Below are 60,948 nucleotides of genomic sequence, written 5' to 3'. Positions count from 1 at the left end.
TAGTTATTGGGTTTGAATTTTCGTAATTAATCTTTAAAATTTGTTGACCTTTCGAGGTCATGTTCGAAAAGATTTGGAAACCTTGAGTGCATAGGTGAAAGCTGTGTGCGAATCGGGATTATAACAAAAAATTTATAGACGTTTGAAGTTGTTTTTCCTTTTTTTTTTTAAAAGAAAAACCTTAATTTTTTAGTTAAATGAATTCCCATTAGGTGGGAATTCAGCCTGATCGCATAAAGGAAAACTAAGGGAACCAATCAGAAGGGGGAACTAATGACCAATCAAATTAAAAGGAAACTAAGGACCAATAAGGAGGGGAAGAGGAGAAAGGACAAAGGCTACCCAATAGGAAAAGAAGGAAATGAGGGAAAAGAGGGAGATGAGAAGGAGAGGAACCGACCCGGACCCCTTTCAACCCGCGCTAACCCGTCCTTGACTCGGTTGGAATTTGACGGTTCTCAGGCATTTTTCAGACGAAATTCACCCAACCATCACCTGCAATCACCACCATACTTTTTCTCCTTCATTTTTCACCCAAGATTTGACGGAAATTGGGCCAATTTCATGGCATTTGGCGACGGTGGCATCGACGGTTTCTTGGCGGCAATTCGTCGATCCGGTGAGTTGCACCACTAACCACCACCCTTAATTGACTTCCTTTGAGCCCAGGAACAAACCCCAAACAAGTTTGGGGGCGGCGGATCATTGGAGTGGACAAATCGAAGTTCACCCATTTCAAGGTTTCCGAAGCTTCGAGGGATTTTTCGACCACTTCCCGGCCGAACTAGGCTTCGGCCCAGGTATGAAAAATGTTTCACTCTTTGAGTTAAACATTTCTACAAAATTTGGTGAATTTTAGAGTTGGTTGGAATTTGTTCCGTTCGCTGGAAACCGCCACCTGCGACGGCGCATGGGCTGAGACCCCACCTAACCTATTAGGCTAAATTTTGATGCCCCAATTCTATTTTGACATTTGTTTAGTGAAATTTTGATGTTTTAGTATAGTTTCGTAGTTGATCGCTTATTCAGCCGCCATTTGGTTATTATATGAATTGACGATCTGACCATTGGATCGATACCAAACTTTAGTACGAAATAGTATGTAATATTTGATAACATTAGGAACTAACAGATTAGGAATCAGACGTATGGATATTCTCGAATTGGATTTCTAAGTTGTAAAATCAAAAGTTGTCCGCAACTTGAATTTGCAATTGGCTGAGATCCAACCGTTGGATCATAATGAAGTTTTAATATGTTGTTTTAGAAGCATAATGTGGACTTTAGGAAGTTACGGATAAGAAATCTGATAGGTGGATCTTCCGGTTTAGATTTCTTAGGTTGTGAACCCTACTCTCGGCCTTGATCGACGATTGGCTTTTTAGTTAACTAGCCTGAGTTCTTCTAGCATGTTGCTGATCTTCGAGTGTTGTTGAGATTCTATGGAGCTTATTGGGCACATCATGATGATGTGTCTTCCTCGATTGACATGCACCTCGATTTACGTATTAATGGCATCCAATTGTGTTATGGTTGTTTATTTTATGTGATTTGACTTGTGTATTGAACTTGTTGTGAAGTGTGGTTAATTTGTATGTTTGGCCTGATGTGATGAAATGTGAGGGCTAGGAGTGGACCATGAACCCATTGTCATGGGGTTTGTTGCTTCGAGACTTGTTCACATGTTGTATCAGTATTCCATTTCTTGTTTCGCTGAGTTTTTGTATTTTGAGTATTTCTTTCATGTCTTCTTCTTCGAGCGTTGCTATATTTCTTGGACTTCCGCTCGGTTTCTTTGAGTGATCTGGAACTGGGTTTCCGCTGGGGTTCCGTTGAGTGGTCCGGTTCCATATTCTGTTTGGATTCCGTTGAGTGGTTCGCAATCCCTCGTGCTCTGCGAATCCGTTGAGTGGTCCGAAATCGTATCTTGCCTTGGATTTCATTGAGTGGTTTGATATCCATTGTCCTCCATGATTTCGTTGAGTGGTCCGGAGTCGTATCCGCTCAGATTCCTTTGAAAGGTCCGGAATCCCTTCTACTCTGCGATTCTGTTGAGTGGTCCAGAATCGTATCCTAGTTTTGATTCCGTTGAGTGGTCCTAAATCTCCTTTGGTGTCTTGGTTCCGTTGAGTGGTTCAGAACCCGATGTGATGGATTTTGTTGAGTAGTTCGAAATCGCATCATTTGACTTGTTGATTTCTTGGATTTGATTTCAACTTCAGAGATGTAGGCTTCGGCCAAACTGTGTCGCTCTAGCCCTGCATTTCGGTATATGGTATGTGTTATTGATTGATGTGATTGTGGAATGATGTTGGTTGTGATTGTTGTCATTATGATTAGACTCGTTGACCAATATGGCTAGAGATTTATGTTGCGCTTCGTCGAATGTTTCTCGTAACATTGCATGCCTATTGTGTGGTATTATGTTGAGACATAGTGATTTTTGTGATGATTGTTCAAGTGTAGTGAAAGACGAACTATGAATGACTTGATCCCTAATTATGGTATGTGATAGGAGCATATTTATGCGACTTAGTTAGCTTGTTTTCTTGCATTTATGTTGTTAGTTCTTACTTATTATAGTGTTTTAAGCTATTTTTGTGTGTTTGTAGGTCTAATTAGCAAAGTTGGCAAGAAAGTGTATTTTGAAGCATTTTGAAGCAATTTTGGGCACAAAATGGATAGCTTATGAATGGAGTAAGATGGATGGACGAATTTGAAGTTCAAAAGGCTAGGAATGTGCAGAAAAATGAAGAAAATAAATCCAAGACAAAGAAGATAAGGAATCGTCTTAAAAGAGGAAACATTATCCAAAACCTTATCCAACCTTATCTTATCCAAACTAACCTTATCTTATCTTATCCTTGCCTAATCTAGCGTTATCCTATCTTAATCAGTTTGTGACTTAAATCTAGCTACAAGGGGACCTAAAAACCTGATTTCTAAAAGGCCTATCCTTTCCCTACATTAATGCTGCACCCTTATCTGCACCCTTATCCTTCTAGAACCCTAAATTGGTGCCGTGACCACCTTTTCTAGAAGACCCTAAATATCTGGCGCCTAAACCCTTATAGAAATCTTTGCCTTGCCTTGCAAGCCACTCCCATTCCCTCCTAATTTCAGTTGCACCTTTCCTCACCCAATTCCCTTTGGATTCTGATTTAATTATCCTTTTCCTTATGGATTTAGGTTATGCAAATCCTTTTTTCAGAAATTAATTGGGCCAAACCCCTTTTTCCTGGTGGATTTAGACCTTTGTGCCACAAACCTTAGGCCTTAATCCTTGATTTCTGCTAAGTTCTAACCCTAACCTGATTACTCTAGGGTTTTGTTGTGCCTATATATATATGTGTGTTTTAAGCCAAAATTCGTACACCACCCCCATACCATTCAGAAACACATCCTGCCGCAACACATACACCATTCTACACACTTTGCTGCGCCATTGGAGAGGAAGAGAGTCTTACCGTGCCTTCCATTGATGAAGGAGGTCCTTGTGCACAAGCCACCTGCAACCATTGGAGTTCTAAGAGTTCTTTCTTCCCTCGTTTTAGTTTCACTGTTTATTTCAATTTTTTTTTTCAATTGCCATGAACATGTGTAACTAAGTTTTTCTTAGTTAGAGGTGAATTCAAAGCCATGGACATATGTTTAATATGAATTGATTCCTTTCAGTTTTTGTTTCGTAAAACATGGATGTGATTTACTTATCTATTTGATTGATAACTTATTCTTGTGTGTTGATTAAGGATGCATACTTAGTTTGCATACATGAATATGATGCTAAATTATAAGGGACTTTCACCTAATCGTTAGGTACTTATAATTAAAAGTAGTGAAGATTGCTAGTCACAATCGTGTTAAGTAGATTTTGGCTAGAGTATCATGCAGTTCATAGTTATGATAGCATTGTCAATGCTTATGATTTCCATGGAACTTAATGATCTTTGAATGTATCTCTATCATGCTGTTCATATAAGGAACTTGAGGAGAATAATTTGATTGTGATGTATTGTCCATTCAATTCAATGAATTTAGGGAAATCTGACAGTTAATTTGTGCATTCATGATTAATTTGGGGCATTGTCATTCATAGTTTAAAGAAACAATACTGGAAATCGATTTCTGTTGCATATGTTCATGTGTGGAGAAGGATCCTCTAACTAGCTTTTCACCCTTGAATTCATCTTAATTTCGTTTTAACTTACTTTGTTTGCTGCAAGTCACTTAGTTTTGTCAAATTCGTCCAAAAACCCCCTTAGTTCTTATTTGGTGTCTTAGTTTAGCTAATTGAGTTCAAATCTGTCTAATTTAGTGTTTTGAGTCTTCATAATCTTAAATTCGCCCAAATCACTCCCTAGAGTCTGTTTTGAGTCATAAGAGTGTAGTTTGCTGTTTTTGAGTCTAGTTTAGTGTTTTAAAGTTTAAATTGAGTAGATTAGCATCCCTTCTAATTCCCGGCCTAAAACGATCCCTACTTACATATACTACAATCATAGGGTTTTAATTTGTGTGTCAAGTAATTTTCACATCAGTATGTAGGCAGTCTAACAACGAGATTAGATGCATCCATAAAGTGTACAAAAAATTACTACGCAGTTGGATCTTGAGTTGTGCTTTGCACATATCCCGAAGGCGGGGTATGTTAGATATATATGTAATTGGTGATGTTACGTGTCGATCCTGGACGTATGTCGGGATTGGGGCGTAACAATCTTGGTAGAGCACTCTGGTCTGGTGGTCTCAGTAGAGCACCCTTGTTTGGTAGTCTCAATAGAGCATCGATCACTAGAGAATATGACATTAGAGAATTGATCACTTGAAATAGGTGGTCAATCACATGCCAAAGGGTCTCTTCCATCCAACAATGATCTAGTCTCCAATCAAAGAGTATTCCCTCACAAGGATATTATGGAAAAAGTGGGACCATGTCATTCTAGAGAATCACATTACCAAGTGTAGTTCAGTTATGTCAATTTCAAAGAGAGGATGAACTTATTTTCAAAAGAAAGAACGCAAGTATTATATGAAATCAACATCATTTCTACTTCAATTCTAGACACCGTCATAAACAACTCTGGTGAAAATCGGGATTCCAATTCTCCTCATTTCCTTATCATTTCAATTCTACCCATTGTGAATACGGATTAGCAAAAGAGTAAGAGATCCATTGTCGACTTCCAAGGGGCGTGCCGGTGTTCCATGACCCGACCACGTATAAGTCATCACAGACTAATTACACTGCGGACGAAGTAGTAGTCAAAAGTCACACAAGTAGCAGTGCGTTGGTAAAATTAACCGAGTCCAAGTGCGCTCAAAACCCTCATCAACGTGTGACGTGTCACTCTCACTGCGTATCCAGATAAAACGCCACCCAGATTTATCAGATTAAACTTTTACCTCGATCCCAAAATACCCCTACTGCAGCTCCCATTCTCCCACCCCAACCACCAACCAGTCCCCGTCATTTGAGTCAAAACCCAGGTCCTCTTTCGTCCACCCAAAAAACCCGCACCCTTCATCTCTGTCCGAACTCCACCCAAAACCACCAAAAGACAAAGAAGGGGGAGTGAGACAGAGGGAGGAGAGTGAGAAATGGATTTCAATTTCAACTCCAACAGAGCGGAGGCGGAGCGGTGGCTGAGCACCGCCGTGAAGCTACTGTCGGCACATGACCTACAGGGGACCAAGACCTTCGCGATCCGAGCCCGAGAGACCGACCCCAGGCTCGAGGCCACCGACCAGATAATCGCCGTCGCTGACACCCTGCTCGCCGCCGAATCCCAGATCAACAGCCAAAACCAGCAGCCCGACTGGTACGCTATTCTACAACTCGCCCAGTACACTCAGAACCTCGAAATCGTCGCGACTCAGTACCGCCGACTCGCTCTCCTGCTGAACCCGCATCGGAATCGCTTCCCTTACGCCGATCACGCCTTCCGGCTGGTCTCCGAGGCCTGGAACGTCCTCTCTAACCCCAACAAGAAGGCCATCTACGACCACGAGTTGAGCATGTTCAACCGGTTCGACTCGCCCTCATCCGGGTCGACTCAGCTGTTCGAGAGGCAATTCTTGCAAATGCATCATGTTCAGCAACAGCCGCCGCAGCCGCCGCCCCCGCAGCCACTTCTATTTCATCCCCAACCGTCGCAGCTACTACAATTCCAGCCTCAACCGCCACCGCCGCCACAACCACAACCAGAAGTGCAGAGACCACAACCGCAATGGCATTTTCAACAAAAGCGACAACCACCACCACCACCAGAACACCAACATCAGCAGCAGCAGCAGCAGAACCAGCAGTATCACCACGAATCTTCTCAGCAGCACCGGCAACAATATCAGGAACTTCCACATCTTCTGCTGCAGCAGCAGCAGCAAGAAGTGAGAAAAAACCCTAAAAGTAAGGACGGAAGACCGTCGATGGAGGAGGAAAGGCCGAATCCGATTCCCATCAATGTGACCGAGCCAGCACCTCCGCCCTCTGAATCAACTCCTCCGCCTTCCAAGTCCACTCAAGCGCCCTCCGAATCAACTGGCCCCGTTGAGTCAACTCCCCCTTCTGAGTCAGCTCCCCCTTCTGAGTTGACTCGGCCTCAAACAGTGTCCAAATCGGGGAGCTTCTGGACTTCATGTCCTTACTGTTATAACCTCTTCGAGTATCCAAGCGTTTACGAGGATTGCATGCTTCGGTGTCAGAATTGTAAGAGGGCATTCAATGCAATGGCGATAGCGTCACCGCCTCTGGCGGGGAAAGGCGGTGATGTGAACTTTTGCTGTTGGGGGTATTTCCCATTGGGGTTATTGGAGAATGATAAAAATACAGGCGGCTCATCTGGGGAGTGGACGCCATTTTCGACAATGTTTGCCTGCCCAATACAAGGGAAGAAGAATACCGGACGAGCCAAGATTGCTAATTCGGGGCCGAGGGTCTATTACGATGACGAAGAGGCGTTGCTTGATGTTTCGGATCCAAGTGAGGACTCTGATGATGATGAGTGGCAGAGGGTCAGGAGGAAGAAGAAGGCTGTAAAGGCAAGAGCTAAGGCTTCCGCTGCTAAGACTCCGGTGAGAGCTTCAGATAGAATAAGGAAGGGAAGTCAAAATTCCGGTGGGCAGGGTAAGGTTGGCACTGGTGGGGGTGTGGGTGGTGGGTCTGTGTCGAAGGCAGAGTCAAGTAAGAAGTCAACTTCTGGTGCAAGAAAAAGAAGTGCCGCTGCATTGGGGAAGTTGGATTTGAATGTGGAGTTCAGTAATAATGAGGTGGAAGAGCCTGCAGCTCAGACAATGAGTGAAGGGAATGGGACAGCAAATGGGGAGGAGGATAATATTGAAGGAATCGGGTTTTTTGAAGGTCTTGACGAGTTTTTGAGTAGTCTGCCCATACTTAATGTTGTGGGAGATGACAAGGTTAAGGCTAATTAGGGAAGTAAGGGTAAGACTTTTGCTTTTTGTCATTGCTGCTTTAGCTGTTGTAATTGCTTTATGGATGCTCGTTGTATTGAATGATGTAGAGCTTCTATGCCTTTTGTTTCATGGCTCTCACTGTTTGAATCTGCTATATAATCTGCAGCAATGTGAACTTAATTCAGGTTTTAGTTTTAGAAAATGTTAGTGTGATTTATGTAGATAAATCTTGTGGTGGAAAGATTAATCTTCAAAGGTATGGTGATAATCTGATTTTTCAGCTGTGCTGAAATTATGAAATCTTGGCATTCTATAACATAGACCTTATTTTTTCGTTAATCAGGGTTGAAGCTTGTTTATCTGTTATCTTATTGCTGATCCTATGACTAGGATTTTGTTAGGAAACCATTAACATTTCTTTATGTTGGTGTGCTTTAAGCAATTTCCCATTCTTTTGGGATTAGAAAGGGAATGGAACATGTGCGCGTCCCTTGCGTCATTCACAGGGAACCCAAAACCTTTTTTTCCCAAATGGTTTGGCGTTGACTATAGATAGTATAAAACGTAGCAGTTGTGAATGTAAGAAAGCAACACAAGTGGCAAGAACTGATGAAAAGGAAAATTTTCACAGATGCTATTTTGAGTTGGGCAATGAACTGATGAAAAGAAGATAATTTTTGTATATGGTGGGAGAATTGTCAGGTTGATGGGTTTAATATCCCAGACCATGATGGAGGTTGCCGTGTTTTTGGGGTCATTCAAAGAGGTCATGTTTATTGAGGTATCTGGCTAAACTGTTGGAGAAGAATAGTTGCAAGCATACAACACGGTAAAGATTATTTGGCTCAAGAAGTTGATGGCTTTGTTGCTCTTCCTGGAGCATATGGAATATCTGTTGGAAATCATAGCCCTGGCCCAACTTGGGCTCATAAAAAGCCAGTTGGTGCCAAATTTAGATGGGTACAAAAATTGCATTCTTTCACTAATGACAATGGTATTATTGTCATTGAAGAAGGATTTATGAAGCCAGGTGCTCTGCATATAGTTGTCTCTGCTACAACGGCCAAAGAGCTTCTGGTGAAGATGGAGCAACACTCTCCTCATGAAAGATGGCAAATGGAGCAACATGGTAATCACCAAGCCTTGAAAATATAAGGAGAAACTGTATTGATGGTAGGTCTTTCATTTCTAAATTGATTCCTGATTGATTCATCACTGTTTGAGTTATGCGGAAGAATCTATTTATACAAGGCCTTATATCATTTATTTCCCTGTACCTTCTTGTTCATTAAGTTTGGTGCAATATGCCGATCTATACTTGCTAGAGGACTCAAAAGATTGCATAAGGGTACTGTTGGGTTTGGTAGAGAAAAGGAGGCTAGGGTTTTGTGGGCCTGCTATGTTTTCTTGTGGATTATTTGGATGTAGAGGAATTTGGAGGATTTTTGACATTTACAAGGAGGTAGTGGGTGGAGGAGCTTTGGAAGAGCAAGAGATTCCTATCTTCGGTTTCAACAGAATGTAGGGCTCTTTACGACCTACCATTATCCTAGATTGGAAGGCAACCTTATGTTAATTTCTTAGAGTCTTTGGTGATGCTTTTTGTAGTCTCTGATATTGCGGATGGTTTTTTCCTTTTGTACCGTGGACCCTTGTTTACTGCTATTGTACCTTTTTAATGATCATTATTTTTGCTAATTAACAGTGAATTCACAGATGATGAAACAAAAGTATAGGGGATCAGGGAGGATTCATCCTTTTATTATTTTCATTAATGATCATCTCTTTGTTATTCATTTTGGCTTTGGGGAAGAGAATGGGAGAGGGGTGGAAACTGGAAAGTAGGGGATCAGGAGGGATTCACATGAAATGGTGAGGTGCTTCTCCGTCCTTTTTTTTTTGGGAATTTTAACGAAAAGTCTACGGTACTGTTTACTTTAATGAAAAACCACATCTTTACACTAAAAAGTCAAATCTGGTACTATTCACTTTACATTTTATTTTGTCCTTATAATTAAAATTCAGAGTTTTCAGGTCCTTTTCATTAGTTTTTTTTTTTTCCCCTTAATTATTGTTTGGTTTTGTTTATGAGTTTCTGATTATGCAGATTGGGTGGTTTAACTTGTCATTTGCAATGCAGTAAGGGTAATGCACATATTACATAGCATAAGTTAAGGTTGGTTGTGAATGCTGGATTGCTTTAATATGAAGCAAATGCCTAGCGAACAAATCCAGATTCAAAGTACCATACGTATTGCGGTATTAGAGAGTATAGGATGTACTGTATTTTTCCAAGACTAGAATTGATTAACGATTCAAAATTTTTCGTGCCCCTCTGCTCTGAGGGAGGATATCTAAGTACCTGTTTTAAGTGGTTTATTGTTTCGTTATTCATGACTCAGACAACAAAGCTGGATACCTGCCTTTTGATATTTGAAAGAAATATTCTTGGGTGTTTAGCAGCACTTTGAATCTGGATTCTTTTCGTGTCTTTTATTATTGTAAACGTGGAAAATTGATTTACTCTTTGGCAGCATGGTCCTGTCTTTGTTTTATGAGTGATGGCTGATAGAAATTTTACCACATGTAAAAGTAAGGATAAAAACATTAAATTACTTGCAAGAGTACAAGGTAATTGTAGTATAGATAGCTCCAGCAATGTCGTTCTTCACAAGGATTGAATGAATAATTTATGTTAAATCAAATCTTAATTATTTATTTAAAACAAAGTTTGAGAAAATGTTGATTTTGTTATTTAAAATAATAAAAACGAATTTAATAGAAAATAATTAAATAAAGTGATAAAATAAAATAAACTAAAAGAAAATAAATTTTAAAAATTAAATTGTAAAACTTTAGGGTTCCGCCATTACCTTAACAATCATATGTAGTTCTTTCAATTAACCACGCATATGTTTGAAGGTTAGGTTTTCCTAATATATATTCTACTTGGAACCTCTAATATAGAACTTATATTTAACATGCAACCTGTTCGGACGTTCAGTTCAAATATGAACATGAAAGACTCATTATACTTTATGAAAACCTTTTGAAAAACCATGCAATCTTTAAGACGTGGTGTTCATTCTATGTGAAACTACATTTATTAACCACAAGAAGTCAGCGCTAATTTCAGGGAACTTTCCGACCAAAATTGCATCAAATTACTTTTCTAAATATCCTAATGGTCACAAATCACTAAGACACTTAGATAGTTTAAAACGGTGATTAATAATTCAAAACATGCATGCATAATATCATAAGTAAATTGAAAAAAAAAACTACATATTCTTGCTAAGGCTCGTGGTCTCGCCCTAGCAAACAAGAACTAGTTACTAACAACCATAAACAAAATATTATTAAAAACAAGAATAGAAAACACCTTGAAAATAAACTTCAAAACCCTAAGTAGTGTGTGCGTTTCCTCCACTCTTCTCCCCCTGTCTTCTCTACCCTTAATGGCTAAATATCTTATTTATACTAATACAAAATAAAACCATAAAAAGTGTTAAAGAGTAAAACTAGGAAACATAATTAAATAATAAAACAGAAAATAAAAAGGTTTTCTATTTGAACTAAAATCAGACTTTTGACCGACCAAATCAACTCTGATTTGGTCCCAAAGGTCTCTTTTGAAAGTTGAAGACTTCCCCTACAATTCCTCAGAAGGATTCTTTCTTAAAATATGCCATCTTGACCTCCAAAATACCCAAAATGTCCAGAAACGTCAATATGGGAAAGCTGCGCGCTAGGCCTTAATTTCATCACCATGGTCAAACGGCTTGGTAGAAAAATCTGGAATTTTGATAGAATCATCTTGAAAGGCACACGAACATCCTCTAATTGGAATCACTCCAAAATTCATCCGTTTGATCACTTTTTGCTCGAGAGGGAGTCGAATATCCTATATTAAGAATATAAATCAAAGTATCAAAATTTTACCAAAATAACAAATAAATTAATACTAAAAATAGGGCAAAATATATAGTAAAATATCTACACTTCAATAGCAATTGTTTCCTTTTGTGCAACAATCTGCGGAACATGTTGGCTCGAGAATTGTTTCTTGTTTTTCGTCACTGTGACGTTGGAAGTTGTGGTTTAATTTTCTTTCTCGCTTTTCTTCTCTGCGTTGGTTTTGGTTCTGCACAAAAGGAGTACGTCATAAAGTATAGTAAGCTCGGAAACAATCCTGTTAATGGTCGGCAATATTTGACATGTTTTGGAATTGGTTTTTGTCTTTTCATGTCTAGTGGGGGGCATCTGATTAAATGATCTTCTTGAGAGCACACTTGATCTTTTTCGTTGTCCAGTTGATCATTCAGTCGTTTAATGGATGTGGACTGTGGAGGGAGTATTAAGAAAAGCACTAGGATCCTCCATGCTAAATGTGTTCCAGTGCATTTTTTTGTCACTCTTGCAGTTGCAGGTGGGCAAAGATATGTCGAAATGTGATTTTCTCCTGTAACTATAATTCTACATGTTACATACTGCAAAGTCGGTGGACTTACGCCGGACTTGCTGTGACGGACTCAGTCCACCGGTGCCACACTCAGCAGTGTCGTCTACGTTTTTTAGTACACCGCGGCTTGAAAGCCTAGGGAGTAGGAAATAGGAATGGTGGTTCTTGTTATGCCTTGGGGATTTCAGGAGTTTAAACCAACTTAGCCAAGTGGAGAATGATGAAGGGTCCTATTTGTAGAGTTTCTTGGAGATGTTCTTACGCAATGGATCTTCAAATTTGAAAGCCGCCAAGAAACATAACTCACAACGCATCTTGCCAAATCCCGGAACATCGAAAGGAAAATAACCATGAACAAAGAGAGCTGTTATTGATACTTCAAACTAGTCATCATGAATTCTGTAAGAGAGGGAAAAAAAATTAACAAATGGTAAGTGCATGATGACATTTCGGGAGCATTACTGTGGAGTTAAAAAGATTCTAACCCAATACAAAGGGCCAAAAAATGCACTAGATAATAGAGCACCAAAGTACCAATTGCCAATTGAGGTGTTAATTAGCCCGGGGGAAGGGATATAGGTGGTGACAAGGGTAACGGTGGAGGGAATGGTGATATTGAATAATGCATTATTTCTTTATTAATTAAAATGCTAATTGGCACAATTTGATTGAACAACAACTAAAAAAAATTGAGGAGTTGGTTACGTGGGAAAATGAAGAGTCTTTCTTCTTCTTTGGAATCAAGGTCCAGGAACAAAAGAGCTATGATGGTCTTCTTCGTGTTCCTTTTCGTCTAAAATTAGATCTTTCTTCTTGGTTCAAAAATTCTGTTGCACAACATTCACAATTATGATAGTCTTCTCTCTTTCACCACTTGCTCAGACATTTAGGTGACCCTCAGAGGTTCTCACAGACCCTCAGAGGCTCTCAGAGGCTTTCAAGCCGTGATGTACTAAAAAACGTAGACGATACGTTGAGTGTGGCACCGGTGGACTGAGTCCGTCACCGCAAGTCCGGCATAAGTCCACCGACTTTGCAGTATGTAACATGTAGAATTATAGTTACAGGAGAATATCACATTTCAACATATCTTTGCCCACCTGCAACTGCAAGAGTGACAAAAAAATGCACTAAAACACATTTAGCATGGAGGATCCTAGTGCTTTTCTTAATACTCCCTCCACAGTCCACATCCATTAAACGACTGAATGATCAACTGGACAACGAAAAAGATCAAGTGTGCTCTCAAGAAGATCATTTAATCAGATGCCCCATGTGGAGCCAAAAATATTCACAAGGCGACACGTGGGTTTTTTTGGACAAAAAGGACAAAAATACCCTCGAGGCATACCGGGTCTCCTACACGCGAGCAGTGGAAAATCATCCATCAACCAAGTCAGAAGTACCCAAAATGGGTAACAATTCAAAACCTATTTCATATATGTTTTTACCTCATTTTTTCCTTATTCAATTAGCCATTTATTTCAAACATTCCATAACATCCTCAACCAATTAATATAATCAATATATTAAAGGCTAATTACATCACCAAATCACCCCAAAATCACACCAAGGGCCGGCCATTCCCATCCAAAAAGAGCCTATCATATTCTCTACCTTTTCCACCATTTTCCCTTTTTAATTACACTAATTAGCTAGCCAATTAAACCCATAACCATCAAAACATTCCTTTATGTTTAAATTAGCCAATTAATCATAATAAATTGGCTAATTAAACCTAAATTAAACCTAAAAACCCTAGCCACCTCCTAACTCTATAAATAGGCGCCTATTCTCACCAAAAAATCGATTCCAACACTTTGGCAAAAATCCCAAAATTCTCTAAACACTATTTCTCTCTAAATTCTAACTTTGGCATCGGAGGTTCTTCGGCCAAAGCCCCCCCCATTCATCGTGGGCGCGTGAGGCTCTTGGCCTTAACCTAAGGTGTTAATTGTTTTGTAGGTGCAAAATTGTCCAAGATCAAGGAGGAAGAAATTTGCATCCACAAATTGGTGCTTTCATTGAGAGTTGAAATCCATACTCGTAGAAGACTCTCGCACAAAAAGGTTTTTTCTTTATTTTCTAGTCCATTTGAATATTTTTCATACGTTCTTATTATTAGAATTTTTTTACTTGCAAAGGTTCTTTGATAAAACGTATAAGCAAAATATAATGGCTAGAAATTTAGAAAATTCCACAAGTGAAAATTCTAATGTTCAAGAAATGGGATTGCGGAGATCCGTGAGGCTAAATGCGACAATAAGGGGAGTGGCATCATCATCACGAGCTTCCACCATGGGAACCACCGTGGTGGCTACCTCGGTAGCCACCCGCGGCGAGGTCCATGGTGCCTTCACCACGGCCGCCATGGGAACCACCGCTGTGGCTACTTCGGTAGCCACTCGTGGCGAGGTCCATGGAGCCTTCACCACGGCCCAGAGATCCGTGAGGCAAAATGCGACAATAAGGGGAGCGGCATCATCACCACAAGCTTCTACCATGGGAACCACCGTGGTGGTTACCTCGGTAGCTACCCGCGGCGAGGTCCATGGTGCTTTCACCACGGCCACCATGGGAACCACCGCGGTGGCTACTTCGGTAGCCACTCGTGGCGAGGTCCATGGAGCCTTCACCACGGCCCGAGCCGTGCCATCCAAGGCTCACGGTACCAAGACCACGATCCAAGCCGTGCCATCTGAGTTTACGTGGACCCAAGCCCAAGCCTCGCATTCATATGCACCGCGCATTGAGCAGCCTGCTCCCGTCAAGCAACCCACTCTCACGGCCCAACTTGCTCCTGCCGAGCAGCTTGCTCTCGTGACCCAGCCTGCTCCCGACGAGCAGCCCACTCCCGTGGCCCAGCTTGCTTTCGTCGAGCAGCCCACTCTGGTGGCCCAGCCTGCTCCTGCCAAGCAGCCCACTCCCGTGGCCCAGCCTGCTCCTGCCAAGCAGCCCACTCCCGTGGTCCAGCCTGCTTCCGTCGAGTAGCCCACTCCTGTGGCCCAGCCTGCTCCTGCCAAGCAGCCTGCTCTCGTGACCCAGCCTGCTCCCGACGAGCAGCTCAATCTCGTGGTTCAACTTGCTTCCGTCGAGCAGCCCACTCTCACGGCCCAACCTGCTCCTGCCAAGCAGCCTGCTCTCATGACCCAGCTTGCTCCCGACGAGCAGCCCACTATCACGGCCCATCATGCTCCAGTGGCTTTCCAAGCAGCCCAAGTCGACCCAAGACTATCTCAACCATCCGGACCTACCATCGAGCCGGGGGCATTCTCACCATATTTTTTCGCGGATTTGACATTTCCCAATTCAAATCTCGCGCCCGGAGTCTACCACATTTCCACTGCCTAAGGAGGCGCATTCCTTCCAAGCTCTTGCAATCCAAATGGCGAACAACACTTGTCTCGACAAGTCATAGAGTTGACGAGCGCCCTTGCACAACAGACAACTTTGGTGAATCAACTTTTGCAACGCATTGGGATCCAACGTGCCCCGGACGAGGTATCCCGAAGTAGGACAAGGGCAGACGAACCTTTCCAGCAGCGTCCCGGCAAGCAGCCATTCGACCAGCCACGAGTCGAACGTTCAGGCAGTGTACATTCCCGATTGGGCCCCCGAGATAGCGTATACTCCCGTCTTAGCGCGCGGATGAGCGTGTACTCTCGACTAGGCCCACGGATGAGCATACATTCACGGTTGGGGTCACACTCCGATAGTCAACATGAGCAACCTTCCGGACAAAGTGTTCATTCGCGGCTAAACCCACAAGGAGCATCATCCACCTCACATCAGAGTAGGCAGCACGACGGACGGAAAGAGGCAGTCACTCAATCCAGCTCAAGTTCAACCAGCAGCCTGCGAAGAACTCGCTCGCCTGCTAGAAACGTACCACATGCACTGCATCTGCGGCGTAGACGAGCCAAACACATGGAAGAGCAGTCTAGACCACCAAGTCATGGCTGGGGGCAGCCGAGAGCTCCGCTACCCCAACAAAGGCAAATTCAGGAAGAAGTAGAGAGACTCTTGACCAAGCGATTGCATGATTTCCAACGCAACGAGGTCACCGACGAGGCACTACGATGGAGCATGACCAACATAAGCAGGTCACCCTTCACGGACGAGATCGAGCAGGCAGAGCCTCCACGAGAGTTCAGCATGCCACATTTCACATCTTTCAAAGGGGATGAAGACCCGGAGAGACACTTAAAGCGCTACCGAAGCACAATGATCCTTTATCGAAACAACGATGAGCTTATGTGCAAGATATTCGCCACTACTCTACAAGGCGAGGCGCAAGATTTGTTCTACACCCTGCCGCCACAATCCATCCGGAATTTCTACGAACTTTCTTTGGTTTTCACCAAAGAATATTCATCCTATCGCTCGATCAAAAAGAAATCTGATCATTTGTTTAACGTCAAGAAGAACCCAAAGGAGTCACTTCGCGACTATGTGAGGAGGTTCAAAGTAGAGAAGGCAAAAATAGTCGAATGCAACGACTCGATAGCTAGAGCAGCCTTCCAAAAAGGACTTCCAGCAGACCACCCGCTATTCGAAAAATTGATCATGAAAGAAGATCTAACTCTGACAGACTCTTTTGCTTTGGCAGAGAAGTATGCACTTTGGGATGAGGCTCGCCAATGCACATTCAAGGACTTGAAGAAGTACCCGACATCACCTCCCTAGAAGCAGCGGAGGACTTATTCACATGTTTGACGGTATCTAAAGTAGCAATAAGCTCTACCATCATGCGAGAAGAGATGGGGGCCCGACTACCTGTATTCCACAGTTACCTGTATTCTACAGTTCAAAAGCTCTCCTCGATGTTATTAAAAATTCAAAAGCTAACTTTGGCGATAGTTGTTGCAACCCAGAAGCACAAATTTTACTTTCAAACGCATGCAATTATCCTAATGACGTACTATTCTGCCCAATCCAGACACGCGATGATAAAGGTGTAGACCCTGGCGGATGTAAAGTTTTCTGACGAACGCAACACTGGAAGGACACACTCGAAAGTAAGTTTTGTCCTCGTCACCCTAAAAGATTCTACATAGGAGCAACATGTACCGGCAGTTGAGTACCATTTCTTGCTGCGCATCACACGGCCCTAGCCGACCCTTGCTTAATGATTCAACTCTAGAGTGGCCCAATACCGGCAGTTGAGCATCTCCTGTTGCGTATGACATGGCCCCATCTCCATAGCTCCCTACTGCGTCTTCACGCCGAGCCTAGGTGACGCAACAGAGCGGCCCAACGATGCCTCAGAAGTAGCCGAGCACACTCTAGCTGCGCCTACTCCACCCGATGGAGACTTCTGGCATTTGCAGGTCGACGACGCAGAAAAGCCTTCATCACTGCCGGCAAAGAAGGCTCCAAAAAGATGGATCCCATCTGGGAAGGTCCGTACAAGATCAGCAGAGTAGGGGGCAAGAGTAATTACACCCTCACCACCATGAAGCGGCAAAAAGATTGAAAAGAAATGGATGGCCTACAATCTGAAGAAGTACCATGTGTGACCTCCCGCTACATTAAAACCCGAAGACTCAATAAGCTCGACGGGCACCACCTCACAAGCTGAGGACTATCCAGTTGTTATGCAGTTCTTACCTTACAGCTAAAGTTCTCGTTCGTTTCACTCGTTTTTCAATGAGGAATTTAGAAGTAATCACAACTTGGCTTGGCTGCATGCTTACAACAACTAATCACTCATGCACTTCAAAAGAAGACTGCGCCCTTCTTAGGGACTCATCGCAGGAATTGCGCCCCCCGAGGGACCAACCATGCTCTCCAGTGCGAGAGGGTAAACCAATTCTCCGACACCCATATGGGTCAGCTCTCCAAGACGGTAGGATAAACTTTACACTCCGAATATCCAGACGTGGATGAGCCTGGCTGCCCTAGTATAACTAGATGCACGATGGCTTGCGCCGGGATTCCTAGAAGTAGCCGCAATGGTCTTTTTCAAGGCTTAGCTAACTGAAGGATTTTGGGTCTCTTAGCCTAATCCGTAGGGAACCGGGCCCTAGAGACGGAGAGGGCACATTACGCAGTACATCCGATGGACGGCTGCCCTGGAATCCTAAAGCTGCTACCGAGTGCACTAAGGTAGCCTACGGATTCCGGAAGACTGCCTACGGCTTGCCTTTCGAGCAGTGAAGCCGCACTAGACTTATACAACCGCACATTCTTGTGAAAGGTTAAACAAGCTAGCGCGCATATACGAAGTTTTATCCACTGCCGACATGCTACGTAGTCGATAAGCTTCACCTCTGCCAAGCGCGGAACAACCTACACCAAGTCCTAAAGTGTTGTGATACTTGCTACGCAACCTACAGAATTGAAGAAAGTCAAGGTTAACAGCCTAGTGGTTACGCGGACTTGTCTGCTTCTGTAAGTAAGGCATCCGGCTGCCAACCCTATGGCTAACAACTTTGCAAAGTTCTACACCAACACCTACGGCTGCATAGGCTACGCGAGTTTGTCTGCTTATAAAAAAGTGGCATGCCTGCCACTGGTCTATCAAGTCTAAAGGTTAGGGCATGAACAAAAGAAGTGAAGATGAAGAAAAACGAAGGAAAACATGTTTATAAACAACTAGCAAAGGCCGAAGGAGTTCAAGCAAAACAAAAGCTACAAGGAAAAACAAAGAAAATCCTAAAGGCTACCTAAAATACTACACTACAGCAGTTTGGACATCCCACGACTACTCGGTCGCCACACCTTCAACAGCCGTAACACTCTTAGCAACGGCATCATCCGGCGCTTCACCCCCGGCTGCCCCAGTCTGGGCACTAGCTTCTCCAACTACTTCACCAATGGAAGCCTTAAAAGTAAAAGCAAGCAAGTCTTTCAGAGAAATAGAGAAGGTCTTAAAACCTCAAGCCCATCATTCTCACCCTTCAGCTGCTCATTCTTCTTAAGCAGACTAACACAGACGCGCTGCAGCTCATCCACTCCATTCTTAGCATAAGCAGTGAAACGAAGCTCAGAAATTGCAAGCTTAAGATCTTGAATCTGAGGCGAATCAATCTCAGCAGCAAAGGGAGCAGGCTTTGGCGCCACTTTAGCAGCAGAGTCCACCTTACCACTCTTCATAATAGCAAGTCTCTACAAAGGTGAACCGGACTTGGCTCCCAAAGAACGTCCTGGTACAGACTTCGGCACTAGGGGCATGATAAAACCTTTACGCTGAGCAATCTTATCCACAATTGTACTAGCCATTCTCAACATGGAAGACGCCACATGCTCAGATCTAGCAGCCTTATTTTTCTTCCCATTAGAAGAAGTCATGTCAATCACATACTTCTCGGTAGCAAGCGGACCCTCATGAGCAGTAGAAGAAGTCTTCAGTTTTTTCTTAACTAGGCATCTCATGAGCAGGCGGGGAAGATCTCTTCTTTCCATCTTCATTCATAGTAAGCTCTACGACAGCGATCAGACGAGCCAATGCATCCGCCTTGATCCTCTTTACCTCATCTTTCTGGAGCAGCCCACATTTCTTTCAGCAAAGAAGACTAAGCAGCCAACGACATTCATGGTACTCAGCAGGGGAGCTCAACCCAGTATTCCAGCAGGCAGAAGGCCTGCATGCCCAACATTCCAGCAGCCCATGAGACCCGCAATCTCCTTATTTCTCTCAATCGCCAGCCTGGCCCGAGTCAGGTCCAAGAGCCCAAAGGACATGAGCTATGCGGCTCGCCTAACACTGTGCCCTAGCGCCACAATCCTCGACCCCAGCTGCACAAGCTGCCCTTGGCTCAGGCCAAGCCAAGCTGCCCAAGCAGTGGTCCCTACCACGACATCTCCTCAGCTCATGCCGAGCCAGCTCCTGGCCCCTGCCAGCCGACGTGCCGCTCCACCCCGACGGCTACCCCGCAATAGCACTATCCAAGAATAAGGCAAGAAAAATTAAATTTTTCTTACATTGGTGCGGCACGAAGAAGACGAAGAAAGCAACGAAAGACGGTCATTTGCACGGGCAAGATGTAGAAGATTGCTAGAGGAGGGGGAACAAATATCCTCTAAGCTATCTCTCTCTTGTAGGGTAGAATAAATCGCTCTCCAAAGTTGATTTAATAACCCACTTAAGGTGGACTTAAATAGGCTTTGAGAGAAATTTATTTCCCTTTCCTAGAATGATTTAATTTCCTATTAAAGAGAGAATCTACATCAAAATAGGAAGTAGTCCTAAGTTTCCTAAAGCAAGAAAATCTCTACACCTGCCGCCCTTTTCTGCGAGCAGCCCAACAGGTGTGGGGGCATTTGTGGAGCCAAAAATATTCACAAGGCGACACGTGGGTTTTTTTGGACAAAAAGGACAAAAATACCCTCGAGGCATACCGGGTCTCCTACACGCGAGCAGTGGAGAATCATCCATCAACCAAGTCAGAAGTACCCAAAATGGGTAACAATTCAAAACCTATTTCATATATGTTTTTACCTCATTTTTTCCTTATTCAATTAGCCATTTATTTCAAACATTCCATAACATCCTCAACCAATTAATATAATCAATATATTAAAGGCTAATTACATCACCAAATCACCCCAAAATCACACCAAGGGCCGGCCATTCCCATCCAAAAAGAGCCTATCATATTCTCTACCTTTTCCACCATTTTCCCTTTTTAATTACACTAATTAGCTAGCCAATTAAACCCATAACCATCAAAACATTCCTTTATGTTTAAATTAGCCAATTAATCATAATAAATTGGCTAATTAAACCTAAATTAAACCTAAAAACCCTAGCCACCTCCTAACTCTATAAATAGGCGCCTATTCTCACCAAAAAATCGATTCCAACACTTTGGCAAAAATCCCAAAATTCTCTAAACACTATTTCTCTCTAAATTCTAACTTTGGCATCGGAGGTTCTTCGGCCAAAGCCCCCCCCATTCATCGTGGGCGCGTGAGGCTCTTGGCCTTAACCTAAGGTGTTAATTGTTTTGTAGGTGCAAAATTGTCCAAGATCAAGGAGGAAGAAATTTGCATCCACACCCCACACTAGACATGAAAACCAAGTTCAAGGCACTCCTATTACACTTTTTGAAATTTACTTTACTGTTTATAATTAAATTATCTTTTACAATCTTTTGATTGACAAAAATATTTTATAATAGACACTAGCATATGCCCCACATTTTGTGTGTAAATAAATTTGTTTTAAAATGAGAAGGAGATGCCACTTAGTATTATAGTTTATTGGTATTCCTCTTCACTTGTAAGTGAGAGGGTTCGATTCTCGCCAAATGCGAATTTGAACCACTTTATTATTAGCTCATTGTGAGGTTTAACCGACTCCTTCACCCCCTTAGTAGAGAAAAAGAGGAATGTGAATTGGATTGAGCACTTTTTTTTTTTTGGTGAAGAGATGGAGCAGTTTTCATTTTTAAATTAGAGGATGGTTAGGATTTTTTTTATTTTTGTCAAACGATAGATTAGATGTTAGATTATAGAGCTGATCGGATTCAAACTCACCCCGTGGTGCAAGGTAATACTTGTCTCCACCACTGTGGTATGCCACTTGCATGTTAGGATTATCTTTTCACCTATTTTAATTGACAAAAGGAATTTTATTAATAGACAGTTTAAATTTGAGATAAAAATGTTACTATTTCCAGACACCTGTCTTATATTAAAAAAGGGCAAAAAGAAAAGAAAATTAAACTGTCCAGCATCTGATTTCCGAAAGAGAGTTGAGAGTTGAGAAGCGGGCTACGTAGTGTTTGTGAGTGTGTGCAGAGCATAGCATATAGCTGTACTTTAAACTTGGGTTTCTCCGTCTTTTTTGGAGGTGGACAAGTGTTTCTTGATCCGACCAGCCAACTCACCCGCACCTTTCCCTTCCCCACCATCTTTTAAACGCTCTCCTCTCTCAAAAACTGAAACCCCATTTTCCATTTCCCATTTCCCATTTCCCATTTCAGCTCTCTCGCTCTCTTCCATGGCTGATCTTGCGCCAACCTCTGTTTTAAATGACTCAATTTCCAATCCCTCCTCCTCGGACACACGACAAGTAACCTTCTCTCTCTCTCCCCCCCCTCTCTCTCTCTACCATTTCATTAATTTCTCTTGTTTCTTGATTGTCTTTATTTTTTGTCAATTTTCTGCAGATCTTTGGTTCTAATCTGAAATCAGGAAAAGTTCAGCCGACCCAATTGAGATTGTTAACTACTTCCGAGTAAGTTTCTGAAGGTGTCACCTTTCTGCTCATATTATTCTTCTGTTTGCTGCATATATGTCCCACGTTTCTTAGTTTTCTTTTTTCTTTTTTTTTAATGTTCTGCTTTGCATTCTCTTTCCAATTATGCCCATTTGAGCTCCAAAATTTTCTTAGTTTGATTGATTTCTGAAAGGAAATGTTAATGCCGAAATAGGATTTAGTTTGAGTATTCTATATTTGTGTCAATATTACCCTTAAGGCACAAACGACATTGAAATTCTTACGGTTCCCATGAAATTGTTGACTTTTGAAATTTATGTGAGAAAAAGAAATCCAGAATCCGGGCTAAATATACTGGTTCTAATGAGGGAGATTTGAATTTTGGTTTGGACGTTATTAACCATTGTTTTGGTTTAATCAGTTGTTCATACCCCGGCTGCAAATTCATGGACTGCTCCGTTGTTAGTGACATCAATTTGATGGGTTTACTTAGATCTTTGCTTGCCATCACAATGATTCTAATTTTCTTTATTTGATGGTTTGTATATAGGAGATGTTTACAATATAAGATTACGACTACATGCAACCTTCGGATTGGTCCTAAGAGATAAGAATGTCTCTATTGTTTTTTAAATCGCCATCCGAGTAACCTGTTGAACTTTTCAAAATCCTGAAGATAATTGGTTGGTGCTGAAATGCTTTCCTTTCGGCATGTTTGCAGCAATTGTCCAGGTTTGACTGTAAAGGCTTCAAGAGAGTCCTTAGGGATCACTGAACAACATAAAAACAACAAACTGGAGAGAGTAGCTGAAACGGATGATCGGAGCGAATTGTTTGAGGATATGAAACAACGGTTTGTTGACTTCAAAAAGCATAAATACATGTAAGTGGCCAAGGCTCAGGCGTGAAGGTTGTTTAGTTTAAATTAATTCTATTTCCTAATTTGGCTTTCATTATGAATAGGGAAAACTTGGAACATTATCAAAATCTTGCAAAGTGTCAAGCGCCAAAGGTTGTATAGTATACGTGTAGTTTCCCTTTCATTTCCCTTTTCAAATTTAGTTATTAACACTCGATGTTCATAAGTATTCTTAATACTCGGACATGTCATTCATTTGCTGTTGCCTCAATATGGTGTTGAGTGTCATGGAGAAGAATATGCATGTGTACTGATGTTTCTGGAACAGTTCATGGTCATCTCTTGTGCAGATTCTAGGGTATGCCCCTCGACCATTCTGGGATTTCAACCGGGAGAAGCATTTGTAGTGCGCAACATTGCGAATTTGGTGCCCCCCTTTGAGGTATACATTACAAATCACAGTTGAATTATTTTGCTGCATTTCTGATTGTGGAAGGTCACAAAAAAGTGAACACTCTCGAATCATATCAAATATTGTTATTCACTACCTTTGTTTTGTTATTTTTTTTTTCTGTTTTTGCAGAGTGGACCCTCAGAAACAAATGCTGCATTGGAATTTTCTGTGAATTTTCTGAAAGTAAGTATTCTGGGAATAAATTCTAAAAGAAAATCCCATTTGTTTCCTTGCTAGTCTAATTCATTACAATCATATCCCTATTTAAGTAATGGCTTTAAAGCTATTGGTTACGCATCCTTGCTTATAGAGTGACAATTGGGAGGTACCAACTGTTGGTATTGTGAAAAATTGAATCTCCCAGATTGAGTGCGATTTTTAATAGAAAATGGAAGCAAGAACAGCTAGACAAAAATAAATCCTTAACCATAGTTGTATTGTAGATCGAAAACATATTGGTCGTTGGTCACAGCTGCTGTGGAGGCATTCGTGCTCTTATGGGCATGGATGATGAAGTTGATAAAAGGTTCAGTAAATTTCTTCTTCTGTACTTATCATGTTGTTGCAAGTGGTCTTTGTGTGCGGTTGCCTTTTATTCATTTGTCCAAGAACAGTCAAGCTATAGTTTTCACTTTACCAAAATTCTTTTATGCAGTAGCTTTATCCAAAATTGGGTTGTTGTTGGGAAGGATGCAAGGTCGTGGACAAAAGCTGCTGCCTCCAAACTCAGTTTTGACCAGCAGTGCAAACATTGTGAGAAGGTAACATTTTTCTTTACTTATTATTTCCTTTTTTTTTTATTGTTTTTTAAGTAACGTAATTCTATCCCAAGGAAGTTCTTGGTCTATGCAATTATTCCCGTTTGTATTTTTCTTCATTTCATTGGACCAAGCTAAATGAAAGTCGATTTCGTATTGTTGAAACTTGGATCAGCATTCTGTTTTATTGGTATATTGAATCTCCTGATCCATTTATTTTGGTCATTGTTGACCTCATATCTATACGGGAATTTAACCAAATTCTTTTGAGGTTCATGATTAGATTCTCCTATTGTGGCATACATTTGGGTTGCAACTAATGTAGGCTGTGTTATATTATAAAAGGATGCTCCAGATTCATAAAAACTGTTTCCCATATTGAATGATATCATTGTGCAGGAATCAATCAACCGTTCATTGTTGAACCTGCTCACGTACCCATGGATAGAAGAAAAAGTGAAGAAAGGTGTTCTTGCTGTTCATGGTGGTTATTATGACTTTGTTGAATGTACATTTGAGAAATGGACGCTCGATTATAAGGAAGACAACTTGAAGGAGAAACATGGCAGAATTTCAGTTAAAAATCATTTGTTTTGGTCTTGATTTCATCTGTGGCCTTGTATGATCTAATTCATCAAATAAATTATTTAAAAAATATGTTGTTTGTATGGTGATTAAATTAAAACGATTCGAAAAATAATGTAAAATGATTTGGTTTGTATTAAAATATAATAAATAAAATAATGTTTATAATTTGTTGTGTTTTCATCTGACAGAGTTGATGCTTTTGTTTTCAAGTTGATGCTCTCTTTTCTTTTCTTTTGGGACAAGAAACTGTCAAACTCTTTTGATCAGTAGTTTTATTAGAAGGTACCTGAGAAACACTGAATGAGGGGTTTTAAGCCTTTTATCATCCTGGTGTCGAGCTATTATATATTTAACAGGAAGTTAAGAACACCAAGAAGAATCATTTCAAGTTGGTCTAGGTGGCCAGGTCAATTTAACACTTGCTGTTCTTCAGTGCAGACTCCAGCATTTCTCAGATTCTTAAAGCTCAGGTAATTCTTGCACTTGAAAATTCTTCACCCTTTCTATTTTTCTTCATTCCATTTCTATAAGCTATATTCAAAGTAATTACTGTTTCCATTGCTTTATGCGAGGAGAGAGAGAGAGAGAGAGAGAGAGATTAAATTGATCAAGGTTTTGGTTTGTAGATTGAGGAAAGCAAGAGAGAAAGAGAAAAACTTGTGCAAGCCCTAAAGTCTAAAGCTTTCATATGATATGAGAAAATGAGATCATGAATGGAAAGTCATTAGAGTTGGTTTAACAGTTAAGGATAGGGTTTCCAATCATGACCGTTGCAAAAGTTGGAAGCCAAGTAGCTCTCCGTTGCCTTACTATTTCACGTAATCTCTGTTCATAAACTTCATATATGAAGCCCACTTAGTATCTTCAAGTCATTTTATGCGCACACACAACGGAAAAAAAGAAGATAGGGACGGGCTCTTGTGGTTATAGTTGAGAAAAAGGGCACAAGAAAAGGACCTTTGTTTTCGATTCAGCAGACCTTTCGAGAATATTTACTTTCTAGTAAGTTTATGCCCACAGATTCGTTTTCTGTTTGCTTCTGATGTGTTGTCTTAAGTAATCTGTTTTGGAGTTTAATTTCGATGGCACATAATTCATGGTATGGTATGCCTTCAGTTTGCTTTAGGTACTGTTTGACCTGCATTTTCATTCATAGCATCAGCATGCTAAAACGTGTAATAGGAGTGCCTTGAACTTGGTTTTGGTGACTCTTAGAGATCGAATTAACTGAGGTGACACCTTTGATAAAACGGTAATCCTGTACATTCCATTTAAAAATTTGAATGAAATATTGAGTTGAGTTATTCCATATCAATTTACAAAATGAGGGAGAAAAAGAATATTGCAGGTGACCGTTAGACAAAAAGTTACACTCGTACACAGAAATACGAATAAATTAAGAATAAAAATCCCAACAGAACTCACAAGCAGTAACAATAAATTCTATTTTATATAATAGTAATACTCAGATGTAGCAGTACGAGATCGAGAGAAACAAAGAACAGGACATGAAGATTGCAACGATACATATGTATGCATAAAACCTGTGATACATGCAAAGTGAAACAAATTAGTTAAAAACTTAAAACCAATTTTTAGATTCAAGGAAGGGTGGTTTTGTGAGTCGGGGTTTGTGAAGGGAGGGGTGTGTCCTTGGGGAGGGTTGGGATGGAGGAAAATGTGGGCTCAGGTAGCTCGGCTGGGAGATGGAGAAGAGATGGAATTTCAGGAAACTTTGACAATTCCGGCTTTGGCAGAGTTGGGAAATTGGGTGGTGCTGGCAGCTCAGGCTTTGGTAAAGTAGGGAAACTGGGAAGTGGTGGCAATTTGGGCTTTTGAAGTGGAGGTTCCTTGGGCAAGGCTGGGATATGGGGTATTTCAGCCAACTTGAGCCCTTCTGGCTTTGGAAAAGTGGGGGCACGGGGTACTGGTGGAAGCTCGGGCTTTGGCAACTCGGGTAGCTCAGGCTTTGGCACCTGTGGCAGCTCAGGCTTGCAAATGTGGCAGCTCAGGCTTAGTACTTGTACTAGTGGTACATGGTGACACAATGGCAGCAACTGTATGCAGAGTCATCATTACTCCTCTACCGGCAAATACAAGTGTAAATTCTCGAGTCATTTATTTATACTGTACATGAACGTTGTCAAAATTGTTGTGTGAGTGCTGAGTTGGTTCTAGCTATGTGTGAGTGATGTATTGGTCGAAGCTATGTGTCAATGATGTGTTGAGTCGTAGCTATGCGTAAGTGATGTGCAGGGCTTAACTATGTGTTAGCCTTGTGTTGGCCGCAGCTAGGTTAGTGTTGTATTAGGTGCAATTAGGTGCAATTAGGTGTCTATGTTTGGGGTGTTGTGTTGCACATCTACGCGTGGTACGCATGAGTGTTGTCTTTATTGGTGTACTTAATATACTTGTGTTTGGGCCTGAAATCTTAGATTTGGATCGAGACAGTTAGCTCAGGAAGAAGCCCACAAGTTTCGGTACGATGGTGAAATATTCGGCCCAATAATAAGGTGTTGATGACTCGATCGTGTCCCAGAGTTCTCAATTCAGAGATTAGGAATGGATTATGATTTGGCCAAGTCCTGGTTAAAGTGGGTTTCTGTGAAGATCAGGGCGGGTTTTGATAAGATTTGGATGGAATTGTTTAGGTATACAAATTATGACCGGATAAAATTGAATTAACTACAGAAAGGGATTAGGTTCAGAGACCTAGTTCAGGTTAAAGAGGGCAAGACTATGATGATAGAGTTTCGACAGAAACAGGACTTGTCAGGATAATTTTAAGTGCATTCAGATATTGCTGAGGAATTTAGAATTCTACAACTTGGTAGACTTGCACATCAAGTAAATTATCCCTATAAATACAAGAGGGTTTGCAATGTAGAGAGGACCTTCAACTCCACACACAGATCAACGCTCTACATGAATCCTCTCTCTGTTTGAGAAAAATTATACTAATTGTTCTACTAACTTTTAGCACCAACACAGTTTGGTTAGATACATTTGGGTTGACGGTCGACTATTGCCTGATTAGATGAAGTTTTCGAGGCAACCAGCAAAGGTGGCATGGTCTTAGGTAGTGGCGGGGTTGTTGAATCAGTTCGGTTCAGGAATATCGACTGCTTGGTTAAGCGGCAAAATATATCAAGTTCAACTGGTTAGCTAACTTGAGTCTCTGCAAGTGAAGAGTCTTTGGTTCTCTCACTAAAAGAGGTCACTTCGTTAGCCTTCTTGGCGAAGTGGCGTGTTTTATGATTGGATACTCTCAAGTCACATTCAGAGTTCGGCATACTGACGGCCGAACACTCTCAAGGCACTCTTTTTCTTTGAGTATCTTTCTCCTTATAGTTGATATGAGTTTTGCAAACTTTTATTCTTACCAATATAATCGAGGTTGTCTTTAGGTTATAGAACCCAAGGCCTAGAGCATTCCATCCTCGTCCAAAGTCACTGGGTTAAGGAGTCAAAGGTGCATTTCACCTCATTCACCATATTCAAGACACTCTCCCAACTGAGTTTAGTAGTGAGTTGGCATGTCCGCATTAGCAATCAACTATCGAAGAACGTAGTTAGCTCCTTAGTTGTTCAGCATGCGCGCTACATAGGCTATGTAATTTTTTGAGCCAACAAATTGTGAAAATGATGCTTCTATTATTGGTAAAACTGAGATCAAATTGCATATCACATATACTTTATTGTTATAGTCACTCTCGTGAGTTTTGTAACTCATCAGGTTTTTTTCACTAATCTGGTATGCAGGGGCAGATCCATTTATGGATTCGGTTGGTTCTAGGACCACTCGCAAGTTCGAAGAAGCGCCTATGAGACCTCCAAGGATCATCAATTGGTTTAGGTAGGTGGTGGAAGAAAGAAGGCCACCATGGCTATGCAGATGTTGTGCAACATAAATTTTGAACTAAAAAGAAAGATCTAATTTCAGAAAAAGAGAAACATAGAGAAGATTGCTCAATTCCCACATGATCAACTCCTCAATTTTTATTTATTTATTTTTTAGGGTAAAGTACAAAAAACTATCTTAACTATTGATATCACGACACTTTCATAGCTCATCTTTTAAAATTGACAATGTCATACCTCATTTTACGCATTTGTGCCAATGTCATACCTTCCGTTAGCCTGACCGTTAATTTTTCAGTTAAATGCTGACGTGGCTTGATTCGGGACCCACTTTCTATTAAAAAATTAATAAAAAATTATTAAAAACTCAAAAAAAATTATTTAATATTTTTTAAATATTAAAATAATAAAGAAAAGTCAAAAAAAAAAAAAAAGGGGAAACTTGATATAACTCCAATTTTTTTAGCCAACAGTAGGAATAGTCCAATTTATTAAAATAAGTCCAATTCTTTAAATTTAATTATTTAATTATCAATCATTATCTCTTAAAAGAAAAAACTTATTGTAAAAATCAAATTTCTTCCTAATTATCTCTTTGATTATTTCTTTTTATTTCTTTTTTTGTTATTTCTTGTTCTTCCTCTTGCTTTAACCCATTTATAGATTTTTTTCTTTTAATTTTTATAATCAACCTATATCACAGGTTAATTGTATTTATCTACCTATATGATATATTCTTTTTCATAGTCAACCTGTCACAAATTAATGTGTTTTGTTTGTAGGTATATTATGTTTTATTCTACCTTTTAGTTAGGTTTCATATGTGACAGTTCGTCCCTGATTTTAAGAATTTTTAAAGTTTTAATAAAGGATTTTACAAAAATGCCCTTTGAGGCACGCGCATTATTCGAGGTTAATCATTATGTCGTGCCATCTAAGATTTGTTTTCTTGACATATCCTCGTAATACTCGTCGCTACGGACGCGTGGGCGCAGACAGTTCGTTATTTGGAGTTATAACGAAAAAGATTTTAAAGTTTGAAGTTTGGGCATTTTATAAATTTTATTATTAAAATTTGGATGGCCCAGATTTAATGAAGAATTAAATGGATGACTTGGATGTAAGGAAAACAAAAATAAATAAATATAAGTGAAAGAAGGATTTTGTGTGTGTGTGTGCGTGAGAGGAAGAAACAGAGGAAGGAGATTGGGTAGAAATGCCCAATCGGGAGAAGAGAGAAGAAGACATCAAGAGGGATTGAGAGAGGGAGAAGTCGACCAATCGGAACAGAGGAAAGGAGGAAAGGAGAGAGGGTGAGAAGCGGAGGAGAGAAGATCAGAAAACGGGTTTTCCCCCAACCCGTTTACCCGCGACACCCACACCTAAATTCCGGCAATGTTCACCGGATTTCTCACAAATTGGATCAAGGTACCACTTCCAATCAACACCTAGGCCTTCCCTCTTCATGTTTCACCCCAAAAATCATGAAATTTCGTGGTGATTTCGCGAAGAACACCCACACGGGTGCCGCGACCTTCTTGTCCAAATTCTTCATATCTTGAAATGTTTTCTTTCAATTACTAACACCATTAGTATTCCCTTAGGACCTGGAACAAAGCCCAAGCTTTGATTTGGACGGTGGAGTTGATTTGAAGGTCGAATTGGAACTCACCCAATTCTAGGGTCCGCACGGAATTTGATGAATTTGAAGTATTTACAGGCCAAATTGGCCTTGGCCACATGTATTAAAGTTGCTCTACTCATTGAGATCTTCGATTCTGTTTTTTTTTTGAGAATTTTTGGAAATAGTTAAATGTTCCGGCGAGCCAGGGCGGCCAACCGCCACCCGCGGCGGCCCGTGGCCAATGGGCCGCCAATGTCATTCTTAGCATGTGTTTAAGGTTCTAGGTTCAGTTTTGATAATTGATGGACGTAAATTGAGTAATTGAACCTAAGTTTGTTTCGATTCGTGGTTAGGTGAAAATGTGAATTTACGATCCAACCGTCGGATCGTCACCAAACTTTGATACGTTGTAATACGTAATATTTGAGGATTATAGGAACTTACGGATCGGGAATCCGATTAACGGATCCTTCGGAATTAGAGTTGTAAGTTCATAAAATAGAATGTTAACCGTCACTTGGTTTTGACAATTGACGGAGATTCGACCGTTGGATGGTAATGAAATTTTAGGATGATGTCCTAGAGGTATATTGTGGACCTCTGGAAGTTATGGATTTGAAATCTGAGTTGCAGATCTTCCAGATCGAACTACGTAGTGACGTGTCTTATATAAGTTATATATTCTATCGATATGAATTCTGAGGTTGGATTTGATTATCGTTCTAGGCGCTGATCATCACGACGCCTTGATGTGTGGTGCTAGGGAGTTGTTGGGCGAACTTCGGGTGAGTGGGCAGTTTTTGTTTTTTGTATTACCTATATACTATTAATTGTCCCAGAAATTGAATTTATATGAAAGTATGTTTTCAATTGCCATGATGCATATTATAAATTATATGAATTGATATTGATGCATATATTGGTGCTGTGGACACACAGGTGAGTATCAGGTGAGTTTATATGGTTTATATGAATGAATGATGATGTGAATTATGTTGAGATCTCGTAATTTGCACCCCTGGTGTTAGTGCTTATGTTATTCAGCTTGCATCACACGCTCACCTTGGATCCAAATAGATGCTAGTCGTACAGACCACTAGAGGTGGTTTCGACATGCTAGTCGTACAGACCACTAGAGGTGGTTCCGACATGCCAGTCGTACAAACCATTAGAGGGGTTCCGACTGGTAGGTGACCTTAGATTATGTGCACAGATGATGAATGAGAGAAGCACTAGAGTGTATTATTTCACCATCTTAGTCGTACAGACTACTATAGGTAGTTTCGACTTATATGCAGTGTAGTGCCGTACAGGTCACAGTTGGTGACTCCGACAGGGCCGTACAGGTCACAGTTGGTGACTCCGGCTGGATGGGATATTGAGCTATAGAATCAGCCGTACAGGACCACTGTAGGGTCTCCGGTTGATTTATTATTTCACCTGAATTATATTGATGCATTCACATTATATTTTGGCATATGGCTTGGCATGGCATATTCTTTCTGAAAAGCGTTGAAGGATTATAATTTGAGCTTTTGATGATATATATATATGTTTATATATTATTATGTTATTTTCTGGGAAAGTATACGGGTTTTACAGCAATGGGCTAGAAATGTTTTAAAGGAAATGTTTTCAAAAAACTTTGTTGTACTGACCCACTCAATTTTGTTTTGCGCCCCTCCAGGTTCTAGTTAGCAGAGCTTTGGTGGCTACGAGGAATCCAGTGGTGTTCTGACAGAAGTCACATAAGTAGGACCCCCCATCGGGTGTTTCATCATAGTAATTGTATTTTTTTAAGCTTCCGAACTGTGTAAATGGTTATGTCACACTCACGTGACGGCCAGCACGCCTTCCTTCGGGACGGGGTGTGTCAGTTGGTATCAGAGCCTAGGTTGCAATTCTGGACATCTTGAGAATTTCCTAGTGTCTTCTGTCAGAACTATACCGCCTCGTGGCGAGCCACGTAGTTCAGATGAGCTTAATTTCCCTGATATAGTAGTTTGGGGGGAAATTATTGCCATTGTGATTCAGTCTAATATCTAAAGGAACCTTTGAGACTGGTTATAAGTTAAATTTGAATCATTTTTGGGAAATGAAGAACCTAAGGGAGCAGATCGATGGCTTAATCATTTGGGAAAAGACGTTTCGGATTATGCAAAGTCAATGGGATCTTCCTCCCGATAGGTGGATCGAGATGACTACCTAGTTTCTGAGTGTTGAATCTGCATTCTGATGGAGATTGGAATGTTATCCGATGTTATCGGAAGAACAGCTGTTTGGAAGTCGTTTAAAGAATTGTTTAAGGAAAAGTTCATTCCTCCGGCATATTATTATAGAGAGTTTACAGACTTGCCTTGTTTCCATTCGAATGTTGTTGCTAATCCGGTCGAGGTGTTATGTTGTTTTTGGCTGGATAATAAGAAGAAGTGGCGTTCTTTGGCGACCACTATTCATTGTACTTTTTACCAGGAGTTTACGAGATGTTGTTGAGCATTGAGGACTCTGAGAACATGATCAGCAAGAGTAAAGAGGAATAAGAAAAGAATGAGAATCAGAAGAAAAACGATAAAGTTAAAGATCCGTCATATCAAAGACCTCGGAAGACTCAGAGCTTCAAAAGAAGTGAAACTAGAGCTAATTTTCCCAGCTGAGGTTTTAGTGCCACTGGTTAGAGGCGAAGTGATAGATTTACTAGTGATCCCAGATTTCAGAGACAAGGTGACTCTGGTAGAGGAAATGTATCTTTGTACCGTAGGTACAATATTAGGCACTTTGGAGAGTGTGGGAAGTTGTGAATGTGTTCATGTGGTTAGATGAGACATAGAGGCATGAATTGTCCCTGGGATCAGTTGTTACCCAGCAGTCTTCCTTGACATATTACTTGGAAAATTGATGAGTAAGTTGTACAGGTCACTATAAGTGACTCCGACTTATGTGCTAACATAGATGGTCGAGTTGCAGGCTCAGCCGTACAGGTCATTCTAGCTGACTTCGGCTGATATAATTCTTATTATTGACGATGTTGCAAAAGGAAGTAGTGAATGAGCACGATCGAGGCGTATATATGTATTTTCCCTGTGAGGAGTAAAATGATAATATTGCACCCTTAAGAATTGTTGCTTACTTATCGAGACGACAGTGAGTTATCGTTATTGCGGGCTGCAGACCGTAATACCCATAACTTATTTGTTGGATTCGTTAAGCAAGTAAACAGGTAGGTTATTCTATGTCAGTTATGATTATTCAGGGTGTCCAGTGATGGTGGAAGAAGTAGTTATGCCAGCGAATCTTATCCCGTTAGACATTGTGGATTTCGATGTGATTTTAAGCACAGATTGGTTACGTTATAATCATGCCAATATGGATTGCTACGGGAAATCAGTTACTTTCCATTGTCTTGGATTATCAGAGGTTACTTGTGTGATTGAGCAAAGTGGAGTGAGGCATGCCGTTATTTCTGTTGTGAGAGCAAGAGATTATTCTCAAAAGGTTGCCAAGGATACCTAGCTCATGTGGTGTTGCAGGATCGTACTCCTAGTATTGTGAATGACGTACGAGTGGTAGACATTTTCCTAATGTGTTTCCGGAATGATTTACATGGATTGCCACCAGACAGAGATGTGGTGTTCACTATTGAATTGTCTCAAAGTACAGACTTTATGCTATAGATTGGTTCCTACAAAGTTAAAGGAATTGAAAAATTCAGTCACAGGAATTGGTTGATAAAAGTTTCAGTCAACCTAGTAAGTTACTTTGGAAAGCCCTAGCTTTGTTTATAAGGAAGAAAGACGGGACCTTAAGAATATGTATGGATATTAGGTAATTGAATCGGGTAACGAGTAGGAACCGTTATCCATTGCTGCGCATGGATGATTGTTTGATCAGCTTAGAGGTGCCTATGTGTTTTCAAGGAAAGAGTTGAGGTTTGGTATACTGTTCAGTGAAAGTAAAGCATACTAGTCATTTTGAGTTGGTGTTAAAATGTTTGAGGGAACCTCGGTTGTATGCTAAGTTTAGCAAATGTCAATTTTGGACGAATCAAGTGGCATTTTTAGGACATGTGATATATGCATAAAGTATTCAAGTGGATCCTCAATGAGTGACAACTGGGGAGAATTGGAAACAACCTCGAACCGTCACTGAGGTACTGAGTTTTCTTGGTCTAGCATGCTACTATAGACGTTTGTAAAGGATTTTTCAGTCATTGCTTTACCATTGACGGGATCGACTAGAAAAGAGGTTAGGTTTGAGTGGATGAAAATTGTGAACAAAGTTTCAGCAACTAAAGCATTATCTCACTCATACACCTGTTTTAGAACTCCCAGATGATAAAGGTAATTATGAGGTCTACAATGATGCATCCTTGAATGGGTTAGGATGTGTGTTGATGCAACATGATAGAGTGATTGCTACACTTCACGACAATTGAAACCTTATGAGATGAATTACCCTACTCATGATTTAGAATTAGCAACTATCATCTTTGCTTTGAAGATTTAGAGACATTGTCTTTATGGGAAGAAAGGTGCAAGATTTTTACGAATCAAAAGAGTATCCAATATCTGTTTATTCAGAGGTATCTTAATCTTAGGCAACAAAGGTGGATTGTGTTGCCTAGTGATTATGATTGCACGACCAGGGTGATTGTGCAAATGTTGTGGCCAATGCTTTTAGTAGGAAGACCCCAGCGAGAATTAATGCTTGGTACGGTTGCCATGTTCATCTTCTTGTGGATTTGAGATCTACTGGAGTAAAGTTGGGAATGGAAGATAAAAAAGAAAACGTACTTGCTAATTTTCAAGTTAGGCCTGCTTGGTAGGTCGTACTCGAGACTTAAGCGTTTGACGAAGAAATTCAAGAATTTATTTAAAGCAAGGAATAGCAGGAAAAAGAAAGACCTCAGAGTTAGAGAATCAGATGGCAAGCTTATGCAAGAGAACAAGGTGTTTATACCTAATGTTATGGAATTAAAGGAAGCAATTTTAGAATTTGCGTACTGTTCAACTTATAAAATGCATCCTGGAGGTACTAAAATGTATCATACCATTCGAATATTTTACTATTGGTCTGGTATGAAAAGAGAAATGTTTGTATATATAAATAGATGTAACATCTGTCAGCAAGTTAAAACGGAAAGAAAGAAGTCTTTTGGATTGATGTAGTTACTTCTCGTTCCACAGCGGAAATGAGAAAATATTAATATAGATTATGTGTGCAAGTTTCCTCGTTCACGAGATGATTATGATGAAATTGAGGTGATAATTGATTGGCTTACTAAATCAGCGCAGTATTCTTCAATGGAAGAGCAGTAACCTTTCCAAAAGTGCAACAATTATTTATCTATCTTATGGAAAAGAGATTTGGGCTTACGGATCTGTTGAACTTCTTGGGTATGTTGGTCCTTTCAATTTGTTCCCTAGAGTAACGCCATAAGGCCGTGGAAAACTGTGTCTTGTGTTTCGAAATTGTTAGAATTGTGGACAGATGGTATTCAAGGCCCTGAGTTAGTGGAGGAGACTACTCGGAATATTCAAGTAATTAAGTCTAACCTGGAAGTGAGCCAGGATCGGCTGAAGAGCTTAGCAGACAAACATGCCACTGACCCGACGTGTAATGCAGGAGATTGGATGTTTTTTTTTTTTTTAAATTATCACCTTGGAAAGGTGCGGTTCAGGTCGAAATGGAAGACAAGTTAAATCCTAAGTACATCAGGCCGTCTTTGACTATTGAAGGAATCGGTGAAATACTTTCAAGTTTGAGTACCCTCAGGATTGGATAAGGTGTATAATGTAGTTCATGTCTTGATGTTTCGTTACAAAGTAGCATATTCGTCGCGTATGATTCCGGTTCAGCCTTGGAGATTAATCCGGATTTGGCTTATAATGAGGAACCCATGATTATTTTGGAATAGAAAGAGGAAGTCCTGAAAAATAAAACAGTGTACTTGGTAAAAGTTTTGTGGAGGAATCATTCAGCAGAAGAAACTTCTTGGGAGACAAAAGATCGAATGAGAGGGATGTGTTCCAGGTTGTTTTATGGATATCGATGGATTGTAAAGATTGTGTAAATTTCGAGGATGAAATTTTTTTAAGGTGGGTAGATTGTGACAGTTCGTCCCTGATTTTAAGAATTTTTAAAGTTTTAATAAAGGATTTTACAAAAATGCCATTTGAGGCACGCGCATTATTCGAGGTTAATCATTATGTCGTGCCATCTAAGATTTGTTTTCTTGACATATCCTCGTAATACTCGTCGCTACGGACGCGTGGGCGCAGACAGTTCGTTATTTGGAGTTATAACGAAAAAGATTTTAAAGTTTGAAGTTTGGGCATTTTATAAATTTTATTATTAAAATTTGGATGACCCAGATTTAATGAAGAATTAAATGGATGGCTTGGATGTAAGGAAAACAAAAATAAATAAATATAAGTGAAAGAAGGATTTTGTGTGTGTGTGTGTGTGAGAGGAAGAAACAGAGGAAGGAGATTGGGAAGAAATGCCCAATCGGGAGAAGAGAGAAGAAGACATCAAGAGGGATTGAGAGAGGGAGAAGCCGACCAATCAGAACAGAGGAAAGGAGGAAAGGAGAGAGGGCGAGAAGCGGAGGAGAGAAGATCAGAAAACAGGTTTTCCCCCAACCCGTTTACCCGCGACACCCACACCCAAATTCCGGAAATTTTCACCGGATTTCTCATAAATTTGATCAAGGTACCACTTCCAATCAACACCTAGGCCTTCCCTCTTCATGTTTCACCCCAAAAATCATGAAATTTCGTGGTGATTTCGCGAAGAACACCCACACGGGTGCCGCGACCTTTTTGTCCAAATTCTTCAAATCTTGAAATGTTTTCTTTCAATTACTAACACCATTAGTATTCCCTTAGGACCTGGAACAAAGCCCAAACTTTGATTTGGACGGTGGAGTTGATTTGAAGGTCGAATTGGAACTCACCCAATTCTAGGGTCCGCACGGAATTTGATGAATTTGAAGTGTTTCCAGGCCAAATTGGCCTTTTCCACAGGTCTACTCATTGAGATCTTCGATTCTGTATTTTTTGAGAATTTTTGGAAATAGTTGGATTTTCCGGCGAGCCGTGGCGGCCAACCGCCACCCGCGGCGACCCGTGCGGCGGCGCGTGGCCAATGGGCCGCCAATGTCATTCTTAGCATGTGTTTAAGGTTCTAGGTTCAGTTTTGATAATTGATGGACGTAAATTGAGTAATTGAACCTAAGTTCGTTTCGATTCGTGGTTAGGTGAAAATGTGAATTTACGATCCAACCGTCGGATCGTCACCAAACTTTGATACGTTGTAATACGTAATATTTGAGGATTATAGGAACTTACGGATCAGGAATCCGATTAACGGATCCTTCAGAATTAGAGTTGTAAGTTCATAAAATAGAATGTTAACCGTCACTTGGTTTTGACAATTGACGGAGATTCGACCGTTGGATGGTAATGAAATTTTAGGATGATGTCCTAGAGGTATATTGTGGACCTCTGGAAGTTATGGATTTGAAATCTGAGTTGCAGATCTTCCAGATCGAACTACGTAGTGACGTGTCTTATATAAGTTATATATTCTATCGATATGAATTATGAGGTTGGATTTGATTATCGTTCTAGGCGCTGATCATCACGACGCCTTGATGTGTGGTGCTAGGGAGTTGTTGGGCGAACTTCAGGTGAGTAGGCAGTTTTTGTTTTTTGTATTACCTATATACTATTAATTGTCCCAGAAATTGAATTTATATGAAAGTATGTTTTCAATTGCCATGATGCATATTATAAATTATATGAATTGATATTGATGCATATATATATGTGAATTGGTGATGTGGACGCACAGGTGAGTATCAGGTGAGTTTATATGGTTTATATGAATGAATGATGATGTGAATTATGTTGAGAGCTCGTAACCTGCACCCCTGGTGTTAGTGCTTATGTTATTCACCCTGCATCATACGCTCACCTTGGATCCAAATAGATGCTAGTCGTACAGACCACTAGAGGTGGTTCCGACCTACTAGTCGTACAGACCACTAGAGGTGGTTCCGACATGCCAGTCGTACAAACCATTAGAAGGGTTCCGACTGGTAGGTGACCTTAGATTATGTGCACAGATGATGAATGAGAGAAGCACTAGAGCGTATTATTTCACCATCTTAGTCGTACAGGCTACTATAGGTAGTTCCGACTTATGTGCAGTGTAGTGCCGTACAGGTCACAGTTGGTGACTCCGACAGGGCCGTACAGGTCACAGTTGGTGACTCCGGCTGGATGGGATATTGAGCTATAGAATCAGCCGTACAGAACCACTGTAGGGTCTCCGGTTGATTTATTATTTCACCTGAATTATATTGATGCATTCACATTATATTTTGGCATATGGCTTGGCATGGCATATTCTTTCTGAAAAGCGTTGAAGGATTATAATTTGAGCTTTTGATGATATATATATATATATATGTTTATATATTATTATGTTATTTTCTGGGAAAGTATACGGGTTTTACAGCGATGGGCTAGAAATGTTTTAAAGGAAATGTTTTCGAAAAACTTTGTTGTACTGACCCACTCAATTTTGTTTTGTGCCCCTCCAGGTTCTAGTTAGTAGAGCTTTGGTGGCTATGAGGAATCCAGTGGTGTTCTGACAGAAGTCACAAAAGTAGGACCCCCCCTCGGGTGTTTCATCATAGTAATTGTATTTTTTTAAGCTTCCGAACTGTGTAAATGGTTATGTCACACTCACGTGACGGCCAGCACGCCCTCCTTCGGGACGGGGTGTGTCATCATATCTCACTTATAGGTATACTATACATTCATATATTTGCTACTTGAGTTAGGGTAGAATGTTTTGCATATAGATTTATGTTAGTATATTAATTTTTTTGTTTATAAGATATTAATTAGATATGTTGGAGTTGAAAAATGCATAATATTAAAAGATTTTAATTGATTTTTAATATTTTTAGAAAATATAAAAGTAGTATAAAAGAAATAAAAACATATAATTAGATAACTGGAGTAATTCCTCAAAACACTCTATGTTTTTGGACCTGGATCTAAAAGCCCCAAAAAAAAAACAAAAAAACAAAGCTTCGTCCCTCCCCACCCTCTCCTTCCTTCCTTCCTCTCTCCCGCCCTTCTCTCATCTTCTCCCCCATCTACCAGCTGCAACCCAGAAAAAAGAAGGAAAAAAAAACCTACCTTTGTCCCTCCCCCCCCCGCCGACGTCATTCTCTCTTCTCCCCCATCCCCCCACCCCCTTTGCAACCCAGAAAATAGAAGAAGAGAAGGAAAAAAATAAAAAACCTTTGTCCCTCCCCCCCCCCACCCCCACCCCCCGACGTCCAGATTCGGTCACATCCCTCACCGCACCAACCCCACCCCCCTAAGATCCCAAGATCCCCACACTTGCAACCCAAAATCCACCAGCCCCCAAGAAGAAGAAGAAGGAAGAAGAGAGAAGGAAAGGAAAAAAAAAAAAAAAGGAAGAGGAGCAGTTCGTCCGTCCCCCACTCCCCCCAACCCAACCTCCAGAAGAAGAAGAAGAAGAAGGAATGAGAGAGGGAGAAGAAAAAAAAAACAAGAAGAAGGAAACCAGTTCGTCCGTCCCCCCCCCCCAACCCAACCTCCTGAAGAAGAAGGAGAGAGAGAGAGAAAGAAAAAAAAAAACCCCAATTCGTCCCTCCCCCTAAAGCCAACCTGCAACCCAGAAGAAGAAGAAGAAGAAGAAGAAGAAGAATAGAAAGAGAAAAGAAAGAAAAAAAAGGATGCAGAAGAAGGAGAAGAGAGAGAGAGAGAGAAAAAAAAAAGAAAAAGAAAAAGAAAAGATATATATATATATATATATATTAACTTTTTTTCATTATTTTAATATTTAAAAAATATTAAATGATTTTTTTTAGTTTTTAATAATATTTTAATAATTTTTTTAATAGAAAGTAGGGTCTGAATCAAGTCACGTCAGCATTTAACTGATAAATTAACGGCCAAGCTAACGGAAGGTATGACATTGACACAAATTCGTAAAATGAGGTATGACATTGTCAATTTTAAAAAATGAGGTATGAAAATATCGTGATCCCAATAGTTGAGGTAGTTTTTGTACTTTACCATATTTTTTAATTGTTATCCAATCAGGTTGTGCTATTGTCACCAAACATTTTAATTAATAAAAGGACGGTGTATTACTCAGTCAATACTCACTTTTTATATCATAGCCGTTAGACCTCAATTCATCATTCGACTAGTGCCTAGTGTACCTTAATTAGGACCACAATACTAGAATCATGAATCTGTCACTGCTGGTACAAACACATTCCACAATGTAAATATCAATGCACTTGTCAGATTGTGCTTTACCTTTATTTAACTACTGTGAGACTTAGTTCACCTATGAACTTTGTAAACTATGTTTCGATGAATATTTTATATTATTTATCTATGAGTTCCAACTAACTCTATATATTTGTTTTACCAGCGTCCTTTGTCATGGTCGATTATAGGCGTATTTCGAAATTGAAGCTAAGCACACAGTATTGGCCATAATAAATTAGTATCAAATGGGTCAACCAAGATAAATAGATATCAAACTCGTCATACATAAGAGTTGAATCTAAGACATTCACTTACAGGTGAAGAGTAATAATGTAATAAGTGGCAAAAAAATCAACAAGTTTTCAATTCAATATGCTAAGTGGCAAAAGAATCAACAAGCACTAATATACTTAGTACTACAGTCTAGTGAGATTTCTGTTTATTTTTTAGTAAGAGGTTTTATGTTCGATTCTCGTCAAAGGCAAATTAGAACTACATTATTGTTAGCCCATTGTAATGCTAAGTTTATCCCTTTCCTCTTAGTGTAGATAATATCGTAGTTAGAAATACATTATTGCTAGCTCATTGTGAGGTTAAGTTCACTCTTTTTCTCTTAGTGTAGATAATATCGTTTATTAAAAAAAAAGTTGTATAAAAGAATTCAATATATAAACAAAAGCCTTGACTCCTCGATAGTCAAATAGATGAAAACCTAATAGCTAGCTATATTTTTAATGGCGGAGGAAATAATCTTGCAGCAACGTGTTTAAACTATAGATAATATATATAACCAACCGCAACCGAAGCCAACAACTTAAGAGACCGACTCTATTTCACTGACGAGTGGACAAGAAGGTGAACTAATTAACAACTCACATATGGGTTATCATCATGTCAAGTTTTTCCTAACCACTTTTTAGCAAATCAACAACACCACAACCATATATGCGTGTGTATATATACATGCACAAACTCATCATCAATATTAACTCAACCGATCATACTCAATAACTCATTCGAATTACTTCCACACCTTTTCGATCGATAAGTTTGAATCAATGGCCACTTACAAGCACTGCTTCTTATCTGCTGTCTTGTTCATTGTCCTGTGTTCTTCAAGCATCCACGTCTCCGTAGCGGCTCGCAATCTTCTCCAGACGACCACTGCACCGTCTTTGCCTAAACCTGGCTCAACACTGCCACCTTTCCCTCCTTTGCCCACACTGCCACAACCCAAATTGCCAAACTTGCCAAACAACCTACCATCTCTACCTAAACCCACCGGTGGCGGCTCCACACAGACACAGCTGCCTCCACTTCCCAATTTCCCTACTTCGTCATTCCCAACTATCCCTAAGGTTACACTGCCTCCGCTGCCAAACTTTCCCTCAGTACTCCCAACCAATATCCCTACTACAATTCCCTCTTTCCCATTTTTCTCTCCACCACCTGCAACCGGCAAACCGTAAATCATGCATATATGCTGGCACATGCAGACGCTGCAACGACGCTAGCTGACTAGCTACTGTTGGATTGGATCTTCATTTTCTCTTTCTATTATTATGCTTTTGTTTATGTACTGTATTGGATACGTATTTCTTTGATTATAATATGTACTGTATGCTTTGATGCGCGTTATATATGTGCATTGAAGTTTTATTTGGTGTGTTGTTATACGTGCTAATGCTATAGAACTGTTGTTACATGTACATGTTTCAATTAACTTCAGTTATGCTTTATATTTATAATGTGAAATCGAACCTATTACTTAATTTGTTTTCTTCATATACTTCGCCATTTGCTAAAATTGAAAGTGGAAGTAACCTGGTCCAATATCGTATTCTTATGGACCCTATCTAAGCGGAAGTAACACTACAAAAAAAAAAAAAAAAAAAAAAAAGGACTTAGGAGACTAATAGATAATTGACCTAAAATAATACAACTCACACTAACACTTTTTCTCAAGTTGGTGCATAAATATTTGTAAAGTGAGTTGTAGAACGCTTTACTCGAAACTGCCTTAATTAGGATATCAACCAATTGGTCTTCTGATTTCACAAATGGGAATCGAACAATCTAATCTTTCCGCTTCTCTTAAATGAAATATATGTCCACCTCAACATTGTTAGTACGATCATGCTGATCTAGATTATGAGCAATGTTATCTGCAACTTTATTGTCACAATTAGGAGTGGACACGGACCGGGTACAAACCTAGAGGAACCATACTGGATCCGTTTGGAAATGAAATGGGGCAGGGCGGGGTGGGGTGTCATATTTTCAAAAACTGAACTGAACCTAATCTGGTAGTTTAAAACGGGACTGTTCCTACGGGCCCAATTTTTTATTTATTTATTTTTTTAAATTATTAGTTTGCAGTATTTTTTTCATTTTTGTCTTTCATGAATTTCTTGTCAATTCATTGCTTTCATTTAAAAAAAAAAAAAAATATATATATATATATATATGATTTGTACAGACTGATATAAAAGTTCAACGACAACAATGCAGAAGGCTATAGAAAGATGCCTAAATGCAGTGGCGGAGCCAGAATTCTGAATGAGGAGGGGCCTTTCACAAATATGTGTGTGTGTGTGTGTGTATATATATATATATATATATAAGTGTGTGTAAAAAGTTGAATTCATAACATGTTGATATATGCAATTTGTGTAATCCTCACAAAACTGAAAAAAAATCTCTTAAATTCAATACTAAGAAGAAAAAAATGTAAAAACCCATACAACCAAGTAAGAGGTAGGTTGTGGAAGGCTAAAGAAAATACAAAGAAGTAGAAAAAGAAGGACAAGGGGGAGAGGTCTGCAAATAAAGAAGGTGGGTTGCTTTAGAAAATTATAGAGTGTATATTACTGTTAGGTGAGAGAATCGAACCAGAAGTGGTGTTGCTTTTTCCATTTAAAATTGCACATCTCTTTTAAAACTCTCCTGCCAAACTTATCGTTTCATTAAACAGCCGAAAAGATTTAAAATCAAAACAGCTTAACGACGTCGTTTGCTTCATCTTATTCCATGAGGTTCACACCTCATATGAAGTTAGGATGGGTCGGGGACTACCCTAATTCCTTGTTGGCTCCGCCCCTGCCTAAATGCATGAACAAGACTTCAAAGGATCAACCAAGGCAACAAGAAACTATCATATTTAAGCGATAAAAATCATCGGATCCAAATGTTTTGCGATCAACCTCCAACCATTTTTGCCATTTGCAATTTAATTACAACTTTATTCACCAATCCAAGGTGTGTTCTGAGAAGGATCAAATTTAAAAGAAATGCTCTATTAAAAGTTAATAAATTATAACCCAGAAAACCCAATTAAATGATTAAAACCAAGAAAACTTTCAACCCAATAAAGCAAATCAGCAAGCTCACGCCCTCTAAGAGATTGCAGAGACTAAATTTAGTAAATTACCTTAATTAGGGGAGGAGAGGAGACGATGGTGGCCAATTTCAATTTGCAGAATGAATTGACGAGGACTTTATCCCAAAAATCCTGGAGATGACATATGAACTTTATCTCAAAAAAGACAGGATTTCCCTCATTCAATGGGCAGAGCTCCCAAATACTCCCATGTGCAGCTCAGCACCCCTGAAGGTCCAAGCAGTTGACTATGACTGCTTAAGGCTCACTTGCTTGTGGTATGGAAAAGTCAAATGCATTAAAGATATGATAAATCATCAAATCCTCTCTTTAATACATTCCTAATTGAAGAACAATTCAAACAACTAAGAAATCCTCATCACCATCAATCAAGGATACTTACGTCATCATCCCAATATATTATCTACTAATGAATATCTTGAGAATATTCTTTTCTCATCTATCCTATGGATGACACTCCTTGGCTAATGGGAACCGCCATGTTTAAGAAAAAACCCTAACCCTATGGCTAGCCACCTCCCTATAAATACATCTGTCTCCATCAAATTTTGATAAGCTTTTCCGACACATACAAGCCCTAAACACTCATTCTTTTCAGAAAAACTAACTTAGGCATCAAAGATCCATTGGCTAAAACCCCTTTCCCTTTTGCGGGAGCGTGAGACTTTGGTCTTTGATCAAATGTGTTGATTATTTTGTTGGTACAAATTCGTCAAGATTGAAGACGGAGGATTTTTGCTACCACTGACACGAACTAAGGGAAAGAGAGACACGAACTGACTGAGAGAGAGACCAAATTGATGGAGAGAGAGACATGAACTAAGGGAGAGAGACACACGAACAAATAGAGTATTTAAGCAGCAACAACTCAAGTTGACGGAGAGAGAGAGAACGGACAAAGTCGCGCAGCAGCATCTCGATTTGGGACTTCGGTTAGGAAAGACAAGAGAAGAGAGTTAAGACTCGTGAGTCTGAGAGACGGAGAAAGAGTGAGATTGAGAGAAAGGGCTCAAACAAAAGAGATTTAATCTCACAAGATCCAACGGTTGAAATAGTCTAGTCCTAGGACTGGTTTAACCTGATTTTTGACTCGCCCTCCCCCTTTTTGTCTTCATAAATTTTGGATCCGCCCCCGAACCGCGTGGACCCGTTGAAAACCTTGACTTGCGGATCTAAGATTCGTTTGCCCACCCCTATCACAATATAGATTTATCATAGAATCCGGAACCTAAAGTCTATGATAAACCTCCCTAACCCTAGCTCAGTGGTGAAGCCACGTGAGGGCAAGGAGTGGCGACTGCCACTCCCCTCGCCGAAAAACAGGACTGGATTTCTGGGTCCGCCCCTCCCCTCGTCGGAAAACCCACTGGTTCAGTCAGGGGTGGATCTATTAAGGGACTTGGGTGGTCCCGGGACCATCCGAAAGTCCAGATAATATGCTATAAGGACCTCCGAGGACCACCCAGTCTGGGCACAAGGTGGAGGATAAAAGGAGCGGGGCTGCAGAGTTCTGGTGTTCTGCAAATTAGAAGAAAGAAGAAGAAGACTATTTATCATTTAAGTAAAACGCTGTGTTTTACATAGGGCTCGGGTTTGAAAACACCCTTTAGTAAAACGTGTTGGAAATGTGCCCTAAAGCCAATCATGTGATGATACTTTACGGACATTTCACATGTTAAACTAATCTAGTTTTACATATAAAGGGCATACATTATTGTTTGAGCCGTCTCATATAAATGTTATATGCTTAAACAATAAAGTCCAAGGAATTTGTGATTGGGAGAATGTAATCTAATGAAGTTAGATTCTTGAGACCATTCTTTCGTAGACACATCCTAAACGTTCCTGATCATAGGATTGCCAATTGGGCATTGACAGTCCGTCAAGATCGGTACGTACTATGTCTTCTCTCAGGGAGAGTGATTAGTCTCTAGTCATTGGTGTGTGTGACATCAAGACAAGTACGGTAGGTGCTCAATAGAGAATGAGTTCACTGAACGCGATCAACGAAGAGTTCTCATATTCCATGTCACATGAGAACTCATGGTTGGGATAATGCAAAGTAGTCCTTTGACCTGAGGCATCATAGTTGTCTTGTGGTTAAGACCTTGATCTTTGATTATGTCAAAGTCATCCCACCAGGAGGGTGTCCACGGCATCGTTGGGGTCAAGCCGCTTAGCTATGGAGACAAGTGAATGCGCAACAAGGGATCTCTAACCTTCAAACCGTTTGAGGGAGAATACTCTCTGATATGATTTGAATCTCTGGCCAGAGTATGAATGAGATTTGGGAATGTGTTCCTAATCACATTCAAGGTAATCATATAAGCACAAGACACACATTGGATAGTAGACATGAGAAAATAAACTATCAAACCAAACAATGTGGTCAAGAGTATTAGATTAGAGAAGGACCGTATTGCATTTGTAATCCCAGACTGAATAGGTTCTCCACCTCTTCTGATTAGCTTGGGTAACCATGACATACGGCTAGGTGTCACTCATGGTTTGTGGAAGCCCTAAACGTGTGTAATCACTAAAGGGAGAATTGAAAATAGTTTCAATTCACAATCGATGTAAAATGGTTTTAATCGCCCACTACCTCGCTAAAAGGAACCTAATGGATCGTACACCGTGTAAGGTAGAGATGGACGAAATAAATGAAATGAGTAAGATTAATTGAATGGTTTAATTATTTATGGCAAGGATTAATTAATATGTTAATTAATCAAACGAATAAGTTCGTTAAAGACCACGGGATAATTTTGGACCTTAAGGCCCAATGGGCTTCGAACGTCAAGCCCATTAACTTAAGTTGTATGACAATTTAATGAATAAAGATTCATTAAAGCCCAAAAGCCCATAAATCCCTATATGGCCGGCCATGAAGATGAATTAGGGTTGTTTGGTTATTTAGGTCACTTAAAGAAGTGACTATATAAATGACTTTATAACTAAATATTCATTAAGTGAAATAAGGGTTTATTTTTGGGGAAAATGGGTGAGAATTGTCTCTCCATTTTCTCTCTAAAGAGGCCAACACCTTGGAGGTGATTAGCTAGTCATCTAATCCTCCAAGGTCACTCATTCATCATCCAATCTCTCCTTGGTGTAGAGACTTAGAGGTTCTCAATTTTGGGAACTTGGAGAACCTATTCTTCCATCCAAATCCATGGATCTAAGAAGCAAGGAATGAAGGCCCTATCTCTTTGGGTGATTAGCCTTTGCTTATGCAAAGAGGAATCTACAAAGGTATTAATTTCAACTCACTTTGTTTTTGAGTTGATTATTGGTTCACCAATCTACTAGGCTTTGAATTTCATGGTCATGTTTTGTTTTTGAGTACATACAAGCATGATTCCGCCTTTTAATTGTTAATTGCATGCTATATGATGTTGCTCAAATGAACATGTTTTTCAAAATAATTCCTTCAAGTGGTATCAGAGCCTAGGTCTAGTAGTTGGTGAATCCTTTTGTGTTTTGTAGTTCATAGTATGTGATCTAAAAGTTGTAATTGTTACAAGCTTTATTCTTGCTTCTTTGAAAGTAAATTTTGTTGGAAAATTTGCTATCTCAAATGTTGTAGATGTTGTTCATATGAGCATGAATATTGGAGCTAAAATTTGGTGCCATGCTTTTGGGAAAATTCGGCCAAAATCAAAGGGTGAATTTTTGGGTTCTTGTTTGACTTGTTAAAAGTGTTTTAATGTGTTCTTTGGAACCCCTAAGTACCCTAGTTTGGTTAGATGTTATTTCCCTTAAGTAAGAATGGTTTTGGAATGTTTTTGGGTGGAAAAAGTTCATGGAAAAATTTGGGTTTTTCATGGATGTTCTTCATTGTTCTTGATGTTCTTGCCAAGAACAAAAAGGTTTGGTGTTTTGATTCAAAGTTTTGATTTATTTCATAAAGTATATGTGATATGTTTTTAAATGATTTATTATGTATTTAAAGTGTTAGATATTTGTATAAATGATGATTGGAATAATTGTGATTGAATTATTTCATAAACTTATCTTACATACACTTGCATGTTTTTGACAAAACTCACAAATCAACACACACACAAACCTTATCCCTCCCCAAAACCAGCCACTCCCTCAAAGGGAGTACTTTTGGGGCTTTTATGCAATTACATAAAGTTTTGATACTTTTGTGTATTTGCACTTTGGCCCAAAAGTTTACGTTTTTACGTTAAGGTCCAAAAACGCTAAAGGACAAATTGTTTTGTTCCTTTAATGAAGTTTTTGCATTATTAAAAGTTTGGGTTCTAGTTGTATTTACATGAAGTTGTGACTTTTGTGTATTATACAAAGTGACCCCAAAAGTTTTTGTTATTGCAATATGGCCCAAAAGTTGAGGTTAATTGCATGATGGCCCAAATAGGATGAGAACAAAATTGTTTTGTCTCTTTAAATGAGAATTGGATTTTCATTTTGTTTAGCTCCATTTAAATCAATTTTATGGATACAAAAACCAAATGAAAATGTTGCATTCATTAATTAGTTAAAGTGTTAATTAATTAAAGGGTGATTATGAACCTAAGCCTAATATAATTGAGCTATGTGAAAGGCGTTTCAAATTTGTTTGAACCATGGGAATGTGTAGATTAGATTTTGGTTGTAATTTGATTTGATCAAATGTTGTAAAAGGGCTTAAGCTCTTCTTTACTTTAAAGTAATTTGTTATATGCAAATGTTGTAATGAGCATAAGCTCACCTTTACTTTGAAGTACTTCTTTCTTGCTTTATACGATATGCATGAAAATGAAGTAGTTGGGTCCAACGCCCATAAGACAACACGCCTTAATGTGATTAAACGCGTAACTAAAATCAATCACCATTCCTAGACCGAGATTCAACACAAGGCTCGTGTTGAATCTAAACAAAGGTTCATAATCATCCTTAGGCCCTAAGGCAACTATATAGTCCATCAAATGAATGCAAAGTTTATGTTAGTAGTATCATATACTCTTGCTTTAAAAATCGTTTTAAAAGCATAGTGGGAGTATTATGTACAACTAAAACAAAGGGATGGACCAATAGTTGTAATAGGACCAAAATAGTTTTAATAGAGATTAAAATGTATGTTTATATGTGATGAGACCTAAAACCCTCAATCAAACCAATATTAAGTTGATAAGCGAGAGATGTTTAGAATATCTCTTCGTGGCCTTCCACCGTGGTGGGATCCAATCGTTTATGACTTGTACACCGGCTTCACCCTATCATGGGGGAGTACACAGTGCATGCTTATACTCAGGAGGAATCCATATACATATGATGAGGTGAGTGTAGGCAACGAGGATAGCTATATATCGTATCATCGTGAGGCTATTCTTGAACCCCTTCACACACTAAGCATGGTGGGAAGAACTTAACTAAGTGCAATGGAACCAATATCATATCATTGTGAGGTTACATTCTCTAGAGGCCAAATAAGATGGGTACTTGCATGAGTTGCAAATGAGTAAGCGTACTCTCTCATTATTATTGTTGCTAGCCATATATCGTATCATCGTGAGGTGGGCTTGGTAATAGTGAGCCTCCCATAACCTACTAGGAGTTTCATCCAAAACTCTCGAATTCCTATGAGGGATATGGAATTTGCCAAAAATAGTGGGTGGTGCTATTTTGATTTAAAGACCCGAATCAAATGGCTTAAAATCAATCAATCTATATTCGTTATGTATTTGTTTACCAATATATTTGCAAACGCTATCCAACACTTGACAAAACCGAATGTTTTAGTTTCCGGACTTGGTACCACAATCCCAAAGAATGTCTTAAAAGGATTGTATATGTATTTAAGTAGTCTCTTCCTCACAGTCTTACTATTGATAATGTATCATTAGAAGAATATGTTAGAAAAGGTCTATCATAAAGAGGACAACACTTTTAAATGTCATAATTCTTCAATTACAATTTGTTGTATAAAGAAATAGGAGTTGCTTTGAACAACTCTTAGTCAATACAAACACTTAGTGCTTGTTTCTTTGTTACATGAACAAGGAACTTGAGAAGAAAGCACAAAGGCATGAACACTTTATGTGCCATGTTTCTTCACTTACAAATTGTTGTATGAAGAAATGAGAGTTGCCTTGTACAACTCTTTAAAGGTTTGTAATTATGTTTAGAACATAATGGTTGGTTGACAAAAATAGTCCATTAACATGGACTTATAATGATTTTGAATCATTAAGTGTTGAAGTGATAAACCACTTAACGAGACGGAAACTAGGCAAGGACTTCACCTTTGTTTCCCTATCCTAATCGTTCACTAAGTTTATTGTAAACTATGTAGTGAAAAATAACCACATGCTCTCCAAAATGTTTGATGTGTATAACACAATTGAAAAAGGTTTCAAGAGAGATAGTGGGAGTTTAGGGACCATGACTAATGTAGTCAAAGGTGAAAGTCGAATAAAGAAGATAAACAACTCCAAGGGAACAAACTTTCTTTATGAAAGGATGGACATTGGAAGGGGTATTTGCAAGAAATGTCTTACAAGTGTCAAGGACACACCTTTCGAAGGTGTTGTAAATTGTTCTTGAATAGTTCAAAACAGTTGGTTCTTCTACTTGAATGCATGATTCCGTATTAGTAACAAAGCTTTACAATCGTTGTAAAAGTGTGACTAATAAGAAGTAGAAGATATATGAGAGAAGAGAAAGTACTTCACATTCGAAGCGTGAATCAAATGTAGATCTCTGCGAAAGCAGATGGTACTTACTTCCTCATATGAACTACCAAAGAAATTGGAAAAACATAGATTGTCTTTGTATTCCAATTTTAAGGAACTAAATTCCGTCACTATGTGAAATGGATAAATGTTTTGTTTGACAAAACAATGTTCTTTATTAATCAATGATTGGATTATGGTAATCTAATTAATTATCTCTATAATAGAGATAATATGGTGGTGTTAACTGTTTAGAAAATAATGATGCTTAAAACCCAAAAGGTTGCAAGGTAGTGACTAATCCCAACTAAAGTTGTGATACCTCCAAAACATAAATTACGAGTTGGTAATAGATGGATGCTTTGGATCGTTAGATCCGGATCCAATACCTTCTTGTTAAAATTGTATAGAGGTGAAATGTTCGAATCTTTATTCTTTTGGAAAGAAGAAAGAATCACAAAGTTGTTGAGGTTAATTCACTTAGATGTTAGTGGCAATTGTCCACAAACATAATACTACTCATGTTGGATAACATTCACCGAAGATCACTCTCGGTTGGACTATAGTTTATTTTGAATAAACACAAGTCCGAATACTTTGCAAAATGTTTCAAAGAATTCAAGTAATGTAAGTTGATGAGTAAGACGTCTAAAGTATTTACCTCCTTAGATTTGATCCAAGATAAGGTAACACTTTAGAACAGTTTCCTTGAAAGAGTTCAAGGAAATAAGCATCATAAGATAATGTATTTCTCCATTAGGAGAAGAACGAACTCGAATAAGATTTAGTTCGTTAGATGTTATCTATTACCCATATATAGGATATATACTTCTAAAACAATATGATTGTGATTGAGAAGATCTTCCAATATTTTCATGACTCCATAAGATGTAGTTGGAAAGAAAGACAAATCTTAAGCATGTTAAAGATTTAGGGTTGTGTGCTAACAAGCAATATTTGTTTGATAACAATCTTGTAGGATATCCTTAAAATAACTTTTGGATATCGCTTCTATAAACCAACTAACAAATGTTGTTTTGTTGGGTAGTTCATTGTAATTCTACAATGTGATTTGCCTAAAAGCAAATGAACGAAAGATAGAACTCGAAGAATGGGTTCTTTGAGAGACAAGAAAGTAATCAACAAATATAACAACCTAGTTCCTATACCACAAGCTCCAAGGTAGTCGATAAGGATTTATAAACCGTCTCAGTTGAATGGTTTTGAACTTTATGACTACATTGAGTGCATATACGATATATACTCAAGGAAATGGTAAAGTACCATTTGACTCGAAATAATGAAACCTTCAAAGCTAATTGGTAGCTTAAGGTGACTACAATAAAAAAGAATGGTTGACTTTGAAGAAACCATTTTTGACGTAGTCTTAGTTTCAATAAATTCGAAGATTGCTAGCTACAACTAAATGGTGATTCAATGTTTGGACATAATCTGGGTTTCCGAAACCATTATTAAGATAGTCTTGATAATATATGTCTAAAACTATAAATCACAAGACATGTAAGTTGTAGAGATCCATCCATCATGGATCTTAGCAAGTTAGTGGGAGCTATTTGCATTTTATGAGAAAAAGGATCAAATCGTTTGATTTCTCATAAAGATGTAAATGAATCTTTTGTTTACTAGTTTTACAAAAGATTAGTGGGAGTTAATCATGTTCCTAAAAATTTAAATATATATGATATATTAATTTTGGAAATGAAAAGAATACTTCTTCGTTAAAGTTATGACTTTAATACATTATATGAAGATAGAATGTATATGGGAGATAAAGTCTATATACATGGGATGAAATCTATAATGATATATTTCATGATATAATTGGATTATATCAATGCCTAATAATAGACAATGGATGCTAGGAAGTTTCTCATATGATGGTAAACTTCAATAAGAAGGACGATTCTAGTGAGACTAGCAAGTTGCCCTTCTCAAAGGGAACGTGCCCCTTTGACTCCCAATGAAATAATGCGTAAATTGAATCCTTTATGCATATGCAGAAAGGTGATTTATGTATTTCATATTGTATGAAAAACATTGATATGAGTTGTACCTAGAACGGTACAAGACGATATCAATGCAAGCCTAGGATCAGAACCATGGCAACTGTCAAGTGAGTCCTTAAGTATTTAAGAAATACTAAAGGATAAATTCCTCAAAGAATGAGGAAGAATCAAAGTAACGTAATGGAAGCGTAAATGTATTAGATTATGAATCTAATCCATCATTGGATGTTTCTTCATTATGAATGAAGAGATAAACGGATATCTCTTTATTATGACTAAAGAGATATTTGGATGGAAACATTAAAGTAATGACTTTAGTGTGTTCCATTATGAATGCAAGATATATTGCCATATAGAAGTTTACAACAATGTTGTTTGGATGGGAAAGTTCATTTATGAACTCTCTATTCGGTTCCAACCAGAAAGTGTATGACACTAATGGGGCGATAGCTCAAGCCTGGGAATCAAGGTCTCATCAAGATCCGAACACAAATGAGAGACTGAACCACATGATTGAGAATCATGTATAATGGTGACGTTGTTATTCTCAAGGTTGCTTATGTGGATAACACATATAGATATCCACTGCCTAGGCCTACTATTCAGCCATTTATGAAATGACTACAGAAGAGATATCATCATTGATGATCAAGCTGATTGGCTCTAGTGCAAGTGGGAGATTGTTGGAAATGTGCCCTAAAGCCAATCATGTGATGATACTTTACGGACATTTCACATGTTAAACTAATCTAGTTTTACATATAAAGGGCATACATTATTGTTTGAGCCGTCTCATATAAATGTTATATGCTTAAACAATAAAGTCCAAGGAATTTGTGATTGGGAGAATGTAATCTAATGAAGTTAGATTCTTGAGACCATTCTTTCGTAGACACATCCTAAACGTTCCTGATCATAGGATTGCCAATTGGGCATTGACAGTCCGTCAAGATCGGTACGTACTATGTCTTCTCTCAGGGAGAGTGATTAGTCTCTAGTCATTGGTGTGTGTGACATCAAGACAAGTACGGTAGGTGCTCAATAGAGAATGAGTTCACTGAACGCGATCAACGAAGAGTTCTCATATTCCATGTCACATGAGAACTCATGGTTGGGATAATGCAAAGTAGTCCTTTGACCTGAGGCATCATAGTTGTCTTGTGGTTAAGACCTTGATCTTTGATTATGTCAAAGTCATCCCACCAGGAGGGTGTCCACGGCATCGTTGGGGTCAAGCCGCTTAGCTATGGAGACAAGTGAATGCGCAACAAGGGATCTCTAACCTTCAAACCGTTTGAGGGAGAATACTCTCTGATATGATTTGAATCTCTGGCCAGAGTATGAATGAGATTTGGGAATGTGTTCCTAATCACATTCAAGGTAATCATATAAGCACAAGACACACATTGGATAGTAGACATGAGAAAATAAACTATCAAACCAAACAATGTGGTCAAGAGTATTAGATTAGAGAAGGACCGTATTGCATTTGTAATCCCAGACTGAATAGGTTCTCCACCTCTTCTGATTAGCTTGGGTAACCATGACATACGGCTAGGTGTCACTCATGGTTTGTGGAAGCCCTAAACGTGTGTAATCACTAAAGGGAGAATTGAAAATAGTTTCAATTCACAATCGATGTAAAATGGTTTTAATCGCCCACTACCTCGCTAAAAGGAACCTAATGGATCGTACACCGTGTAAGGTAGAGATGGACGAAATAAATGAAATGAGTAAGATTAATTGAATGGTTTAATTATTTATGGCAAGGATTAATTAATATGTTAATTAATCAAACGAATAAGTTCGTTAAAGACCACGGGATAATTTTGGACCTTAAGGCCCAATGGGCTTCGAACGTCAAGCCCATTAACTTAAGTTGTATGACAATTTAATGAATAAAGATTCATTAAAGCCCAAAAGCCCATAAATCCCTATATGGCCGGCCATGAAGATGAATTAGGGTTGTTTGGTTATTTAGGTCACTTAAAGAAGTGACTATATAAATGACTTTATAACTAAATATTCATTAAGTGAAATAAGGGTTTATTTTTGGGGAAAATGGGTGAGAATTGTCTCTCCATTTTCTCTCTAAAGAGGCCAACACCTTGGAGGTGATTAGCTAGTCATCTAATCCTCCAAGGTCACTCATTCATCATCCAATCTCTCCTTGGTGTAGAGACTTAGAGGTTCTCAATTTTGGGAACTTGGAGAACCTATTCTTCCATCCAAATCCATGGATCTAAGAAGCAAGGAATGAAGGCCCTATCTCTTTGGGTGATTAGCCTTTGCTTATGCAAAGAGGAATCTACAAAGGTATTAATTTCAACTCACTTTGTTTTTGAGTTGATTATTGGTTCACCAATCTACTAGGCTTTGAATTTCATGGTCATGTTTTGTTTTTGAGTACATACAAGCATGATTCCGCCTTTTAATTGTTAATTGCATGCTATATGATGTTGCTCAAATGAACATGTTTTTCAAAATAATTCCTTCAAAACGGTGCATTTGGTGCACTTCTTTAATTTATAGTTTTCACAATTTGTTTTTTTTTTTGAAAAAACAAAAACAAAATGGCTCAAATTTGAAACAGAGAACCATTCCTTATCCCCACCCCACCGCACCCCACCCCACCGAAGGCCACCCACCAGCACAACACTAGTCTCCTCTCCAGTGTCCACATATCAAATAGTTCAATTTCAATATTGGATGGTTTCAATCATATACAGATGTTTTTGCTCTAGTTGACAATAAATCTATCATGATGGATTTTTTAGTATGAAATCTCGTTGGGGACATATTTAGTCTTTGTAATTTGTAATGTTATTTTTGCACTAAGATGGTTATTGTTTATTGATCTGATTCTATGGTTATTGATATGAAATTAAAATTAATTTTTAGGGTGAAAATTAAAATTTGAATTCTTGATTATTGATTAATTAATTGAATTATTACATAATGTATACAATGATTCATATGATTAGTTGAATTAAATATTTATTCATTGAATAATTTGTACGCTTATTGGTATAACTTAATTGAATTGTTAGTTGGATTAATTATTATGCATATTAGTATAGTCTACTCTAGGATTAAGAGTATAAGAATTTTTTTTCCTCTCCATTTTACAGTTATGTAATGGAACGATACTATAAGAAATAATGCTTAAATCCTCATTCAAACATTTCGGGTAGTCCTTCTCCTTCAAATATTCCAAGAAGTCCTCCTTCAAGTATTCTGTGTAGTTCACAACAAAGTGAGGCCACTGAGTTAGATGAAATATTGGTTAATCTTCATGCAGACCCTGGACATAGACATCGAATGCTTGATTATCCATCTAATTATCGTGAAACAATTCGTAGACACTACCTGACTTCACCCCTCCCCCTGTCAATTTCTGACTTCGCCACTGCCCTAGCTAACCACAAAAATTTACAAAGTCCCTTATTAGATTCCTCTATACTCAGCTTCAGCACTAGATAGAACAACAACCACTCTAACCACTAAAATTAAGCAGAATAACATGGAAAAATAAATGAAAACGAAGACGAACTTTTTATACTTGAATAAACCAAGAGGGACAATGATAAACAGATAACTGCCAGCTGCAATGTTTTCAATGGAGAAGTGGGCAAATTATTGGTACTTTGTTGCTACAATTCTTAAATTTGATTAATACCTGCATCTGACATATGTGTAGTACTCTTTTCCACCCACAACAGTATTTTACAGCACAAAAACCAAATATAAATTAGATTGTACGCTATCAAACTAACAACCTCCACTCATTTTTTTGGGGGGTCCAAATTTACACCACTAGTTTTCAACCATTCGTGTATAAATTGACCAGAGTCTGGTCTTGCCTATCTCAAATTAGGCTCGTTTAGTTTCCTCGTGAATTAGCTAGCTCGAGCTCACACCCTTTGGTTTTGGTTCCACATCACAAGTCTAAGATGGCATCTAATTACTGCAAGTGGTTGTTTATCATAGCTATGTTTTTCACGTTATCAATTTCTTCAGCTTTGGGCAGCGGCGCCGCCCCTCGAAAACTCTTAGCACCAATCGTTCCTTACGTGCCCAATGTTAACTTTCCTCCTCTGCCACCCACACCACTTTTGTCTCCACCTATCACTTTACTTCCAAATTTCCCAACGCTTCCCACTTTCCCTATCTTCCCTCCACCTTCATTTACCACTACCACCTCAACCACCCCTTAATTAAAATCATCAGTATATAATGTATATGTCTTGTATATATAGTAAGTTGGCATTTGCCAATATATATTATATTGGCACTAACTAGCTAGAGTGTATAAAATTATTATATATAGTTTCCAAATGCAGTTAAATAAAGGTGGATTCATTCCGTAAATAAAGGTGAAAATGCACCCCCTAATTGGTGCCATGAGAGTTGAAATGGGACAGTTGTCAAGGGATAAGAGATACAGGGGCCACAGTAAATTTGGGTGGGGAAGATTAAAAGTCTATTTATAGTGCGTTTACTAATCCGTAATCAAATTGAGAGGAATTAGATTGAGAATGAATTGGATTAAGGAGGAATTGAAATGAGGTGGAATCAGAATCAGATTCCTGTTGAAGTTGTTTACTAAAACTGTTCGGAATCGGAATAAAATTCCATAAAGCTGTTTACTAATTCAGCAGAATCAGAATATAAACCAGTATGATTACTAAAATGCCCTTGTCTCAAATCAAATAATTTATATACTTTTTTGTAATAAAATTTGATATAGTATATAATAGTAAGAAAAAATTAAATTGCTTTTTTATTTCACAGACATACTAAAATGATTTTGTTTATTTTTTTTTTTATAAATTTAAGTATTGACTTTAATATCTAAATTTTCTCGCTCAAGTGGTTTTTTCTCTTCGGCATATGTATGAAGTTGTGCATAATGTGAATGAACATAGAATTATGCTTAATGAGCTAGTAGCACATGCAACAAGGGGAAAATAAGTCTAGGGTTAAAAGGATAATCTTGGAAATAATGAAAGTAAGTGAGGGCATAAAGGGAAAAAAATTATCATTCCGATTGCTTGGGCAATCCGGAATCCAAATACCTTGTATATGTTGGGAATCCAAATCCTCCAATTTCAGGAATTGGATTCCATTTTTTGTGTGGGCCCCACGCACTTTTGATTGCTCCCAATTTTAGTAAACACAGGTATAATCCGTAATCGGAATCGGATTCCTTATTCTCATTCCGATTACGGGTTAGTAAACACGCTATTAATTTGCTCGTTTGATATAGGATGTGATCGGTTAAGTAATAAGTACTTGAAAGTATTGTAGCCAAATTTCAATGGTCAGATTTGATGGTGATAGTATCAGTATTATAGCCAAACCCATATCTTTGAGATGTTGTAATATTCTTATCCGGTATTAATTATATAAATACATGATTTTAGATATGTACGTATGCATTCCTTTTACCATACGAGTAAGTTTTCTGAGGTAATTTTTACGGAATTTAATGCATGGGCAGCTTCTTGTTGTTAAGGATTTAAATACATGGTCTCATACTGATATGTGAGTAATTAAACTCGAGACATTGAGTGAAGTGATGAATGCTCTTAATTAATTGAGTTACAAAAGTTTTGCGAGCAATTTTAATCTTTTATTTATGACTATATATATTGTTGAGAATAAAACCCATATTGATGAGATGAGGGATTTTGCATGGGCTTATAAATAAGTTGGGCTACTTCCTATATTGCCAATTGGTTTTATGGTGGAACCTCAACTTTCTTTATGGTATCAGAGTAAGTTGTCTCAAACGGCCACACGCACTCCACGTCACCCTGTTGTGTTGTCCACGTGTGAAGCCAAATGACCACACACGCTCCACGTCACCCTGTTGTGTTGTACACTCGTTAGGCCTTTTATCCACAACTTGATTGTGTACCTCATTCCCATTACAAAAAGATGCCTTTGTATGTCTATTCTTAGAATTTAAACAAATTAAATTTTGCAATTCTCCACGACGTCTAGAGGATAAAATATTTTTAGGAACAAACAAATCATAATATTTTTTATCTCTATTTCCAGTCATCTTTTGATGTTTTGTAATGACTTCATCAGAATTCTTATCAACATGTTTTTTTTTCTTGGTATCTTTGATTTATTTGATGTTTACTTTACGTCACCATGTTGTGTTGTCCATGTGTGAAACCAAACAACCACACGCGGTCCACGTCACCCTGTTGTGTTGTCCACGCATTAGGCTTGAAAATTCCCCACACATGAAGGGGCATGTTGAGAATGAATCTCACATTGATGGGAGGAGGGACCTTGCATGGGCTTATAAGTAAGTTGGCTACTCCTCATGTTGTCAATTGATTTAAAGGTGGAACTTCAACTTTCTTTGTATATTATCTGAGCTGAAGAAAAAATGAATAATTCTGCAATGATGAATTTCCATATAAACCTGTGGCGTGGTGGATTCAATGGCTCTTTTTCTTTTCTATTGAGAATTATTTGAGTTATATTCTAATGTAATCTAAAATAAACTAAACTATGATAGCCATTCTACGATGTAGAGCTTACGGTCAATGCACTTGAGACTAGAGTTTCTATAACACTAAAGCTTTTTTTAATTATTGTGAGGCAGTTCACCTATGAACTTTGTAAACTATGTTTCTATTGGATACTTGATATGAACTTTGTAAGCTATGTCCTTTTGTCTCGACCAATTATGTACGTATCTTGGAATTTGGGCATGACACTATGGTGAGGAATTGGAGCTAACTGTTGGAATAAAGGCTTAAACCTCTTTCTCATCTATCAATTAAAAGGTTTTGTATGGTTGTTATAGATCAAGGGTTGAGATTGAATCTAGTTCATTTAGGCTCAAATGTGAGCATGTGACATAGGGCATAGCTAATTGAATGGCTGAGATGAGTTCATGGACTCTCTCCTATATGTACAAGACTAATGGCTCTTTTTGGACTGTGGTGAATGAATGAAAACCTCTAAACACCAAAAGCATGTGTGTAAGAATTTGCTGAATATTCTTTGAGTCATTCTCTCTCTATCTTTCATCACTCTAAATTCTTCTGGAAAATCTATGCACAATAATCCAATTTTGTGATTTATAGGGAGAATTTAACATGGTATCGAGAGCTTAGTTTGAATATGAACTTAGCATAGTTGCTGTGAAATTTAATCGGAGAAATCTAACAGGAGGTTCTTTGATCATATCGCAGTTGACAATGGCTGGATCTAGTGGTGGTGAGCTACGGGCTCCCATCTTCGATGGCACAAAATTTGAATTCTGGAAGGTTAGAATGATTACAATTTTCAAATCGTATGGGATCTGGAAATTTGTTGACAAAAGGATCATGATTCCTGAGTCGAAGAAAGGGAATATAAAGAAGAAGGAGGTTGCTGCATCTAGCAATGCTACTGAAGACGATGATAAACTCAATGCATACATAGAGGAGCAACTAATGAAGGATGCCAAAGCCTTGGGTATTATTCAGAGTGCTGTATCCAAGGAAAATTTTCCTCGGATTGTGAATTAGGAAATGTCAAAAGGAGCATGGGATTTACTTTAGGAAGAATTCAGAGGAGAAAAACAAGCCAGGTCAATAAAACAACAAAGTTTACACCGAGAATTTGAATATATGAGGATGAAAGAAATTGAGTCATTATCATATTATCTTACTCGATTGTTTTAGCTTGTAAATAAAATGAAGTCTTATGGTGAAAATCTCACTCATCAGAGAGAAGTTCATAAGGTTTTGATAAGTCTAACTAAAATGTATGATCCCATTTGTGTTGTAATTAGGAGAACCACTTATTTGAATTCTGTAACTGTGCAAGAAGTTGTTAGTTCTCTCAAGAGTTATGAACTGAGAATGAACATGCATACAGAAGATGTTGAGAGTTCTGAAAAGGCCTTTGCAAGCATGAGTATCTCTCCCGATACACAAAACAAGTTTTCCTCACAAGGAAACTGCAACAAGGCCAATAAGAATTGGAAGCCTAAACTTGCAAAATGGGAAAATAAACCTCATCAACATGTGAAGCTAGGTGAGAATATAGATTATGGTAAACCAAAGAGTAAACACTGTGAAAATGGCACACTATGGTGAATGCAGGTTCAAAGGAAAACCTAGATGCCATAATTGCAATAAGTTTGGTCACTTAATGAGGATTGTCATCAACCAAAGCAAAATCAAGTGGTTAATATGCAAATGAAGTTCAGGATACTGCCATGATGTTTTATGCATGTCATAAGGCTGAGGTACAAAGAAATTGTAGTGTTTGGTATCTAGACAAAGGTTGTAGTAACCACATGACTAGCAATGAG

General features: G+C 38.9%; 3 protein-coding genes and 1 long non-coding RNA gene across 10 annotated transcripts; 3 read left to right on the top strand and 1 right to left on the bottom strand.

The window, feature by feature from the left end:
• Positions 1–5,404: 5,404 nt before the first annotated feature.
• Positions 5,405–7,707, top strand: LOC103444997 (uncharacterized). Its single transcript, XM_008383965.4, has one exon. The coding sequence runs from the start codon at positions 5,596–5,598 to the stop codon at positions 7,423–7,425; it is 1,830 nt and encodes a 609-aa protein (XP_008382187.3). The 5' UTR covers positions 5,405–5,595; the 3' UTR covers positions 7,426–7,707.
• Positions 7,708–21,538: 13,831 nt separating this feature from the next.
• LOC103436552 (beta carbonic anhydrase 5, chloroplastic) lies at positions 21,539–24,861 on the top strand. 7 transcript variants are annotated; one of them, XM_029101972.2, is made up of 10 exons: positions 21,568–21,890; positions 21,988–22,055; positions 22,588–22,644; positions 22,759–22,920; positions 23,001–23,049; positions 23,225–23,338; positions 23,480–23,533; positions 23,794–23,876; positions 24,009–24,111; positions 24,508–24,861. In XM_029101972.2, exons 1-10 carry the CDS (start codon positions 21,819–21,821, stop codon positions 24,709–24,711), a joined length of 966 nt encoding a protein of 321 aa, XP_028957805.2. In that variant the 5' UTR covers positions 21,568–21,818; the 3' UTR covers positions 24,712–24,861. The 7 variants fall into 7 exon arrangements, with proteins under 7 accessions (XP_070678314.1, XP_008373206.3, XP_028957805.2 ...); XM_029101971.2 differs by having other exon boundaries at positions 24,006–24,111; XM_029101974.2 differs by having other exon boundaries at positions 23,783–23,876.
• A 97-nt stretch (positions 24,862–24,958) lies between these two features.
• Positions 24,959–25,386, top strand: LOC139196366 (uncharacterized). The gene is made up of 2 exons (XR_011581196.1): positions 24,959–25,166; positions 25,323–25,386. It is a non-coding gene; the product is annotated as an uncharacterized lncRNA (long non-coding RNA).
• Positions 25,387–41,575: 16,189 nt separating this feature from the next.
• Positions 41,576–42,785, bottom strand: LOC103407027 (uncharacterized). Its single transcript, XM_008345989.1, has 2 exons — positions 42,713–42,785; positions 41,576–41,958 (listed from the first exon to the last, which is right to left on the bottom strand). The coding sequence occupies exons 1-2, from the start codon at positions 42,783–42,785 to the stop codon at positions 41,576–41,578; spliced, it is 456 nt and encodes a 151-aa protein (XP_008344211.1).
• Positions 42,786–60,948: the final 18,163 nt, after the last annotated feature.

This window comes from Malus domestica, chromosome 05 (genome assembly GCF_042453785.1).
Source record: "Malus domestica chromosome 05, GDT2T_hap1".
In the NCBI taxonomy this organism is placed as follows: Eukaryota; Viridiplantae; Streptophyta; class Magnoliopsida; order Rosales; family Rosaceae; genus Malus; species Malus domestica.
This window is presented reverse-complemented; position numbering and strand designations above follow the sequence as displayed.

What these genes read in the sequence shown, in the direction of transcription:
- LOC103444997 (XM_008383965.4), top strand. Translation starts at nt 5,596, where the DNA reads ATGGATTTCAATTTCAACTCCAACAGAGCGGAGGCGGAGCGGTGGCTG.
- LOC103436552 (XM_029101971.2), top strand. Translation starts at nt 21,819, where the DNA reads ATGGCTGATCTTGCGCCAACCTCTGTTTTAAATGACTCAATTTCCAAT. An exon ending in AGATTGTTAACTACTTCCGA is followed by an intron (nt 22,056 to 22,587) that starts GTAAGTTTCTGA and finishes GTTTGTATATAG; the next exon opens with GAGATGTTTACAATATAAGA. An exon ending in TTTCTGTGAATTTTCTGAAA is followed by an intron (nt 23,534 to 23,793) that starts GTAAGTATTCTG and finishes GTTGTATTGTAG; the next exon opens with ATCGAAAACATATTGGTCGT.
- LOC103407027 (XM_008345989.1), bottom strand. Translation starts at nt 42,785, where the DNA reads ATGACACCCCACCCCGCCCTGCCCCATTTCATTTCCAAACGGATCCAG. An exon ending in TTCCTCTAGGTTTGTACCCG is followed by an intron (nt 41,959 to 42,712) that starts GTCCGTGTCCAC and finishes TGCCGGTTGCAG; the next exon opens with GTGGTGGAGAGAAAAATGGG.